Raw genomic sequence first — 72,089 nt, forward strand, 5'->3', positions numbered from 1 at the left:
ACCTGCGACCGTAGTGGTCGCTCGGCTCCAGATTGTGGCGCATAGAACCGCACGGCCACTCCGGCCGATTAGCGCGGGAGAATAATGTTTTTATATTGGCATGCGGGAGAATAATGTTTTTATATTGGCAGTAAAGAAAATTGACCAGTCGGTACGGAGTATTGTTTGTGCGTCTTTTCTCTTGGAGATAACAGAATGCTTACAGCAGTCTAAGCAAATCGGAGCCCAGCCTTTCAATTGTACAGTCATCTGTAGTATGATCTTCGAAGGAAGTCATAATTTGCCGGTTTTAGTTGTTTCAAAAGTGTTTCAGAGTGAAAACATATTTGTTGAGGTGTGTTTCTTTATGAAGTACGGATTTTTAAGTAGTTTTGTGTATGAGAAAAGACAATAATTCCTCGTGGCATATTGAGCAGGTCAGACACCGATAAACTTAATAGTATGGCGAACATTTTCATTTAAGAACAATCCACGCTTAGTAGCTGTTCAGATTTCGGGAAATACGTTACCATAAACTTCCTAACCTGAACGAAAGGGTTTGTGCATCACTGTGTTAAGATTAGCACGGGTTTGGTAGTGAACGTGTACATTATCAAGATTTAGAATATACCGAAGTTTTGCCAATATTCCATCTTTCATTCAAAATTGAGACCTCCTCCCAGTTCTTGGAATAGTTACGTTGCATGCAGTCTCGTGCGAGATGCAGTACGGTAGATTTCTGCTCAGCTTTCCTACCGGCGATCTGCTGCAACGAGTTGACAGGTAGGTGCAGGTAAATGGACGAAAGGAACCACGCCGCCGCAAGGTCCCTTAGGTTCATTACGTAACACTTCCGAATGCGTGTCAGTAGTTAAAACAATATGCTTCGATCGTAGAAGATGCCTACCATGCACTGTTTTATTACTATGAACTGAACCGTGTTCTTTGAAGCGTATTTCGAACGTCCTGCCTGTTTGACCTATGTAAACTTTTGGACAGTTTCTACACTGTATATACAGCTGCTGCCGTGCATATCGTGGCTTTTCTGTTAACACTTTGCGTCAGTCTAAAGCAAATAATATCATTAGTCGTAAACTCTATACCCAAATTTACTTTGTGAAACTGTCTAGCAATAATTTCTGAAACACGTCCTTTATAACTCATGAGCATGTATACGACATTCTTGTCTTCCTGTTCTCTTGTTAGTGTGCTATTATTAATTTTATCCTGTTACTGTCTTTGAATTTTCTGTAGTAACTTAGTTCATGTTGAGATTGGATAACCTAGCTTTCTGCACTTTGTTTGATAATATCTATTTCTTTATTCCTCTTATACTCACTTAACGGTAGTTTTAATAACCTATTCATCATGGATCGAAATATGCTGCCTTGATTCATTCAGGTTGCTAAAATTTAAAGTCAAAAATAATGTCTGCACAGGTCGGTTTTCCCTTCTTGCTAAAACGGTGGTTACTCGCCTCTTTTATAACAGTGAATTCGAGATAGTTGATGGCTCTTTATTTTCGTGCTCAATTGTGAACCTAAATTTTGGACGAATAGCTATCATTTTTTATTTTTATACTTTCAGTGTAAGACCTTATGTCTTTATATTTTCAATCTTTCACGCTTTGAATATCTAAAGACACTAATTCATTCTCCACTGTTATAATCTTCTACTTTGTACCCATTTTACAGTTTTATGCATGTATCCTGGTATTTTAACAGGGTGTTTTTTACGTATTGGAAGTTTTGCAATTTTAGTAAGCGACCCTCTCCTGTTAAACCCATAGCATCGCTGCCACTCAACCTCACCCGCCCCCTTTTTCCTTGCCCTCTTTGCCCACACGCACCCCCCCCCCCTCCTTCCGATTTTTTGCCTTTTACATGTTACATACCAATTGTCCTAAGCACTTAGTGGTTCAGTGAGAAGTTTTACATAATTATTCATTCTATAAACTGTAGCACGACCTCTCTTGTTAAACTCATAACCTTCCCACCACTCCGTCCCTGGTTCCTTTCCCATCCACCAATCACCCTCACTCCATTTTCTCTTTGTCCGTCCCCCCTACCTCCAGTATATACCCATTTAAACACTGATCGCATTTGCAAAATACAAAACTCTTTTATGTGATTCTGTGTACACAACTACTGCTGCAACTACCAATCCGCGTTCAAAGTCTATTAATTCCCGTCGTGCGGCCATAATCACTTTGCAAACTTTTTCACATGAACACATATTGTGTTGAGGGGCGATCACTCTGTTGTGGAAATAATTCAAAAGCCAAGCTCGCTTAAACACGGTTTACTAGATGACCGGTTTCAACACACTAAAGGTGCCATCATCGGATCTGAATGTAGCTTAACATTTATAAACCATTTCGATATAACGATAAATGAGGCAGACCAGCTGATACAAAATCATTATCACAAGATAAAACTATTTGACACATGACCTCAGCTCGAGACGATAGCAGTTGTTTTTTAATTTTTATTTCTGCGACAATGATTTTATATCAGCTGCTCTGACTCATGTATCGTTATATCCAAATGATTTATACATATTAAGCTACATTCAGATCCGATGATGGCACCTTTAGTGTGTTGAAACCGGTCATCTAGTAAACCGTGTTTAAGCGATTTTGGCTTTTGAATTATTTCTTTTTCACATGACTCACCTGTCTATAAATGACAGCTCTGCCATTTCACTGCGCTTTTATACCTTGTGTACGTGATAGTATCGCCATTTGTATTTGCGCATATCGCTATCCCAAGACTTGTTACCTCAGGTAGGTGCTTGGATTGCTCTGCAGTTGCACATAACGTCCTCCCTGCACCCTATGTGACTAAATTTGTTCTGTGCCTTGGTAGTTCGCTTCTCAATCTATTAAGAACTCTCCAAGTAGTGTAGTGTAGGTGGGATCCACAACTAATTTCTTTCGTTGGAGGTGGTGGTGGTAAGTTCCTATGGGACCAAACTGCTGAGGCTTACTCAGTACTTAATCTAACTTAAACTAACTTACGCTAAGGACAACACACACGCCCATACCCGAGGGAGGACTCGAAACTCCGACGGGGGGAGTCGCGCGAACCGTGACGAGGCGCCCAACACCGCCTTGTAATGAAGCCCTCTTGCTTAGGAGTACTTTCTCACTACAGGAAAACGCCTCTAATATCTGGCTTGACCACTGCTGCAAAAATGTTTTCCTGTACCCAAAGCGACGTGTTGCAGAAGTTTAATTGTTAATCTGGTGTTCTGCTTCTTCCATTCTATTTCTCTCGGCACTCAGCGTGCTACGCGTGGAGCTGCAATTTGGACCGAGGGGTACAGCTTTGGGGCTGGAGCTGCCCTAAGGCACCTCGTTCTTGTGTACGACTTTGTAAACAACGGCCAGGAGACATACGGTGCAAAGTGGTGTGGCGGCTGTCGTCCTAGGAAAGCTGGACAGGGGCAGAAACGATTATCAAACTAGTTAACACAGTAAACAGAAGTTATAATTAACTTTTACACTTCTGGAAAATGAAATAAGAACACCGTGAATTCATTGTCCCAGGAAGGGAAAACTTTATTGACACATTCCTGGGGTCAGATACATCACATGATCACACTGACAGAACCACAGGCACATAGACACAGGCAACAGAGCATGCACAATGTCGGCACTAGTACAGTGTATATCCACCTTTCGCAGCAATGCAGGCTGCTATTCTCCCATGGAGACGATCGTAGAGATGCTGGATGTAGTCCTGTGGAACGGCTTGCCATGCCATTTCCACCTGGCGCCTCAGTTGGACCAGCGTTCGTGCTGGACGTGCAGACCGCGTGAGACGACGCTTCATCCAGTCCCAAACATGCTCAATGGGGGACAGATCCGGAGATCTTGCTGGCCAGGGTAGTTGACTTACACCTTCTAGAGCCCGTTGGATGGCACGGGATACATGCGGACGTGCATTGTCCTGTTGGAACAGCAAGTTCCCTTGCCGGTCTAGGAATGGTAGAACGATGGGTTCGATGACGGTTTGGATGTACCGTCACTATTCAGTGTCCCCTCGACGATCACCAGAGGTGTACGGCCAATGTAGGGGATCGCTCCCCACACCATGATAGCGGGTGTTGGCCCTCTGTGCCTCGGTCGTATGCAGTCCTGATTGGGGCGCTCACCTGCACGGCACCAAACACGCATACGACCTTCATTGGCACCAAAGCAGAAGCGACTCTCATCGCTGAAGACGACACGTCTCCATTCGTCCCTCCATTCAAGCCTGTCGCGACACCACTGAAGGCGGGCTGCACGATGTTGGGGCGTGAGCGGAAGACGGCCTAACGGTGTGCGGGACAGTAGCCCAGCTTCATGGAGACGGTTGCGAATGGTCCTCGCCGATACCCCAGGAGCAACAGTGTCCCTAATTTGCTGGGAAGTGGCGGTGCGGTCCCCTACGGCACTGCGTAGGATCCTCCGGTCTTGGCGTGCATCCGTGTGTCGCTGCTGTCCGGTCCCAGGTCGACGGGCACGTGCACCTTCCGCCGACCACTGGCGACAACATCGATGTACTGTGGAGACCTCACGCCCCACGTGTTGAGCAATTCGGCGGTACGTCCACCCGGCCTCCCGCATGCCCACTATGTGCCCTCGCTCAAAGTCCGTCAACTGCACATACGGTTCACGTCCACGCTGTCGCGGCATGCTACCAGTGTTAAAGACTGCGATGGAGCTCCGTATGCCACGGCACACTGGCTGACACTGACGGCGGCGGTGCACAAATGCTGCGCAGCTAGCGCCATTCGACGGCCAACACCGCGGTTCCTGGTGTGTCCGCTGTGCCGTGCATGTGATCATTGCTTGTACAGCCCTCTCGCAGTGTCGGGAGCAAGTATGGTGGGTCTGACACACCGGTGTCAATATCTTCTTTTTTCCATTTCCAGGAGTGTATTTCTCCAAGCAAACGAAGACTCATTACAAATATTGCAGCAAGAAATAGAGTCTAGCTCTCAATGTCACAAGGAAGAGGCTCCACGCATGAGTGGGTTGAGTGGCTGCCGCCGGCTGTCCTACATCATGGCGGCAGAGGTCGCTCGTGGAACAGAGCCACTGGAGGCGATGTTCAGCAGACGCGCACCACTGGGTCGGCCAGAACTCTCGCGACCGCTATCGGCGTCCAATGGAAACTTGTAGTTCCGTTGCCAACTTCGCGACGCGTGTGGGGTGGTATTGTTTCTTGATACCGTACCCGTAACAAAGAGAAAAGGCTCGTTTAAGGACATGTCCACATGCCTGGTGTGGACCGACGGTTCTCAGACTGGTGGTCCGTACTCACCAGCAGGAAAAAAGAGCCCCAAAACAGTTGACTGGAGAAATTGGGGATTTCGGTCGCAGCTTTCTCAAGGTGTCTTTTTTTTCTGCCGCTGACTTTTCCTTTCAGATCCATACATCGTGTTCTAAAACACAGTGTGGAATCCGGAGTATTCCCAGGGAAACTATAATACTACTTTAATTTATGGGTTCAAATGCCTCTGAGCATTATGAGGCTTAACTTCTGAAGTCATCAGTCCCCTAGAACTTAGAACTACTTAAATCTAACTAACCTAAGGACATCACATACATCCATGCCCAAGGTTGGATTCGAACCTGCTACCGTAGTATTTTCATTTATTCTGACTACATATTGATTCAATATTTTAGTGTGTGAGACGGCTTGACGAGAGATAATTGATGGCCCAGTACAAGGGATTTCCATAACTTTTGCTAGTCGTAATTGCAAGTAATTCGAAAGTTAATAATTTTCAATAGTATGGCGCTTCCCGTTCCAATAGAAACGTTTGTGCTAAGTTCGAATAACTCTTAGCGTATCAAACCGCTAGAGAAGCACAAAAGAAACGGTTATAGCCGTTAGAAGGCATTTGGGAACCTAACGTAACTTAATCAGTGTGCCCAAAACTGTGCAGATGAGAACAGTTAAGCTGACTATGAAAAGCAAAGCCCTCTGTGCATCCAGATGCCCCATCCCATATACCTCGTCTTCTCCTCCCCCCCCCCCCCTCCTCCCTATATAGCAAGAGCTCAGCTTAAGGTTTTTGCCTTCAAGATGCGTTCTGTAACTGATACAGACAGTCTGCATGTCCCTACCGTTTAGGCGCCGGTTTGGGGCAGTTTACCTCAGCCCTACAGGTACCAGAAGGTCGGTAGAATGTTGCCGTATACTTGGAAAAACACTTAATGATCTTATTGCTCGCTAGATGCGAAAAAAATGCCATCGAGAATTACGATGGCAACTCGTAAAATCGATGGCATCGGACCACCGACGCATCTGTGCCGCCGATAGTCGATGTGTAACGTTCTGCTACCATATGCTATCTTTAGTACCTCTCTCGCTCGCACCCCCCCCCCCCCCCCCGCCCCCCAGCTACATGTTACATTTAATTATCTTGTACGTGACCTCTGATTACATTGGTGTGCGAATTTTCTTGACTGACCGAACATTGTCTACCGGTCCAGTAATTACTATTTCCTATCTAGGCACTTTTACCACCTATTTCAGTGCCTTGTACAGTGCTACCAGCTTCATTATTAATGTATTTCTGGGATTCGTCAAAATATACATCTTTCACATTGTTTTTGGGTTGGTTCCGCCTGTGATAAACACAATTATTACCTTATTTTACCCAGATATGTTTCGCTGAAGTTACAGCATTTTCAGTAGGCTTTTTTGTTTACTTTCTATTAAACTACTGCAAAAACTGCTTTTCTCTATATACAGGTACAGAATTTCAGTTTATAAGTAAAATTCACTTTAAAACAAAAAAACGATGCATCACGAAGGAATTATCCGAATGAGGCAGAAATAGTTAAATGTGATGTACATGTACAGACAAACATCTTTACAACCTCAGGTAAATTTCATGATTTAGTCACGAGAAAGAGCTGCACAAATTGTGCAAGTCAACAACGCTTTGGTCCATCTTTGACCTAATGAAAAAAGTTACTCCGCTTGGCATTCATTGATAGAGTTTCTGGATGTCCCCCTGAGGGACGTCGTGCTAAATTCTGTCCGTTTGGCGCATTAGATCGCCAGAATCCTGAGCTGCTATGAAAGGAAATGGCAACCCAGATCATTACGCCTGGTTGTCTGTCGATATAGCGGGCGACAGTCAGGTTCGTCTCCCACCGCCGTCTGGAGCCCCTCCAGACACGTCTTCGCTCGTCATTCAATTCGAAGAGGGCCTCGCTACTGAAAACAATTCTGCTCCCGTCAGTGAGATCCCAGGCCCCGATGACAAGAGAAGGCGCGCCTGCAGACGCCCTGGACAGCGGTGGGTTACCAACGTGACTGTCACCCGCCATAATGCCCAACAATTTGGAGTGATAGTGCCATTTCGTTTCATAGCAGGACCCCTTCGGATGTCATCGGCGACACCCTTACATCACAGCAGCACGTCGACGATATCCTCGCCCCGTTTTGTCGGCCTTCGTGGCAAGCCATCCAGGGCTTACAATTCAGCAAGACAATGCCCGCCTGCACAAGGCGAGAAATTCTACTACTCGTCTTCATGGTTGGCAGACCCTACCTTTGTCCACATGGTCGCCGGATCTCTCCCCGGTTGAGACCGTTTGGAGCATTATGAGCAGGGCCTCCAGCCAGTTCGGGACTTTCACGACCTAATGCGCCAATTGGACAGAATTTGGTTGGTATTATCCCTACCAATCAATGCCAAGCCGAATAACGGCTTCCATAAGGGTTAGAAATGGGGCAACGCTGTATTGTCCTGCTCAGTTTGTGAATGTCTTTCCCGTTCAGTGCTATTTTAGTAACAGTGCTAACAAAAACGAGCAACAAATACCTGGCGTCAGAATTGGTACAGCATTACTGAAACAATAATGTCCCTGTTGCCGCATGTCGTGGCGTAAGGAACGCATGTATCTGCAGTGTGTAAAGCTTGCCCCCACCCTGGTTTATACGCATTTTCTCCCTGTCGTTGTCGGACATCCGTTGCGTTGCAAAATGGCTCTGAGCACTATGGGACTTAACATCTGAGGTCATCAGTCCCCTAGAACTTAGAACTACTTAAACCTAACTAACGTAAGGACATCACACACATCTATGCCCGAGGCAGGATTCGAACCTGAGACCGTAGCAATAGCGCGGTTCCGGTCTGAAGCGCCTAGACCCGCACGGCCACTGCGGCCGGCGTTGCGTTGCAGAATGGCACCAACTCGAAATAGTTTTACGAAGTGATATGTCAGTAAAGTATAATAATTCATTTGCTTTAAACAATAAATTGTCAGCCGTTTCTATGAAATAATAAAAGAGGAATGAAATCATGGTAACAGTAGTAAAAGAGAAACATAACAGTTCATTCATAGTATACAAGAAAAATAGAAAGTAGCTGACATATTGCTCGTTTCTACTTAATACAACTTTATCTGCTAGTAGCTGTTGAAAACGGACAAATGAACACGAAAAACAGAGTTTATTCAGCCACAGTTTTCACCCTTTAGCACTGACTGTTCGGAATACCCACATGTATAATTCCACGATTACAACATAATTTTCCAGCAGAGTTTCAAAAATTAGAATCAACAGAAGAATACTGATGACTTTCTTGCAGTTTACAACCACTTAACACTTTCCCAGAATAGCAGCTAACGATGGACAGATTAAGGTTGACGAAGGAGATAGAGAAGATCCAAAGAAGAGCGGCTCGTTTCGTCACAGGGTTATTTGGTAAGCGTGATAGCGTTTCGGAGATGTTTAGCAAAATCAAGTGGCAGACTCTGCAAGAGAGGCGCTCTGCGTCGCGGTGTAGCTTGCTGTCAAGGTTTCGAGAGGGCGCGTATCTGGACGAGGTACCGAATATATTGCTTCCCCCTACTTATACCTCCCGTGGAGATCACGAATGTAAAATTAGAGAGATTCGAGCGCGCACGGAGGCTTTCCGACAGTCGTTCTTCCCGCGAACCGTACGCGACTGGAACAGGAAAGGGAGGTAATGACATTGGCACGTAAAGCGCCCTCCGCCACACACCGTTAGGTGGCTTACGGAGTATAAATGTCGATGTAGATGAAGTTTCTTATATTTCCCTATTTAATTTAGCATTTTGATTCTATGTATCCTGAAGCTGAGTGGCTCAACATTTTTCAGTCTACATTTCTACGTTTATTACAGGAACCAATGAGAATAGAAAAAAATCGCAAATCCTTTATTTCTGAAACCGTTTATTTTGAGCGGTTTTCACACTCAGGGTAAATTAGCGTGGAGAAAAACCGATTTCACAGGAAATCGGTTGTTTCAGCCAACTACTGTACAGTGGCTTGAGGAGTGTACATGATTTATCGTCTTCGTACGCGTAATCAATCTATTACGCAGAGCAAAGAAGTGGAGTTGATTCACAGTTGGACCAGGGCCACAGTGTCCGTTCATTGTGCAGCGGTAGCAGCGGTCGTATTTTGGGCGTAACGGGGACCGGTCTGGAGCCGGTGGGGCGGGTGTACGCCCCCCGCGCGGTCCGCCGCCGCCGCCGCCGCTGCCTCCAAGGTCGCAGCCGCCGCCGCCAGCGTATAAAGCCGGTGGCGCTGCTTCCCTCGTCACTCTGCAGACCGCTGCCGCCGCTGTCCGCTGTCCGTCGTCCGCAATGAAGCTCCTGGTAAGTCGCTGCGCTCTGTGACGCCTCTGCTTCGATACTCTGACGGAACACGCGTAAACGGCTGCTGCTGCGCCACTGCACGAGGGTTGCAACTTCAGTGCGGTGAAACCTCATTAATTCACAGTAATCGCAGCTAGACCCGGTCCGAATTATAGAAATTCACATTAAAAACGGCTAAAGTGGTCACCCGCTGACCATTTACCCAGTTTCACGTCGGCTGGCTTCTGGCTGCCTTAGGTAACAAGTATTCAGCTGTCAGTATTTCATATAATAATTGGCCTAATCAGAATGCTGTCATAATCTATTCGCTAAGAGTGGTAATCTTACGTTAAAGGTTAAACACAGTAGGCCTAGCATTACAATTAGAAAATGTCTATATGTATTGAGGCAGAGTAACTTAGCCTGAAAATCCAGTTTTTGAATATGAGCGTATTTAGCGAATTCCAACAACCTTTTCTCGCTGATACCCCCCCCCCCCCCCCCCAAAAAAAAGGGGGAAAAAGTTTATCGCTTACTGCATATTCGCTGTTCATGAGTAACGTCATATAATAGCACATTAACTCATTTATTAAATAATCCAACGTTTGAGCCGGCCGCTGTGACCGAGAGATTCTAGGCGCTTCAATCTGGAACCGCGGGAACGCTACGGTCGCAGGTTCGAATTATGCTTCGGGCATGGGTGTGTGTGATGTCCTTCAGTTAGTTAGGTTTAAGTAGTTCTAAGTCTAGAGGACTGATGACCTCAGATGTTAAGTCCCATAGTGCTCAGAGCCATTTTGAACCAACGTTTGAAGCTGTTTTACACATGGGTTCAAAAATGGCTCTAAGAACTATGGGACTTTACTTCTGAGGTCATCAGTCCCCTAGAACTTAGAACTACTTAAACCTAACCAACCTAAGGACATCACACACATACATGCCCGAAGCATAATTCGAACCTGCGACCGTAGCGGTCCCGCGGTTCCAGATTGAAGCGCCTACAACCGCACAGCCACAGCGGCTGGCTTATACATGGCAATTCGATTCTTAAAAAACTTGGAGGTGAAGCGGTTACTGGTATTTTGTAAAATAATTGTCTCCATTTTTAGTAAGGGACGTTACATGTAATGCATGTAGAGCTTAAATAAGAACTAGATGAGGTGCCTTCTCTATTGGCCTGTGTACTGCCACTTTCAAGTCCGTAGTAGGGCTGTGCCAAAGACAGATTTAAGTCTTCTTGCACGGGCTTTAATTCTTTATGGAATGGCTCACCTCTCGCAACGTCTGCAATTAAACCTTCCTCGCAGCTTTTTCTGTTAGAGGTATTGTGCCGATTACAGAAACTGAACAACCGTCCAGTTCTATCCTTGAAACCTCTTTGTCCTATTCCAAGTACAACACACTCCCTGTTGCAATGTTTGTTGATTAATAACGCGTCTCGCGCTCTTGGTGCACCATCAGACAAACCTAAAAAGACAGTGGAGGCCGCATTAGTCAGAATTAGAAGCCGTGGTGGCAGTCAACTTAGACAACACTAAAACCGTGAAAAACCCGGTCGCAGCAGAAACAAAATACTCGAAGTGAAGATAAAAATTCAATCACCAGTAGCAAACGGTATCTACACAGCCCTTCATCCAGTTTCCACAGGTGCTCACGACAGAACAACAACAACAGCTAATCAGCTTCTTCATTTCTGAGTCACTTGTTCCCAAGGGCCGGCGATAAGGAGCTATGCGAGTTAATGTTCCCTTTCGTGGCCCGTATCGTCACTAGACGATTTCCCCATTCGCCTCTAGTCCAGCAATATATTTCATTGCAGTGACACGTCCCCGTAATTCCAGCAGGCGCTATTTAATAAGGTTTCGGCTCAAAGCCGTACGTATTAACCAAGTTTCGCAGTTCATTCATCTAAGTTATATCCACCTTTGTGTTGGAGAAGGTAGTGCCACATTGAAATGAGAATGGGATGAGAGTCAAGTGAAGGTCTTCTCACATACACTTAAGTCTTAAAAGCCATGAGATATAATATCGTGTCGGACATCCTTGTGCGCGGAGTAGCATAACAACTCGACGTGTTATGGAGTCAGCAGGTGGTTGGAAGTCCTATGTAGAAATATTGAGCTATACTGCCTCTATAGCCGTCTACAATTGCGAAGTTGTTAGCAGTGCAGGATTCTGTGCACGAACTGACCTCTCAATTATGTCCCATAAATGTTCTATGAGATTCCTTTAGGGCGATGTGGGTGGCCAAACCATTCATTCGAAATGCCCAGAACATCCTTCAAATCAATCGCGGACGACTGTGGCCCATTGATACGGCACGTTTTCAGCCATATAAAAGTCCAACATTTTTTGGGAACATGACGTCCATGAATGGCTAGAAATGACCTCCAAGAACTCTAACATCCAGAGGACCCAGTCCATTCCATGTAAATACAGGCCACACCATTATTGAGCCACCACCAGCTCGCACACTGCCTTGTCGACAACTTGGGTCGATGGCTTCGTGAGGTCTGCGGTACACTCGAACCCTACCATCAGCTCTTACCAACTGAAATCGGGGTTCATCTGGCCACAACTGAAATAGGGGTTCATCTAGCCAGGTCACGGTCTTCCAGTCCTCTAGGGGCAACCGATACGCTCACGAGTCCAAGAGAACCGCTGCAGTCGATGTCCTGGTGTTAGCAAAGACACACGCGTCGGTCTTCTGCTGCCATATCCCATTGACGCCGGATTTTGTGGCACTGTGCTAACGGATACATTCGCCGTATGTCCCACATCGATTTCTGCTGTTGCTTCACGCAGTGTTTCTTGTCTGTTAGTACTGACAACTCTACGCAAACGCTGCTGCCTCTGATTGTTAAGTAACGGCCGTCGGCCTCTGGGCTGTAGGTGGTGAGTGGTAATCCCCTGAAATTTGGTGTTCTCGGCACGCTCTTTGCACTGTGTATCTCGGAACACTGAACTCCCTAACGACTTCCAAAATGGAAAGTTCCATGCCTCTAGCTCTAATTATCATTATGCGTTCAAAGTCTGTTAATTCCCGTCCTGTGGCCTTGATCACGCCTTAAACTTCTTCACATGAATCATCTGAGTGCAAATGACAGGCCCGCCAATGCACTGCCCTTTTACATGTTCTGTACATGATCGTATCGCCATCTATATATGTGCGTATCACCTCAGTGCATTTCACCTCGGTTCTGAGAATTAGTACGTTCCGAGCTGCGGAGTGTTACTACCTTAGGAGCTATTTCCAACCATACCGCAGGATATTTCGCTTTCGTCTGTCTGTAGTCAGCTCTCCTTAATAATCCCCAAGACGGAAACTAACTCTAAATTTTTTTCAGGCATCTAAAAGTATTAGCACTCTTGAGGATCGGCAGTAGTCGTCAGAAAAACTTAATTTGTGGCTCCTGAAGATCTCTGGATCCTTACGAATAAGGTATTCCAGCGAATTCCCGTATCCCGCCGTATTAACGGCATCGATCTCACGAAAGAATTTTAGAATGGCACCTGACGCAAAACTACTGTAATCAGTAGTTTCTAATATTGTACTTTTACTACAAGTTGTAGTCATGCAACATCAGTTGCATTCATTTGGAACGCTTATTTACTCCACGTGATGTCGACTTCAGCTAAGTAACTAATTTTGATATACAGCCTCACAAGTGATTGGTGTTTTAGCTGTATTTTGTGTTAACTTCAGTCTCTCGTTTTCAAAGTTTTATTCTGCATCTACGTCTACATACAGCGTGATTCCGTGGTGACGTTACAGACTTTATGGGATGGTGGAAAAGTGCAAAGTATAATTTGAGGTAAAGGCGATGTCGTGGTGTTAGCAAAGGCACTCGCGTCGGTCTTCAGCTGTCATATCCCATTAACGCCAGATTTTGCAGCACTGTGCTAATGGATACATTCGTCGTATGTCCCACATCGATTTCTGCGGTTATTTCATGCATTGCAGAGCTTCTGTAAAGTTTGGAAGGTAGGAGACGAGGTACTGGCAGAAATAGAGTTGTGAGGACGGGGCGTGAGTCGTGCTTGGGTAGCTCAGTTGGTAGAGTACTTGCCCGCGAAAGGCAAAGGTCCCGTGTTCGAGTCTCAGTCCGGCAAGCAGTTTTAATCTGCCAAGAAGTTTTAAAGGACTCCAGTCCGAAACACAGCGGGTCTAAATTTATGAGCGAACATGCACCGGTACTGTAGTGTAGACCAAAACAAGAAAAAAATATTTAGTAAACATGGACTCTAAAATGCATAAATTAAGAGCAGTGAGAATTTGTTTATCTTTGACACCGTGGAAAAAATCAGTTCTAATGCAAGCTCTTTGCTTTCTATATATTTGTAGGAGATGGTAAGGACCAACAAAAAAGAAAGTCTAGTAAAAGTAGGCTAAAAATGCGTACCTTAGGAGTTACGGGCACTTGTTCAGTAGAAGAGAAATGTTTCATAGTATCGAAGATGAAGAAGTGCTCATAGCTCTTAAGATATGCGCTTGTATCCCATATTTACAAGAGTTTTTCTTGTTTTGGTCTATAATACCATCTCTGAAAGTTGCCTACCCAGCAATCTTAAAAATGGTTCAAATGGCTCTGAGCACTGTGGGATTTAACATCTGAGGTCATCAGTCCTCTAGAACTTCGAACTGCTTAAACCTAACTAACCTAAGGACACCACACACATCCACGTCCGAGGCAGGATTCGAACCTGCGACCGTAGCGGTCGCGCCGTTCCAGACTGAAGCGCCTAGAACAGCTCGGCTACAACGGCCGGCCCCGACAATCTTAGCAACAACAGTATAGGTACATGTATTCCAGTGTCAGAGGTATCAGAACGATTTTCGCTTATAACTTTCGACTCGGACGTATATCCTTACCTAAAACTGATACATTTTCCATTCTCCGTCACCCCTTAAAGTTTGTATCATTTTTCCTTTACAGTCTTCGCAACGCACTGTATACTGCGTGGAACGCTACATCGTACCCATATCAACAATTTTCTTTCATATTCCATTGGCTTATTGAGCGAGGGAAAAAACGACTGCCTGTGTGCGTCTGTTCGCACTGTTTTCTCTCTTATCTTATTCTCGTAATCTCTATGCGAGATTTACGTTGGCGACAGCGTAATGGTCTGGCAGTCTACTTCAAATACAAGTTCTTTGACTTAACCCAAAAGGTTTTCGCGAGAACTACCTTGTCTTTCTTCCAAGCATCCCTCTTGTACGTTCCCCGAGCATTTGTGTTGCACTTCCGTATGGGGTATACGGACGCGTTACGATCCGAGTAGTGCGTCTCTGAATTTGTTCTGTCATGCCTACTTGATAAAGGCTGAAACGGTATATAATTGGTCGCTCTAAAATCCTCTATGTGATTTATAACCCTTCGAACAATCTGACTCACCGACATCGTCAGTTACAATCACAGTTGTAAGAGATTATCGGGATTGGGCCGTAGGATTGGAGCGAGGAATAGTGAAAGGTGTTGCTTGGTCGGATGAATCACATTTCTTATTCACGATGTCGATGATCCACTCCAGATATGCCGTCATCCAGGTCAACGGCTACTCCAAACTTGCTTTGAGCCACGGACGTAGGATGACGGGTGCATATTATACTATGGTAAATATTAGCCTCAGCTTCCCTGGGACCTCTGGTAGTAATAGAGGGCATCTTGACAGCTGAGCATTACGGGAACATTACTGCTGACCACCTGCATCCCTTCACGCTTTATGTCTTCCCCAAAGGCGATGGCACATTTCAGCAGGATCACTGCCCCTGTCAAAAGGTCGGAATCTTAGTAGTTTAGGAGTGTGGCAGCGAACTAACAACTTTGATGTCTTGGCCTCCAAATCCGCCTCATCTGAACGCGTTGGAACACATCTGGTGTGCTATCAGACGTTTAGTAACACGTTATCATTATATAGTAGGTATTATCTGTAATTTAAATGGCATTGTTCGGCTTTACCCCTAATGATCCAGCTAACAACTAAGTCCTGTTTGACCGACAAAATTAATTGCATTTGGTTAAGTTCATATCTGCAAAGTATTACAGTTTAAAAGCTTTTCCTCCAAAGAAAGAGGTTTGATGGAGAGCGGTAAGGGTGGGGGAGGGGTCGGGGGTATGAAGTATCAAAGGGTTCTGTTCGCCGTACGTTACTCTTGTAGATATATATCAATTTGTAGGAAGTATCACGTTCCAGGTCTTGCGCAGAAACTGGATGCTGCTATCTTTGCTGTGGTATTGATCTCGAGTGTTTCTGACACGGAAACGCGAAGCCTTGTTTACTTTGCTTACTTTTTTACTGTATCATCTCGTATGGTGTTTTATTTTGGGGCAACAGTGTGCACTCACAAGAGACATTCTTAGCTCAGAAAAGGGGAGTCACACTGACCTGCGATGTCGGTTTGCGAGCTTCGTGAAGGCCATTATTCAAGTGTCTCTGTATTCTGGCCCTGTAGAGATATCCCATCACGGGATTTGTTGTTAACGATACTAGCCCATTCAGAAGAAACTTCAGCATTAATTCAGTAAACAGTACACGGATAATTAATATCAACTGGGATACTATTTCCTTAACGATTGTACAGAAAGGTCTGCATTGCTCAGCAGGTTTCATTTTCGGTACGCCTGCAGCAGAACTGGAGAAAGTGACAAAACCCAAGTTGATAGATTTCCTAGTGGCACTACTCCTATTCTGTAGAAGAATTCCTCGCAGTACTCGAGAACATTTTTCTATAATATGTTAGTTATTCATATGTTCCTCCTATCTATTTATTTTCTGTTATTTCGTTTATAAATTTTCGAACCAGCGTTCTGTTGACTATAAAACGACTCGTTCCACGACCGTGTAGTTGTAGCTCGCTAGGTCCCATGGAACCTGATAAGTAAATAAATTAACAGCTCAATAGTTGTTGAGCAGAATACATCCATACATACTATACAATTTGTGTGTGTGTGTGTGTGTGTGTGTGTGTGTGTGTGTGTGTGTGTTCAGGAGAGATGCCCTTATACATAATTACACACATGAGAAAATGGCGCATAATGTATGACGTTTAAATTTATTTCTTCTGTGCTGCCAAATCCAATGGCAATAAATTTCGCAGATAGCACCCTCATTTTCCGATAAATGCACCTACTAAATTGTATCGGGGTATCACATATAGTTCTTGAGATACGAGATGCGTGAGAGACTGCCGCAGTGTGCATGATGTTTAAATTTGTCACTTCTTTGCTACTAATTCTGTTCGAAACACTTTTTGCAGACAGTACCTACATATGCCGCTAAATTATATCATTGTATGAGAGACAGATCTGGAGATATGACATCATAAGCACTGAGGCGCGTGAAAAAATGCCGTATCAAGCATGAAAGTTTAATACGTTTATTCTATACTACTAAGACTTTCCTACAGTTGAGTCAATTTAAGGAAACCGCTGACACCTGGCAAACACTTTTGATAGCTTTCAACTGCGAGGCGCAAACGGCTCTGGGCGAAAACTATAGCCATCAAAAGAGCTGTCTAGAGGCTTTGATCTAGAGAAGTTTTGCAAGATCGCGTTGTGCACACGTGAAGCAGCTGCGCCCAGCGTACAGAACCTATACGTTTGTCAGCTAGTACACATTAAATTATAGATTTTAATAATAATCTGTAAAAAGTACCCACACACTTACCACTGGACATTTATATGAGGTGTATCCAGCCTTTGCCTTTCTGACCGACTGGACTCTGCTGGGTACCCAGTGAGGTTCCTGGATGTCTATGGGTGTTTGGCAGTACATTCTTTCTCAAGAGTTGAGACCAGTGAAGGTAGTCATGTCGGAATCTGGGGTCTGCAGCAAAGTTCACTTTGTAAATCATCCCAAAGGTGTTCCATTAAATTCAGAATTCTGGGCAGACCAGTCAAGAACATCATATACAACTGTTCGCTCGACGAAAGATCCGTACCCAAAGACTGGAAAGTTGAACAGGTCACACGAATATTCAAGAAACGTAGGAGTAATCCACTAAATTACAGGCCCATATCGTTAACGTTGATATGCAGCAGATTTTGGAACATATATTTTGTTCAAACGTAACGAATTACTTGGAAGAAAACGGTCTATTGACACACAGTCAACATGGGTTTAGAAAACATCGTTCTTGTGAAATACAACTAGTTCTTTATTCACATGAACTGCTGAGTGTTATTGACAAGGGATTTCAGATCGATTCCGTATTTCTGGATATCCGGAAGGCTTTTGACACTGTACCACACAAGCCGCTTGTAGCGAAATTGCTTGCTTATGGAATATCGTTTCAGTTATGTGACTGGATCTGTGATTTCCTGTCAGAGAGTTCACAGTTCGTAGTAACTGACGGAAAGTCATCGAGTAAAACATAAGTGATTTCTGGCGTTCCCCAAGGTAGTGTTATAGGCCCATTGCTGTTTCATATCTATATAAACGATTTGAGAGACAATCTTAGCAGCCGTCTTCGGTGTTTGCAGATGACGCTTCCATTTATCGACTAATAAAGTCATCAGAAGGTCAAAACAAACTGCAAAACCATTTAGAAGAAATATCTAAATGGTGCGAAAAGTGGCAGTTGACGCTAAATAACGAAAAGTGTTAGGTCATCCACATGAGTTCTAAAAAGAACGCGTTAAACTTCGGTTACACGATAAATCAGTCTAATCTAAAAGCCGTAAATTCAACGAAATACCTAGGAATTACATTACGAACAATTTAAATTGGAAGGAACACATAAATAATGTTGTGGGGACGGATAACCACAGACTGCGTTTCATTGGTAGGACACTTAGAAAATGTAATAGACCTACTAAGGAGACTGCCTACACTACGCTTGTTCGTCCTCTTTTAGAATACTGTTGAGCGCTGTGGGATCCTTACCAAATAGGTCTGACTGAGTACATCGAAAAAGTTCAAAGAAGGGCAGCACGTTTTGTATTATAGCGTAATATGGGAGAGTGTCACAGAAATGATACAGGTTTAGGGCTGGACATCGTTAAAAGAATGGCGTTTTTCGTTTCGACGGAATGTTCTCAGAAATTCCAGTCCCCAGCTTTCTCCTCCGAATGCGAAAATATTTTGTTGACACCGACTTACATAGGGAGGAATGATCACAAAGATAAAATAGAGAAATCAGAGCTCTTAGCGAAAGATGCAGGTGTTCAATCTTTCCCCGCGCTATACGAGATTGGAATAACAGAGAATTGTGAAGGTTGTTCGATGAACCCTCTGCCAGGCACTTAAATGTGATTTGCAGAGTATCCATGGAGATGTAGATCCTGTGAGAGAGACAGTTCAATCCTCAGGTCGTCATTTAAAATACACTCACTTAAAATATGTCGTATTAAAAACTGTGTCCCGCATCTCTGACATGATGGGGGCTCCTCCTGACGTAAGAGAAAGCCATGTGTCAGTGGGCGATGTCCCGCTCTAAGCCGCGTAAGGGCTACTTCTTCAGACCGTAGTGGGCGGATGGGGGTAAAATACGTTCTCACTGAAGTTTGTATCAACACATGGCCTTCCTGGTCACGAACGAAGTGGCAGCCTGCAGAGGGACTGAACACCGAGCACGACTAAGAAAGCAAGCCTCCTTGCCAGCCGCATCAGAGTGTTCGTTTCCCTGAATCCATATGGGCTCTGGAACCCAGAGGATTTGTCTTGCCTTTTCCAGAGAAAGAGAGCTTCCTGCACTTGTTGCGTCATCCGATCTGCTGGATACATCTGTCCAGTAGGAAGAAGGGCACTTTGAGAATCTGAACAGATGAGGAATTTCTTGTCACAGCGCATTGTCATCTGCTCCACTGCCCCCAGGGCAGCAAACAATTCCGTGTAACAAACTTAAAACTATCCTGAGGACAATGTCGGGGAACATGACAGAACAAAGTCCTTCCACTGATTTCGTGCGATTTTTTTACATACAGTCACTTCATCAACTGTCGACATGGGCAGCTTTACAAGGGTTCAAATATTCCTGATGGGTTTGTTACTCAGGTGACATCTAGTGGTTGATACTCGAAGTTACTGAGCTCTCCTGACCGACCCATTCTGCTGTTACTGCTTCTGTAATGACAACACAGTACCCTCCGCCTCCTTTTATACTGGCTGGTCCGCCTGCCAGTAGTCAGTTCCGCATTACGTAGGAATGTCCGGATACTTTTGATGAGATACTGTGGATGTACCTTGACTTGCTGGATTGCTTAGGCAGCTGCTCACGTGCATGTGGCAGCAACTAAATAAAATAAATAAAAACACGGAGTGTCACGAGTGTGTGTTGTGGGTTGCAGGTGGTGCTGTGCAGTGTGGTGGCCGCTTGCGCCGGCCAGGTGCTGCTGTACCCGGCCCCGCTGCTGCGCTACAACCACTTGGCGCCGCTGGTCGCTCCCATCTCGACGCAGTTCCGCGCTCAGGACGAGCTGGGCCAGTTCACGTTCGCCACAGCCGGTGACAACCAGGTGAGGCACACGTAGCACACAGCTGCCGTTAGGACTTTTTAATAGAGATGGGGCCCCTCCTCGCCCACACCAATGTGGTGACCAAACCAAAAGTTCTATTGTCACTTCCGTAAACATGTTAGTTATCTAGTAAGTGGATCACAGGATGCGGGGCTGTGATGTTATCCGTGCGTCTGGGTAAAACTATACATTAACACGGTCCATCAGGTGATAGATAGTGGACGAAACGCGAGTGAGGGTAGCGATTTGAAGAGCAGAGGAAAAAAAGTGCCATGGCTCGTGCCGTGGGAAAAAAAACCTCTGCGACAGTGGGATGGGTAGTAAGAGCAGTAGTGGCTTACTAGCTCCGATAGTTGATGCAAGGTTGGATTTGTTAGTATAGGTATCATGCATCATTACCGTGACAAGCGATGGCGATATATCCCAGTTGCTGCAGCTGCTACATTCCTGGAACAATCAAGATCGTTATACAGTAGTGGGAGACCGGCCATAGATCATCTCACTGTGTGGGGGATGTGTGGAGCTTGTCTGCATGCAGTGTACAGTACGGCTTCCCTGAGTGGTGACAGTTATTCGGCAGTGTATTCCAACTGGATATCCAGTAATGCTGATATTTTTAAAAGTATCGTGAATGCGATACATCAATATTTAAAAGATTGTCCTAGCCCGTGCTCGATATATCGAAAAAGTTATCAATATATACACGGAAAAAATATCGACGTACTGGCCAAAAACGTTTCGGCTGCACGTTGTAAATATACTGGCAGATTTAGAGCTGTGTATTTAACTATTGACTTGTTACTAGATGTTCTGTACGTCGACAAGCCAGCAGCCTGCTTAAAACCATTAGAGAAAGAATTGAAAGAAAAACGAATCACGTTCAAGTCTGACGATAACCACTTTGTTAACAATGGTAACTTCAGTTAAGTGGCACAAAAAAAAGGTGTCCGATGGGTCCGTCGTTCGGTTTCGTCACATATCGGATTTGCCTGGAACACTTCATGTCGAGTTCCCTCTTTTTTTCATTTCTGCAAACGTCAGTGACCTAGCGGTTGTAGTTTCAAAATTAGGTGGTGAAGTTAAACGTTGAAGTTTCTGTTGCTCGCATTGAGTGCCAATTACACCAGCATTTCCCCTCACACGTCTCCGCCCACCACAAAGACCAATCTTGTCGTTTAGATTTTTGTTAATTATTTTCAGTTACTTCTTTTGAAGAACGCTATGTGAATAAAAAGAACATTAGTGGCGTTAAAAATTTTTTTTGTTATTCTATTGGCACCGCCACACCCCAGTGCAATCGGACTTCTTTTGTGCCACCTATGCTTGTTTCACAAAGTCAAAGAGAGTGACTGGACATGATGAAAGCTCAAGAAATAGTAAGACTCCTTCACACTGTGAAAGTAAAATAACGTTCTACTACAATTTTTCAAAGAACAGTTTCAAATATTTGGCGAAAATGGCTAAAAAAATATAATATGAAATATATGATTCGCCACCCGATATTCCCATTTCAGTATCGAAATGTCGATGGAGTATGAATCGCCGATATATATCGATACCTTTAATCGATATTTCATTAAAAGCCCTTATTCCAGTATCTGTCTCCTACAGTTTTTACCCTCTACAGCTTAGTTTTAGAGGAGAGTAACATGTTGGCCACCAATGAGTTGCTAAATAGAGCACTGCCCTAAATTTAACATTAATGAACGTATTACACAGTAATTTGCTTCCTACCCATGCAACTGCAATAGAAACTATACTTTATGTTTATCAGGCTACCGGTTTTTAAACAGCAGTTCGTCTGTAGGGTAGAAGGAGTCGTCCGGAATAAATGATATTCGATTAGACCTAAAACTAGCTTCACTGCGTATCAAACATTTTATGTTATTGGAAAAATTTTCGAAAATTTTTGTTGATGCACACTTAAGTCATTTCTGTTCCACTGGCAGCTTTTATAATGAGTAATAAACGTTATTTTTTCTTCTAGTGTAGCAGATGTGTATATTGCTATTCTTCGCACAATGTGATGGATTATTTATAATAGATTTCACAAACGAAACATATATTATAAAGGTACAGTTGAAATGCCTAAGTAATTGAAGAGCTACCTGCATGACGTCCACGGGTGAACACCATATATTCTCCCCCCCCCCCCCCCCCCCCCGCAAAAAAGTATGCCGTAAGACATTAATTATTTAGTGGAAATATGCAGGGGACTTATCCGTTTCTTTACAACACTTAGCAGTCTGTGTCGCACAGTGTGATGCTTCTTCCTGTACAAATTCGTCAGTATGAACACGTCAAAATTTGGAACACTGTAGCCTGTTAGCTGACTTCTGTTCGTATGTTCCATCAGTTCTTGCTACGATTGTATTTGTTGTACAGAACGAAATAAAGTGTGTTTTCTCCAAATTAAAGAGAATCCATTTTTAGAGATCCAAATACTAATACACTGATAAACATTATTAACAATTTACTCTGTTGCTTTCTATCTAAAGGGATTAATTGTAAAACTAGTATCATCTGCAGCTCGTGGTCTTGCGGTAGCGTTATCGCTTCCTGCGCACGGGGTCCCGGATTCGATTCCCGGCGTGGTCAGGGATTTTCTCTACCTCTTGATGACTAGGTGTTGTGTGTTTAACATCATCATTTCATCCCCATCGACGCGCAAGTCGCCGAAGTGGCGTCAAATCGAAAGACTTGCACCAGGCGAGCGGTCTACCCTACGGGAGGCCCTCGTCACACGCCATTAATTAATTAATCTGCAAAATGTACTAATTCTGCTTCATGACTGTTGAGCGGACGCTCATTCACGTACGTAAGGAACAGGAGTGAGCCCAGAATCGACCCCTGTGCAGCTCCTTTCGTGATTTCTGCCCAGACACCAAAAGTTTCTCTCCTTCCAATATTGTTTGAATCTATTCAGCACCTCTTTCTCCAGTCTGTTTATGAAATATGACAAACCAGTTGTTTGTAAAGCCATCAATCCCATAAACCTTTTTCTAGGAGAGTAACATGATGTACACAAACAGACATCTTGCACAGGTCAGAGACAAATACTAGTGGTCCATATTTTATATTAGGTCTACAACTTTGCTTCCGCCGTTTTGCAATAGACGGCAGCAGCGGCAAGTGGGGTTCAGGTGGTTTGTCATAAGTGTAATACAATAAGCTTAGGCATCTGTAAACATAATGTCATAAAAATATTATTCGAGTCATAAAAATATTTGTCGATTTGTCACTCTCGATTAAGTACGTCAACTTATGTACTCAGTTTTAATTTTCTGCTTTAACGTGAAGAAATCTGCGGCTGTGGCTCTTAAAATGCTGGGTTATACTAATGGTGAGGGAACTGTTAGTGGAAGAACGTGCAGAGAATGTTTTCAACGCGTTAAGAACGGTGATTTTGATGTCGAAGACCGGCATGGCGGTGGAAGACAGAACGTTTTCGCAGCTACTAAAGCAGACGAAGACAGTCACAGGACATCATTGTCGAAAGCAGTTGATGCGTTCGAGCCCACCACTGAAACACAAACGGCCACAATACAGCGATAGACAAGCAAAAGTAATTTCTTAGCATGTAAGTGCTCGGCCCCATGTCGCAACACGATTCAGAATATACATGGAAACGTTGAAATGAGAAGTCATACCCCTCCCACCGTATTCTCCATACGTTGCTCTCTGACTACCACCTTTTTCGATCAGTGGCATGCAGTCTGGCAGGCCAGCACTTCCGATCATATGAACAAGTGCGAAATTGGATCGCTTCATGGACCCCCACAAAAGATGCCCAGTTCTTCCGCCACGGGATTCGTATGCTCAGCGAAACATGGGAGAATGTAGTGGCCAGCGATAGGCAATACTATGAATCATAATTTTTTTTGTAAGTTCTCACAATAAAGCCCCGAACTTCGAGAAAAAACGCCGGAAAAAACAAAGTTGTAGACCTAGTAATTTAAAGCTTCTAATATTTTTTGAGTGTATCTATAAAGACTGTTCTCAGTCAAGCAGTCCTTTTGGCCTCAAAACTGTGATGTGGCAAGTGGACTGATAAAATTACGAACAACTTCAGTTGGAAGGACCACATAGATAATATTGTCGGGAAGGCGAGCCAAAGGTTGCGTTTCATTGGCAGGACACTTAGAAGATGCAACAAGTCCACTAAAGAGACAGCTTACACTACACTCGTTCGTCCTCTGTTAGAATATTGCTGCGCGGTGTGGGATCCTTACCAAGTGGGATTGACGGAGGACATCGAAAGGGTGCAAAAAAGGGCAGCTCGTTTTGTATTATCACGTTATAGGGGAGAGAGTGTGGCAGATATGATACACGAGTTGGGATGGAAGTCATTACAGCATAGACGTTTTTCGTCGCGGCGAGACCTTTTTACGAAATTTCAGTCACCAACTTTCTCTTCCGAATGCGAAAATATTTTGTTGAGCCCAACCTACATAGGTAGGAATGATCATCAAAATAAAATAAGAGAAATCAGAGCTCGAACAGAAAGGTTTAGGTGTTCGTTTTTCCCGCTCGCTGTTCGGGAGTGGAATAGTAGAGAGATAGTATGATTGTGGTTCGATGAACCCTCTGCCAAGCACTTAAATGTGAATTGCAGAGTAGTCATGTAGATGTAGATGTAGATAGTTGTGTTTCCATTCTCAAAGTGTTCATGAAGATGTATTGTAGAACTCCACAAAGTCAGTAAACACGCTGTTTTTGGAGCTTGTGGTACTGCCAACCGCCTCGGTGAGACCAGTCAGAGGCGGCCAGAGACTGACGGACACCGTCGTTTGTTCGCTTCCAGGGCCGCGTGGAGAGCAAGTCGCTGGACGGCGCGGTGCGCGGCGCCTACAGCTATGTCGACCCCACCGGCAAACTGGTGAACGTGCAGTATGTCGCTGACGACAACGGCTTCCGTGTGGTGGGCGCCAACAACCTGCCCGAGGCGCGGTCCAGCGCCCCGGCGCCCGTCAGCGACACCCCGGAGGTAGGCACCTCACCTCTACTCTCACTACCTCTCTACACTCGCAGTACAAACACCACTCATCTGCGCACCGCTGACTCCTGCTATCGTACCTGGTTCTGAGCTTACAATATGAAAAGACTCCATATCTCAACTCTACTCGCACTCGAAGTAAAACATAAAACAATGTATTTTGTTTTAAAATACGAAGCAATTAAAAAAACAATGGGAATTCATAAATTTCGTGAGTCGCATTAATCAGAATTTGCGATGTTTTCGTTGCGTAGTTCTTACTGTATCACAGCCGTCAAATTATTAATTGAAATTCCTCACATTCAGACATGAGAATGAGCAACCTGTTTTACTTGGTAAAAAAAATTACTATAGCCAAGTTGGCCCAACTTTTCGACAACCGCTTTCGACAGACATTGCTGTCATTTTCTGGACTTCAAAAAGTTGTTACAAGAGGTATTCATTGTGCTTTGGAACCTCATGCCAAGTTGTCATATTAGTGGATAAAACGTAGCACATTATGCAAAGATTATTTCTACAGGTTATTTCTGCTAGTAATCTGAAAGAAATGATGTATAATACAATATAGTATGTTAACTGTTGCAGATTTCTGCTTGTACATTGCTCGCCTTTAGACAAAAAACAGTAGTCATGGATAGTTATTACTGTTTTTTTACTATATCAGCATCTTATTTTACACCTGTTACTGCCTCTATAACAGTTGACTATCTGAATTACAACCCGTGTGACATTGCCGTTTGCTATCTTTTCTTTCATGTTTGTGGTGTATTACGAGAAGCTCAGATGCTTTTGTACCTTAGTTTATTAACAAAGTTAAATCTCAAGGGATGTCAGCTCCTTCACTTGTTGTGAGTGCGGAAAGCACTGTTAATTTGTGACGTATGCGGAAACGTTTTCCTGAAAAGCGTTTGCACAAAGCATTACGTTTTATCCACTAATATGACAACTTAGTATGAGGTTCCAACTCACAATGAACAATTTTTGAAGACCTGAAGATGACAGGCAGCCTGTAAAATCAGTTGTCTAAAATAAATATTTAGATGACCTTTGCTGCAGAAAGTTTTTTACCGTTAACTTATTAAATGAACGTGCTACTTTTCCTCTTAGGCTGAAATTCATTTCTTCTTCCTCTTCGTTTCACAACTAGTTTCGCCATATCCATGGGGTATTTGAAGGTCTTTGCATCAAACGTCCAGGGCTGACACAGAGTGTTGAGAAAGTTACTGTGCCGTTACAATATGTGTTACAAGAGACGTCCACGGGCGGTTACCCAAGTCTGAACTCGTTTAATTTTATTGGTTGTGATATCCTTCTCACGGTCGCAGATACTTCAATTTACCCGCCCGGTTGGCGTGCGGTCTAACGCACAGGTTTCCTGACGGAAAGGCGTGCCGGTCCCCGACACGAATCCGCCCGGCGAATTAGTGTCTAGGTCCGGTGTGCCGGCCAATCTCTGGGTGGTTTTTAAGGCGGTTTTCCATTTGCCTCTGCGAATGCGGGCTGGTTCCCCTTATTCCGCCTCAATTTCACTATGTCACCGATTGCTGCGCAAACACTGTCTCCACGCACGCGTACACCATAATAATTACTCTGCCACGCAAACATTGGGGTTACACTCGTCTGGTGTGACGTTCCCGCGGGTTCCACTGGGAGCCAAACAGCACAGTAACCCTGGGTACGGTGTGGGGCGGCGGTGGGGTGAGTGGACTGCTGTAGCCTGTTAAGGCGTTGTGGACCACTGAGGGCTACGGCGGGGACGAAGCCTCTCCATCGCTTCTAGGTGGCCAGTTCCATACAATACAATACTTCAGTTTTGAAGGCGTGCTTGGGCGAGTGCTGATTTTGACCTGCGGGTTTAAAGTCTGGCGAGATAGAGCGCCATAGGTTTTTTTTTAAGATAACATGTTCCCTAAGGAAACCTCACCATAAAACGTATAGCAATGTTAGCTGTATGCGCAGTAGTACCATCTTCATACAACCATGAAAACTGAAGTTATTCAGCTACAATCACAAAAATTTTACATTCTTAACATCAGGTATCCAACACAAGAACTCACTTATAACTAACAACACATTTGCAGCTGTTTTATACCTAGGAGTCTGATCCCAAGCCTACCTCGTCATTCCAGGAGAGGCTGACGACCCTTATTTAGACTTATTTAACAGTGTAGAAGTCCAGATAACTGTTCCGCCTCCGCCCAGTGAAAGTTTCTGCGTAAATCGGTGGAGCAACACGTCACGTGACCTGTCTCGAGCTTCGCAAAGGTTGCGACGATTTTGGCCGCGTCTGCTTACTGGGACTTCGCGTGGCGCAACGGAACCTCCGAAGACGGATGTAAGCAACATTTGAGTTTGAAGTCAAATCCGGGGCTTAAAAGTACAATATAATAAACACAAACTGTGCGGAGCAATCATTCATCCGACCGCAATACATGTTTCGCATCGGTGATCTAAAAGTGCCCTTCTGAACCAGGAGACACACCGCCACCATGTGCCTCGCTACCTCCGCGAAGGGAGGCGTGTAACTTAGTAGTGATAGTCGTTTTAATACCGTTATTGGTAGTCTTACTGTATGTAGAGCGCCGCTGTTCTGGCCTACTGCCTTGTATCACCGGTCATTACAGTTCCATTTGGCAGTACCACAAATGGTCTCCAAGGTTACCAGACAATAGCTGAGGCGCATTTACACACAATTATCGTCCCTCGGGCTGTTGTTCCTGTTTGGCAGTAGGTCAGTTTTGTGAGATGGTCACAGAGCGACGTCACTACGGCGTGGAGCTGGAGAATGACGTATGTGTTAAGGTATTCACAAAAAGGAAGGGAGATTTTGGTTTAAAGCCCCCACCGAGGACTGAGAACGAGCTAGGATTGCGCAGGGATGGGAAAGAAACCATATCATGTCCTCTTCAAAAGAAAAATTCCGGTATTTTCCTTAAGCGCCTTAGGGGAACCACATAGAAACAAAATCGGACTGGCTGGGCCGGGGTTTGAACCCGTATTCTTCTGGACGCGAGTTCTACACTTCCTTGTGTCATTGTAATTACGCTTTATTCGCCGATACCTACTGTCTGGTGTTCTTTCAACATGACTTAACGCTGTTATTCGCACACTCTCTCTGTGACAATGAAATTCGATCAGATATATTTCCGTCTCTAGGGTTCTAAGTCTTCCCAACATCATCACATGACTCCCAACCTTCCTCTTCATTTTTCGACACTCCTTTTCATACCACGGCCAAGCTGACCCCAGTTCCCCGGACCCCTGCTCTATTTCTCTTTCCTAAGACCGTCAGTCCCCTCTCCCATCCCCGGACACACACACACACACACACACACACACACACACACACACACAAAGACACACACACACATCAGCCTTCAGCCCATATTACAACCCCTTTGTTTATAGTCGTACCCTACCATGCCACTAACATCTAACGTTCCGTCAATTGTATCTCTTCCCAGCGATAGGAGGTGTAAGGCGAAGGTGCGGTGCAGGTCCATCCAGTTTCAACTAATGCATAGATGCTATATTCCCTTTCTGCGCCACAAATTTTTAAAAAAAGTATTCATTTATTTATTTAAACCAAATAAATGAATATTTTATTATTATTTTATTTCTATTATTTATTTACACTAAATAAATTAATATTTATTTTTAAAAAGGCAGCACAGAAAAGGAAAATAAGAATTGTACATTTAAACTAAATAAATAAAAGATATTTTTGTATGCTGTCAAAGAAAATTGTTTTTTAATAATTTAAAAAGAAGAAAGCTGTTAAATGTTTCAGGTTTCAGTTATATTGTATGACTTAGTATTTTTTAAAACAGACCGCAGAGTGGCGTCTTTCTACCACTGACAGCCCGCACTATCCCACAAGGGGCGTGGAGTGAAACAACAGTAAAGAAAAACGTGTTTATATACCACTTGCCATTAAAATTGCTACACCAAGAAGAAATGCAGATGATAAACGGGTACTCATTGGACAAAAATATTATACTAGAAATGGCATGTGATTACATTTTCACGCAATTTGGGTGCAAAGATACTGAGATATTAGTACTCAGAACAACCAACTCTGGCTTAATAACGGCCTTGCTACTCCTGGGCATTGAGTCACACAGAGCTCGGATGGCGTGTACAGGTACAGCTGCCCATGCAGCTTCAACACGATACCACACTTCATCAAGAGTAGTGACTGCCGTACTGTGACGAGCCAGTTGCTCGGCCACCATTGACCAGACGTTTTCAATTGGTGAGAGATCTGGAAAATGTGCTGGCCAGGGCAGCAGTCGAACATTTTCTGTATCCAGAATGGCCCGTACAGGACCTGCAACATGCAGCCGTGCATTATCCCACTGAAATGCAGGGTTTGACAGAGATCGAATGAAGGGTAGAGCCACGGGTCGTAACACATCTGAAATGTAACATCCAGTGTTCAAAGTGCTGTCAATGCGAACAAGAGGTGACCGAGACGTGTAACCAATGGCGCCCCATACTATCATTCCGGGTGATACGCCAATATGGCGATGACGAATACACGCTTCCAATGTGCTTTCACCGCAGTGTCGCCAAACACGGATGCGACCATCATGATGCTGTAAACAGAACCTGGATACACCCGAAAAAATGACGTTTTGCCATTCGTGCACCCAAGTTCGTCGTTGAGTACACCATCGCAGGCGCTGCTGTTTGTGATGCAGCGTCAAGGGTAACCGCAGCCACAGTCTCCGAGCTGATTGTCCATGCTACTGCAAACGTCGTCGAACTGTTCGTGCTGATGGTTGCTGCCTTGCACAACGTCCCCATCTGTTTAGTCAGGGATCGAGACGTCGCTGCACCATCCGTTACAGCCATGCGGATAAGATGCCTGTCATCTCGACTGCTAGTGATACGAGGCCGTTGGGATCCAGCACGGCGTTCCGTAGTACCCTCCTGAACGCACCGATTCCATATTCTGCTAACAGTCATTGGATCTCGACCAACGCGAGTAGCAATGTTGTGATACGATAAATCGCAATTGCGATAGGCTACAATCCGACCTTTATCAAAGTCGGAAACGTGATGGTACGCATTTCTCCTCCTTACACGAGGCATCACAACGTTTCACCATACAACGCCGGTCAACTGTTGTTTGTGTATGAGTAATCGGTTGGAAACTTTCCTCATGTCAGCACGTTGTAGGTGTCGCCACAGGCGACAACCTTGTGTGAATGCTCTGAAAAGCTAATCATTTGCATATCACAGCATCTTCTTCCTGTCCGTTAAATTTCCCGTCTCTAACACATCATCTACGTGGTGTAGCAATTTTAATGGCAAGTAGTGTAGTAAAAGAGATGTTGTCTCTGCAACTAATAACTACGAATGTTGCTGACAATGTGACGGCCATGAACATGTCAGTATCGAACACGAAAAGGGAACGCCGAGTTGATCCGGCAGTCGAATTAGTGCGTCGACTCCAAGCTCTCTCTCGCACTGACACCCAACAAGCTAGGTCCTGTTTCCAGCCTAACTCCTTTGTAGACTGGGTCCGAAATGACAAGGTTGCATTTGCGGCTCCTGTTAAGGCTGTCTGGCTTGCAAATCATCCTGGGCGCGACGGCTGTGTTACTTGTTATTTTTGTACAACCTTCCTCCTACAAATGTTACCACCGCGTCCACAGTACTGGTCTTACTTGTACTGTAACTGCAGTTCCTTTGACGGACGCCATTGCATCTTACTGCATCGGAAAAGATGGCAAAGTTCTGCAAACTGCATTCAACCTGTTGCTTCACTCCAGTTGACTCTAAATGACGAAAAGTGTCAAGGCATCCACATGAACACTAAAGGAAATCAGCTAAATTTCGTTTACACAAAAATGCGCACAAATCTAAATGTTGTCAACTCTACATATCGAATGATTTCGTTCAGGAAAAATTTAAGCTAGAACGATCACATAGAAAATTTTGTGAGGAAGGGGAGCCAAAGACTGTGTTTCACTAGCAGAGAATGCCCACACAACGTTTGTCCGTCCTCTGCTAGAGTATTGCTGCGCGTTATGGGATCCTTAGCAGATACAATTGACGGAGGACATCGAAACACTCCAAAGAAAGGCTACTCTTCTTGTATTGTTACGAAATACGGGAGAGAATGTAGTGGGTAAGATACGCGAGTTGAGGTGGCGATCATTAAAAAAAGGTGTTTTTCGTTGAGACAAAACTATCTACGAAATATCACTCTCCAAATTATCCCACTGAAATGCAGGGTTTGACAGGGATCGAATGAAGGGTAGAGCCACGGGTCGTAACACAGCTGAAGTGTAGCGTCAACTGTTCAAAGTGCCGTCAGTGCGAACAAAAGGTGACCGAGTCGTGTAACCAATGGCACCCCATACCACGACGCCGGGTTAAACGCCAGTATGGCGACGACGAATACAGCCTTCCAATGTGCGTTCATCGCGATTTCGCCAAACACGGATGCGACCATCATGTTGCTGTAAACAGAACCTGGATTTATCCGAAAAAATGTCGTTTTGCCATTCGTGCACCCAGGTTCGTCGTTAAGTGCACCATCGCAGGCGCTCCTGTCTGTGATGCAGCGTCAAGGGTAACCGCAGCCATCGTTTCCGAGCTGATAGTCCTTGCTGCTGCAAACGTCGTCAAACTGTTCGTGCAGATGGTTGTTCTCTTGCAAACGTCCCCATCCGTTGACTCAGGGATTGAGACGTGGCTGCACAATCCGTTACTGCCATGTGGATAAGATGCCTGTCACCTCGACTGCTAGTGATACGAGGCCGTTAGGGATCCAGCACAGCGTTCCATATTACCCTCCAGAACACACCGATTCCATATTCTGCCAACAGTCATTGGATCTCGACCCACGCGAGCAGCAATGTTGCGATACCATAAACTGCCATCGCGATAGGCTACAATCCGACCTTTATCAAAGTCGGAAACGTGATGGTACGCATTTCTCCTCCTTACACGAGGCATCACAACAACGTTCCACCAGGCAACGCCGGTCAACTACTGTTTGTGTATGAGAAATCGGTTGGAAACTTTCCTCATGTCAGCACGTTGTAGGTGTCGCCAACTGTGGCATCCTTGTGTGAATGCTCTGAAAAGCTAATCATTTGCATATCACAGCATCTTCTTCCTGTAGTTTAAATTTCGCGTCTGTAGTACGTCATCTTCGTGGTGTAGCAATTTTAATGGCCAGTAGTGTATTATCTATACATAAACAATTATTTTCCGTTTGCTTGCGTCCACAATCCTGCAGTATTTTCGAAAAGTCATTATTTTTTGCCTGGACTGTTACTGAGTGGTTATGATGTAAAATGCTGGTATTCAGCGTCTTAGTGTCATGTAACCCATAGAATGTGTGCGGGATACCAGTCCGGACACCAACTCTGACTCAGATACCGTATCAAAGACGTCAAGTAGGAAATACAACAGCTGTGGGCAAGCTGGCCTCAGGAGAAGACACAGTGGTTTTACGATACCCTTCCCTACCTAATCAGTTCATGCACCCATCATACTGACAAGTGAGCTGATAATTCCAAGTTCTTTGAACATCTGACTGTGTTTTCTAATCACTGAAGTAACTTCAGAATACCCTCTCAACCCGTGAAGAATCATTTCGTTTCCTCCTGCTCTTCTTAATGCTTCACATTTTTATCATATATTTTGTGTAGCATTAAAATTTTTGAACATGAGGACCGTACATTTTCCGCTTGAATAGTTTTTAAATTTATTTATTCACCACTACCGAGATTTTGACCTTTCACAAGTGATAGCTCATTGTGAATTGCGCCAATGCACTGTTCCTTTCAAGAGGATATTATCCTCGTATCATCCATGTTTAAATATTCCACGCGTATAATAAGACAGCAGTTTTCGTCAATTGTACAGAACAACGTAGCTCTTATTATTGCTACCGAATCAATGTCATCTTCACACATAATTAACACAGTGCGTACGCCAGGTAGGATATTTAAGTGTGTGCTACGTCCTTTTCTGTAAATGACTTACTATTCGCATGGAATATATAAAAGTGGATGGCAGAACGACAGTGTTCTCTTAAAAGGCACGACGCATTGAAATACTCCATCGTACTGTACTGTTCTGTACTCAGACTGAAACAATAACCGAAATCACATTCGTAAAGAAATCCATTTCATAACGAACCAGAGAGAAAATGTTGCCATCCCTAAAATCACACAAACACCCAAATTATCTCCCTTTTTTCTTTACAGAAATTACATTATCCCTACTTGGTGATAGTGACTTATTGAGGATTTTATGCATTTGGCTTGGTGTGTCACGCAAGCTGTTTTAAACGTCTTCACATATGGTTAGCGGATGGAAACCGGTTGTAGTATAGAAGTCTTTGTTGTCAACTAAATTCCTAGGATTTACAATTATGAACGGCATAAATTCGAAAGAACATATACACATGTTGTGGGGAAGGCGAACGAAAGATTCCGTTTTATTCGCGGAACACTTAGAAGGTGCAACGGATCCACTACACAGACTGCCTACACTACGCTTGTCCAACCTGCTTTGGAGTACTGCTGCACGGTGAGAGATGCTTACCACAAAGGATTAACGGAGAAGACCGAGAAAGTTCAAAGACTAGTAACAAGTTCTGTATTATCGACAAATAGAGGAGAGAGTGTCACTGGCATGATACAGGATTTGGGATGGATGCTGTTAAAACAAAGGCGTTTTGCGCTGCGTCGGGATCTTTTCACGAAATTTCTATCACCAAAATTCTTCTCGGAATGCGAAAATATTTTGTTGACGTCACCCTACATAGGGACAAACGGTCATCATAATAAAATAGGGGACATCATAGCTCGCACTGAGGGATATAGGTGTTCGTTTTCTCCGCGCGCTGTGGAGGGTGGAATAATATAGAATTATTGCGAAGGAGTTTCGATGAACCCTCCACCAGGCACTTAAGTGTGATCTGCAGAGTATCCATGTAGATATAGGTGTAGAGTAGTTGTTTTCTTTCATATCCCCCCCCCCCCCCTCGCAGATAGACCGAGGGAAAAATGACAGCATACGTGCCTTCGTATGAGCCCTAATTTCTCGTATCTTATTTTAGTCCTCACGGCAAATTTATGCTGGCGGTAGTAAGATGTTCTGCAGTCGGCTTCAAATGCCTGTTCTCTAAATTCTCAATAGTGTTCCTCGAAAAGAAAATCTCTCCAGTAATTCCCATTTGTGTTCCCGAAGTGTCTCCGTAGTACTTGCGTGTTGTTAGAACCTACCGGTAACAAAACGTAGCAGCCCGCCTCTGAAATGCTTCTATATATTCCTTTAATCCGACCTGGTGCTGATCCCAAACATCCGATCAGTACTTAAGAATAGGTGGCACTAGCATTCCATATGCAGTCTCCTTTGCAGATGAAACGCACTTTCCTACAATTCCCCCAATAAACGAAATCGACGGCTCACTCCCTGCCACAATCGTCACATTCTCATTCCATGTCATATCGCTCAGATATTTATAAGAAAGAGGCTGTATCAAGCAGGGCACTACTAATGCTTACTTTTTTCTTTTTTGTTTATATTTAGAGCTAGTGCCAAAAAAAAATGGTTCAAATGGCTCTGAGCACTATGGGAATTAACATCTATGGCCATCAGTTCCCTAGAACTACTTACACCTAACGTACCTAAGGACATCACACAACACCCAGCTATCACGAGGCAGAGAAAATCCCTGACCCCACCGGGAATTGAACCCGGGAACCCGGGCGTGGGAAGCGAGAACGCTACCGCATGACCACGAGATGCGGGCAGGTAGTGTCATTCTTGGCTCTGAGCACTATGGGACTCAACATCTGTGGTAATCAGTCCCCTAGAACTTAGAATACTTAAACCTAACTAACCTAAGGACATCACACACATCCATGCTCGAGGCAGGATTCGAACCTGCGACCGTAGCAGGCCCGCGGTTCCGGACTGAGCGCCTAGAACAGCTAGACCACCGCGGCCGGCAGTGTCATTCTTCACGGCAAGCAGAAATTTTGTCTAAGTCATCTTGCATCATCCTACAGTCACCCAACTTCGGCATCTTATCGTACACCACAGCACCATCAGCAAACAACCGCAATTGCTGCCCACCCTGTCTGCCAAATCATAATATCGGTCCTTGTCACACTTGCCTGGGGCACTCCTGAGGATACCCTTGTCTCTGATGAACACTTGCCGTCGAACCAGTGTACTGGCTTGTCGAGCTACTCACATACCTGTGAACTTATTCCATTTGCTCGTATCTTTCTTAGCAGTTTGTATTGGGGCACCGTATCAAATGCTTTTCGGAAATCTAGGGATATGGAATCTGCCTGTCGCCCTTCATACATAGTTTGCATCATACCACGTGAGAATGGAGCAAGCTGAGTTACGCAAGAGCCGTTCTTTCTAAAACCGTACTGATTCATGGACGTAAGCTTTTTGGATTCAAGGAAGTTTACGATATCCGAACTCAGAATATGTTCAAGAATTCCGCAGAAAACCGACGTTAAGGATAATGGTCTGCAATTTTGCGAGTACATTGTTTTAAGTATCTTATATATAGGTGCCAACTGTGCTTTTTTCCAGTCGCCTGGCACTTTAAACCGGCGAGAGATTCACAATAAATGGAATCTAAGAAAGGAGCCAATGTCGTAGAGCACTCTTTGTAAAACCGCACTGGGATTCAAATGGTTCAAATGGCTCTGAGCACTATGGGACTCAACTTCTGAGGTCATTAGTCCCCTAGAACTTAGAACTAATTAAACCTAACTAACCTAAGGACATCACACACATTCATGCCCGAGGCAGGATTCGAACCTGCGACCGTAGCGGTCACGCGGTTCCAGACTGCAGCGCCTAGAACCGCACGGCCATTTTGTCCGGCACACTGGGATTCCATCCGGACCTGGCGACTTACTTGTTTTCAAGTCCGCCCGGTTAGCCGATCGGTGTAACGCACGGCTTTCCGGAGCGGAAAGGAGGGCCTGGTCCCCGCCACGAATCCGCCTTGCGGACTTATGTCTATATCCTGTGAGCCGGCCAGTCTGTGGATGGTTTTTAGGCGGTTTTCCATCTGCCTCGGCGAATGCGGGCTGGTTCCCCATATGCCGCCTCAGCTACACTATGTCGGCGATTGCTGCGCAAACACGTTCTCCACGTACGCGTACACCACCATTACCACGCAAACATAGGGGTTACACGGTTACACTCGTCTGGTGTGAGACATTCTCGGGGAAGGAGGGGGGGGGGGGGGGTACACCCAGGACCGAACCGCACAGTAACCCTGGGTTCGGTGTGGGGCGGCGGAGGGGTGACGTGGACTGCGGTAGTCGTCGTGGGGTTGTGGACCACTGAAGCTGCGACGGGGACGGAGCCTCCGTCGTTTCTAGCTCCCCAGTTAACATACAGTACAATACAAAATTACTTGTTTCCAACTCTTCTGGTGCAGACCTGCTTCCTCGCCTCAGACATTTCAGCTAGTCATATTCAGCGTGACTGACGGCCTGGCCTTGGTGTGTGTCTGCAGGTGGTGGCGGCGCGCGCGCTCTTCCAGAAGCAGTACGAGGAGGCGGCGCGCGCCGCGGAGGCGGCGCCCGAGCAGACGCTGAGCCGGCGCCGGCGCCAGGCGGTGCTGCCCGTGCCCGTGCTGCTGCCCGCCGCCAGGACCACCGTCAAGGTCGCCAGATACGAGCCCGTCGACGCCGCCGTGCCCGCCTCCACCCGCAAGGTACCGCTCATCACCTTCAGATCAATTACCACTGTCTCGAAGTACGCCTTCCACTATTCCACAACTGCTCCAAATTTTTAGTGGTGTCCCTCAAGGCTTGATTTTGGGTCCTTTCAATCTCTATATTATGGCAAACCATCAGCTATAGCGCACTTTGCAAATGTTTTTGCCATTAGTCTTGAGGCTGGTTTGGTGTGGTCCACCACGACATCCTCTCCTGTGTCACCCACTCCTTCTCGAACCTTACGCCTTCGATTATTTGGCGGATATATTCCAGTCTCTGTCTTCCCCTACAGTTTTTGGCCTCCACAGCTCCCTCTAATACGACAGGCGTTTCCTGATACCTTAATATATAGGGTGTAATGAGAATAATTGCAGATATTTCTGTTGGTGACTGCAGGCACAGCACAACAGTCACTTGCAAACTAACAATTATTACGAGTATTATTTTTTAGGTTGGTTAGTACCTCCAAGTACGTGGGGCAGGAGCAAGCCATTAATGCATATTTTACCTTGAGCAGCAGGTGAACTGTCGAAGTGTGAAGGCGGATGCAAAACAGTCGGCCTATACCGACAGGCGTGGTGCAATTATGAACAATCAGAAAACTTCAGGTCGTAAATTATGTTTGCAGAAAGACTGTTAGCCGTGCGGGACTGGCAGAGGGGTTTAAGGCACTGCAGTCATGGACTGTGCGGCTGGTCCCGGGGGAGGTTCGAGTCCTCCCTCGGGCATGTGTGTGTGTGTTTGTCCTTAGGATAATTTTGGTTAAGTAGTGTGTAAGCTCAGGGACTGATGACCTTAGCAGTTAAGTCCCATAAGGTGTCACACACATTTGAACATTTTTTGGAAAGACTGTTAGACGCAGAGAAAAAACAACACACTGATCTGTGTATGTATTAAGGAGACATATAAAAATATCTGCAATTCTGTATGTCTTCTTGTCCTGTCGCTTCTCCTAGAGTATTCCACGCATTTTTTTCCTTCGCCAGTTCTGCGAATCTCCTCATTTCTTATCACTCCGCAAAATTTTCAGCATTGTTCTGTAACGCGTTATCTCTAACGCTTGAAATGTCCCATTTTCCTGCCTTACAACAGTCTCTCACTCACTTGCTTACAATGTTGTGATACACACAAACATTTTCAGCAATTTCTTCGAATTAAAACCCATGTTTGATACTAGTAGACTTCTTTTCGTCAGGAATATCCTTTTTTTCCTGTGCTGGTCTGTTTCATATACCCTTACTTCGTTCGACATGGCTCCATGGTAGCACAGTTTTACTTTGATGAACATCTTTTATAGGTCGATAAGGCCTTTAAAGAGTTCTTCATTTTTCTTAAGCCCATGCAGATCGTACAAGTATTATGATCAGTTCCAATTGCAGTTACTCCTGAGAATTTTCTAAAACTGAGAAAATCTCGCTATTTCTGCTAAATTAATGGCTCAAATGTCTCTGAGCACTATGGAACTTAACATCTTAGGTCATCAAGCCCCTAGAACTTAGAACTACTTAAACCGAACTAACCTAAGGGCATCACACACATCCATGCCCGAGGCAGGATCCGAACCTGCGTCCGTAGGGGTCGCGCGGTTCCATACGGAGGCGCCTAGAACCGCTCTGCCACACCGGCTGGCGCTAAATTAATGATAGTGTTGTTTAGCCTTCTGCCTGCTTAACAAGGCCCATTTAACTGCATATCAGATGCTGCATTGATACATCACTGACGTGAGACCCACACTGTTGCAACGATTCATTTACTGCGAATATTCAATTATGCCTTGAAGAAAGATGATTTCTCAGATTCAAACATCGCTATTACAATTTTCAACACTACCGAACACATAGTGGCAGAATTTTCCAGAAAATGATTAGTCAGAAAGTACCACGCCAAAACAATCGATATTTACGTCAGCTCTGGTTGTAAGCAACCACACAGACAGACCACGAACAGCGCATACTGGTTATTTTCACGTGGGATTTTCTGAATGATGTCTTTCGGGGAAATTCAGCCATTATGTATTTGGAAGCCCTGATGATGAAGTGTATCGTTGAAACCGGTTACCAATAAATTAATAATGAAATTACATATGACGGTTATGTTGAAAATTGTAATATTCCTATTGGTTGTGGTCCTCTTCTCCTACTTAACAAGGATGGACATGCCGAAATTCCATCATGGCTGATTATAAAACTTGGAAAGGTCACCACACACTTGCGACTAATGGGTAATTAATAAAGAACTAAATGATATTTGTTATATGCAGAATTCCATCATGGCTGGTTATAAAACTACCCCCACACCATGGTCCAGCATCGCAACTGGCAGACGAAGGTCCACTTGGAGCAAAGGCTGCATAGTCGATCTGGCGAATGATTAGGGTGCTGAGAAACAGCTACACACTCTTACAGCTAAGGCATTTCGTAGCATTATATCCACTGTAAATTGGCAGTCCTTCTACAATTGATTGGTAGTGCTCCACTGATTAGAGGTAGAATAATTTGAGGTTTAATGGAGGATCATTGCTCGAAAGGGGAGGGGTTTTAAGTCAGTACTTTCTACGGTAGGACACCTGTCACATCGATAAAGCGTGGATGAACAGACAAGCCAGACGCGGGAAAAGACCATTTCCATGACAATTTCTTTTGAAGCTGAAGTTTTGAATTTGTGTTCCGGGCGTGTGTGGAAATTATAGTAAATAGTGCATTTCATGACGAAAATGTCGTCGATCAAAATATTGAAAGAGATTGCGAACCCAGAAATATATCAGTTAGTTCTGGGAGAAAGAATGATATAATTTTCTCATACTAAAAATAACCTCTTATTTCAAAAAACATGAAAGTCACAGAAAACTAAAAACTTTACTTTGTATTCAATAGTCCTACAAGGCACTGTCTTTTCAATTTTGCAAACCGAAATTAATAAAACTGAAATGACCTATACAATGGTGGGGCGGTGGGCTGTTCTGTTGCAAGAATCGCTAACAATTATCAGTACACGTCAATAAAAATTATTATCTTAAAAACATATCCAAAATGCAAATCCATTCCCGTAAATGCTGCGTCTGTAAGTCCTTCCATCGGGTTAATAATTCCTACCAATTTTCTTCGTCAAAATCCTCCTCCAGTATGGACTACGCTAAAAGTTCTGCCAGCTTACCTCGTGTCCAGTACTCGCCTACTCTCCACTCTACAACTGAAACAAAGACACATGAGTTCAGAGACACTATTTTCACTGCCGTAGGTCGACTAGTCCAGATGTTACACGCGACTGCTTCGCTCTCGTGACATGAAATTTCCACTTATTCTGAAACTATCCGAAAATAACTGTCCAGTCCGCCTGTCAACTTATTCCTATAAGAAACAGTTCACTCACTGTTTATTTATTTATTCATTCTTCACAATTGTAGCCCATTATCCAGAACGCTGACGTAGGCCAGACAACTCACGTTTTTATGACAATTACAAATTGCACACACATTATATATATATATATATATATATATATATATATATATATATATATATATATATGGTGGTCCATTGATATGATAGTGCCGGGCCAAATATCTCACGAAATAAGCACGTACTTATACGTTTGTGACTATTACAGCGCCATCTATCACAAAGCGAGAAAAGTGGTCCAACTAAAACATTCATATTTCTTTACGTACGTCACGAATATGTAATAAAAAATGGGGGTTGCTATTTTTAAAAAAAACGCAGTTGATATCCGTGTGACCTATGTCAGCGCCATCTAGTGGGCCAACCATAGCGCCATCTGGTTTCCCCCCCTCCCCCCCCCCCTTCAAGCTAGACGAGTTTCGTTCTTTGTAGTTTTTTCGTTTGATCAATGGACCACTTCGAAACACGGACGCTAATAGAACGGCAGCACTACCAAAAAGCTAATATCGCAAGAAAGGATCAAGAAGGGGAAAACTACTGTCTATCACGACGAAACTACTGTAAACCCCTTTACCAACTACCCAACTGCTAGTTATAGTGTTCGTATTAATGAGTAAAATCGGTACACTTCTATTTATATACATTTATTAGGGAGGATCTAAACTCTACATGGTTATTTCCGCTACTGGGTCCACTCACTAGCCTTTCCGTTGTAACAGTCTGTAACACGCTTCACTTTACGTCTTAGAATCTACATTCCCGCAATCCTCGCTCCAACGCGTTGGATTATACTACAGTAGAGAGTTTCACTGTGCTCTGCAGCTACTGGCGCCCCTTTCCAGGTTGAGCTGAAGGAGAAGGAGGAGGAGGTGCTGGCTGCCGCCCCCGTGCCCCTGCCGCTGGCCTACGCCGTACCCGCCCCAAAGGCCAAGGTGCACCAGCTGGAGGAGGTGGACGCCGCCGTGCCCGCCGCCACCCGCAAGCTGGAGGTCAAGGAGAAGGAGGCCGAGCTGGTGCCCCTGTTGCCGCTGCCCGCCGCGCGCTTCGTCGTGCTCTGAGCGCGCCTCGCACTCGGCCCCACCTGCTAACCACATCACAGCCACACACCACTCCCTCCCTCAGAGGCCTCCGCGACCACCGACCCAGCCACGACGTCATCGGCGACAGCTCGGAACCCGACTCACCCAACTCTGCGTCTCAGTGGACCAGATCTGGACGGCCGGTTGTACTGTTCGTGGATGAGCTCCAGTACACGTCTGCGACCATCGCTCCATCCACAACATGACTGGTGACGCTCGAAACCCGACAGACCCAGCTCTGCATACCGGTGTACCAGATCTGGACGACTGGTTGCAGCGCACACAGACGAACTCAATTGGCCCCGAGCTATAACACACCTTCTGCCGATCTCGTCGGAAGATACAACCGGAAAACGTACCAGAACACGACACACGTCGAATGGAAGTCCTCAGTGGTGTATGTGTTATGAACTGGCATCTGACTTGGGAAAACTAAATATCACTACTTCATTACTTTGACAAGACTGTCTACTAACCCTGGGAAACAAATTGCTATTTCGTTTGTTGCATTCGATGTTTAAGCTTTCCCATAAATACTTATGGGAATTCGTCGGTTGTCGAGGAAGTTTCTGAATTTACAATAAAGCATCTCATTTTTAATTAAATGTTCATTCTTTTTTTTAAATCCCTGTATCACCTAGATCATACCACCTTCATTATAATAACACAGTACCTTCTAAATGAATACTGTTACACAATACAAACTGTTGTACATACACTTACTGGGAACACTATAGCTTCCTAGTCACACTCGGATTTTTTGTTTAAACATTTTTTCTTGGGCTGTCTCCAATCTTATTCAACATATACATTGAGAGAGCTGTGAAGGAAACTACGGGAAATTTTTGAAAGAGTCAGGGAGAAGTAACAAAGGCTTTTAAGTTTGTCATTATCATTTCAAATCCGTCAGAGATGGCAAACGACGTGGAACAAGTCAAAGGATAAACATCAACAAAAGAAAAAAAACAACGATTATTGGGTGTATGCGAAATAAATCAGGCAGTGCTGAGGCTATTGCATTAGGGAACGAGACACTTAAAATAGTAGATGACTTTCGTTAACTGGGTGCAGATGTAGCGGCTCGCTTTTCCAATAAGCCTGAAATAAAGTTTATAACCCTAGCCGAAATTTGAAGATTACAGCTTTTATAATTATACCGTCATTCTGATCAGCTGTAGCTATCAGGGACCTGAAGTACAGTACAATGGCCTTTAAATAGTAATTAACCAGCATAAAGATCATAACTGGAGATCAATAATATGCGTCTGACTAATAACGCTCTGCTACTCGTGGAAACGCTAAACCACAACTTATTTGACCTGCTAAAAAATAGAATAGATGATATCATGCCTCCACAACTAAATTACTGATTAAAAACGCCACACTGCACTCAACACAGAGTAAAGCAATCTCGCTTTCATTTTGTTTCACTTCGTAAAAAAATACTAAGAGCAAATAAGAAGATATATTACCACACTTCATATCGTAATATTGGCTGCTGTCATTAAATATAAATTATTCAATATTAGCTGCAGTAATCCTAGAGTGGTACAACCGCATACGCGTCAAACCAAAATAGATACGAATCTAAATGTAACGAAAACACAATCCAAATGACATCTTCTTTCTTTGCTGCAATGGTAGTGTGTGATGCCACCTCTTTAAGTGATTATTCTGCCCCTTAATCACTTTCACATCATCCATCTATCGCATTCCCCAGAACTCAAAGCTGGCTGGTGGCTCGGGAGCTCTTTGATGACAGTATTGTGACATCAGTGTCACATATCGCTACGGTATATTAACTCATTTTTGGCGCTGTTTCGTGGTTATTTTGTTGTGAATGCCGAAACTGTGCGCTTTGACAGCTTTGCGCCTTCCATGTTGGGGTCATGTCTCTCTGAAAATATATTTATGGACTCTGTTGTTGGCAGAAGGCAGTCTGTGAATCTCATTAGGGGAAGAGTGCCTCTTCGCAGCATACGGGCAGTTTTTGCGGAAGATGGATAGCAACCCGCTCTGCGATTTTTCAAAGCCGGGCTGACGCTTGCACAATCCTATAGTCAGTTACAGCAGCGGACACCCTACAGTCCCCAAAGAATAAATGAACACGACACTTTAATCTTTCTGCATTAACATTCAAAGAGCAAGACTCCAGGGCAACATCTGATAGGCGTTGGAGAGTCAAATGCTTCCGCTCTGAAACTCTGATTCAGCCAATAGGACTCTTTCGCTCTAGACTTTGTTCTTGGTGCATAAGGCTGACCAACCAAGGAAAGACTGCATTGGCCTAGTACTAACTTTGCCTTTAAAAATGGGGGTCTCGTATACAAAAGAAGGGAAGTTACATGCGCTTCCCCTGTTTTTTAATGAATTATCAACTGTTCTCAGCCGACACATAGGAACGCAGTGAGTCATCCCCTCCAGGTAATGTTTCTGGAAATGGAGAGTTGGCAACGAGTAGGGAAGAGAGGCAATAGCAGCTGACTATCGTCTGGAGAAGTAATTTTGAGGTGTTGTCAGCATACTTCGGTATTCTTGTGTTGCTGATTTGATTTACTGTATTCTGTAAGTCTTGATTCTTTAGCTGTGAATACGCGCGGTGCACAGATTAGTAACTTGTTGCTTTATTCTTCGTGCAGCCTTCCTGTTAAATGTTAGTGCCTCCCACAGTTTAGCGCCATTCGTGGTCAGTTTAGCTGGATATTTAGATAACTTTGTTCTCTCTCAGTTTGTTGTTAATTTCATGAAACATACAGAACAAATAAACTCCTGTAATACGCAAACTTGAATTAAATTTTAAGATCTTTTCATTTGTCCTAGAACTTTTTCTGATTAGGAGAACCATTAAAAATAAATATAACCTGTTGTATACCAAAATGCTCAACTCCACTGTGCTGGCGTTGCCCTTGTGCACAGTGGCCAAATTAAAGGACAATGTACTTACTATTTTGTGAAAGCGACGAACATGGCACTCGCGTTTCAGTTGTCATTCTGTGAACCAACGAACATTGCGTTCGCTCGTCTTGTACTACTACGACTTGGTTTTATTACTGAGGGACAGCTGAGTTTAACTACCCTAGAGTATAAGCTGGCCCTGTGCTGGCATTAATTCACAATATAACCAACAGAAAAGCAACTTTCATACGAAACAGATCTTTTTCGACAAATATAAATCAAACATTTTTTTTCCAAATTGCCACCCTTTCTCACTCAGGAACAATTCGAAATTAATAACCTTCCATGCTTATATTTGAAATTATAATTTTTACAGGGAACAAAAGAATATATATAACTCGACCTTTACACAGAGAATATAAACGGGGAATAGAAAGTAAATCATTTCTGTAAAAGAGAATTGATTTAGCGCTGATTGTTGTTGTTGTGGTCTTCAGTCCTAAGACTGGTTTGATGCAGCTCTCCATGCTACTCTAACCTGTGCAGGCCTCTTCATCTCCGAATAACTGCTGCAACCAACATCCTTCAGAATCTGCTTACTCTATTCTTCTCTTAGTCTCCATCTACTATTATTACCCTCCACGCTTCCCACCAATACTAAACTGGTGATCCCTTGATGTCTCAGAATCTGTCCTGTCAATCGATCCCTTCTTTTGATCAAATTGTGCCACAAATTTCTTGTCTTACCAGTTCTGTGCAGTACGTCCTTGTTAGATACGTGATCTACCCATCTAATCTTCAACGTTCTTCTGTAGCACCACACTGCTAAAGCTTCTGCTCTCTTTTTGTCTAAACTGTTTATCGTCCCCTTTTAACTTCACAAATGATTACATTCCATAAAAATACGACCTTACATTTAAATATATAATTAATATCAACAAGTTTCTCTTTTTCAAAAATGCTTTCCTTACCATTGCCAGTCTACATTTTATATCCTCTCTACTTTAGCCATCATCAGTCATTTGGCTGCCCGAATACCAAAACTCATTACTATGTAAAGGGTCTCGTTTCTTAATCTGATTCCCTCGGCGTAACTTTATTAAATTTGACTATATTCCATTATCCTTGTTTTGCCTTTGTTGGTGTTCATCTTATCTGCTCTTTTCAACACACTGTCCATTCCGTTCAACTGCTATTACAAGTTGTTTGCTGTCTCTGATAGAACTACAACGTTTTCGACAAACCTCAAAGTTTTTATTTCTTCTCCATGGATTTTAGTTCCTACTCCAAATTTTTCTTTTGTTCCCTTTACTGCTTGCTTAATACATAAATCGAGTAACATCGGGGATAGGCTAAAAAGCTATCTTGCTCCCTTCTCAATTACTGAGTCCCTTTCATGAGCCTCGACTCTTATAACAGCCATGTGGTATCTTTTCAAATTGTAAATAGACTTTAGCTCCCTGTATTTTATTCCTGCCACCTTCAGAATCTGAAAGAGGCTATTCCAGTCAACATTGTCAAAAGCTTTCTGTAAGTCTACAAACGCTAGAAACATAGGTTTGCATTTCCTTAACTAATTTTCTAACGCAAGTCGTAGAGTCAGCATTGCTGCGTGTGTTCTAACATTTCTATGAAACCCAAAGTTATCTTCTACAGGATCGGCTTCTACCAGTTTTTCCATTCGTCTGTAAAGAATTCGCGCTCGTATTTTGCAACTCTGACTTATTAAACTACTAGTTCGGTAATTTTCAGACCTGAGAATACCTGCCTTCTTTAGGATTGGAATTATTACACCCTTCTTGAAGTCTGAAGTTATTTCGCCTGTCTAATACATCCTCCTCACGAGATGGAAGGGTTTTGTCGTTTCTGCCTCTCCCAAGGTTATCAGTAGTTCTAATGGAATGTTGTCCACTCCCAGGGCGTTGTTTCAACTTAGGTCTTTCAGGCTCTATCAAATTCTTCACGCAGTATCATATCTCCGATTTCGTCTTCATCTACTTCCTCTTCCATTTCCATAATATTGCCCTCAATTACATCGCCCTTGTGTAGGCCTTCTATATACTCCTAACTTTCTTCTCCCTGAACATAAATTCTTTCTTCAAATTTTTCTTTGGTTTATTTTATTGCTTGTTCAATGAACATGAATGAATAACATCGGGAATAGGCCACAACCCAGTCTCTTTCGCTTCTCAGCCTCTGCTTCCTTTTCGTGCTCCTCGGCTCATAACTGCCGTCTGGTTTCTATATAAGTTGTAAATGCCCATGCCCGGGATCCCGGGTTCGAGTCCCGGCAGGGTCAGGGATTTTCTCTGCCTCGTGATGGCCGGGTGTTGTGTGATGTCCTTAGGTTAGTTAGGTTTCAGTAGTTGTAAGTTCTTAGGGACTGATGACCTAAGATGTTAAGTCCCATAGTGCTCAGAGCCATTTGAACCTTTTTTTTTTTTTTTTTTTTTTTTTTTTTTTTTTTTTTTTTTTTTTTTTTGTGAATAGCCTTCCGCTCCCTGTATTTTACTCCTGCTACTTTCAGAACTTCAAAGAGAGTATTTCAGCCAACATTGAAAAGTTTTCTCTAAGCCTACAAACGCTACAAACGTAGATTTCCCTTGCCTTCGGCTATCTTCTTAGAGAAGTCGTAGACTTACTAAACTGATAGGTCTGTAATTTCCACAACTGTCAGCAACTGCTTTCTTTGTAATTGGAATTATTATATTGTTCTTGAACTCTGATCGTGTTTCATCTATTTCATACATCTTGCACACCAGATGGAAGGGTTTTGTCACTGCTGGCTCTCCCAAGGCTATCAGTAGTTCTGACAGAATATCGTCTACTCCCGGGGCCTTGTTCCGACTTAGATCTTTGAGAGATCTATCAAATTCTTCTCGCAGTATCATATCTTCCATCTCATTCTCATCTACGTCCATCTACCTTTCTACAATCTTTCCTTCTAGCTTATCTCCTTCTTTGGACTCTCTATATACCCCTTCCTCCTTTCAACTTTCCCTTCTTTTGGTAATACTTGTTTCCCATCTGAGCTCTTGATTTTCATACAACTGCTTCTCTTTTCCCGAAAGGCCTCCTTAATTTTCTTGCAGGCGGTGTCTATATTTCACTTAGCGAAATATGCTTCTAAACCTTTACATTTGTCCTCCAGCCATTCCTGCTTAGTCATTTTGCACTTCCTGTCAATCTCATTTTCAAACACTTGTATTCCTTTTCACCTGCCTCATTTGGTGCACTTTTATATTTTCTCTTTTCATCAATTAAATTCAAAAATGGTTCAAGTGACTCTGGGCGCTATGGGACTAAACTTCTGAGGTCATCAGTCCCTAATAACTTAGAACTACTTAAACCTAACTAACCTAAGGACATCACACACATCCATGCCCGAGGCAGGATTCGAACCTGCGAAATTAAATTCAATATCTTTTGTGTTATCCATGACTTTCTATTAGGCCTTCTCTTTTTACCTATTTGATCATCTACTGCCTTCTTAAAACTACCCTTTCTTCCTCTACTGTATTGCTTTCCCCTGTTATAGTCAACCGTTGTGTAATACTCCCTCTGGAACTCTCTACAACCTGTCGTTCTTTCGGTTTATCCAGGTCCCATCTGCTAAATTCCTTTTTTTTCCAATTTCTTCAGTTTTAACGTACAGTTCATAACCAACAAATTGTGGTCAGAGTCCACATTTGTTCCTGGAAGTGTCTTAAACCTTCTTTTATGATTCTTAAAGCAAGCGTTAGCGATAATTAAATCGTACTCTGAGCAAAATTGTACCAGGTTGAAACGTCCCCTTAGAAAAATTATACATGACTGTGCTTAAACTGACACACAATATGTTTAGTGCAACGCAATCTGATTTTGAAAAATCCCTACAAAAGAATGGCCCTGACTAACAATAACCTATACCTTTCATGAATCACTTACCTCACAAAAATCTTCGTTACTCGAACTACTGCAATACATTGAGCGCCACTACTGCCAGCTAAATGAAAAGATTCTAACTACTGATAGGCATAGTTGGAAAATGAAAGATTTTGATAGGGAACAAACAATGTATTTACCATAATAGTGTTCAAAAGTCATAATATATATAGCAGTTCATGACAATCAGTCTTACAAATTTACTGTCTCTGATGGGCACACGTCCAGATCATCCGCTCTCAAAACTCTGCCATTTCACTCCCCACATCCACCACTGCAGGCGGCTCAGCTCCAACTGCGCAACGCTACGCGCTGTTAACAGCCAACTGCCCAACACTACAATAGCGAATATTACAACAATGCTAACCAGCCACAGACTGCAGACAACACAGCCAGTGATTTTCATACAGAGCGCTATGTGGCGTTACCAATAAAAAAAACCTATACAGCTTTCTTACATACCCCCATGCTCCCCACAAAAAATGTTACAAATTGTTTTGGGCACTGGCCAATACATATTTGTTAAATTTTTTCATAATTGCAATAACACAGCTATAAAATGCACACACTTATTGATACACTGTTGGTCAAAAGCAAAGATTTTCTCACAGTCCATAAAGACAGTCTTGATCATTCATCACAGTAAAATTGCAGTGTTTCTCTCAAAGTCTGAGAAGTAAAAGAAAATGCACACAGAAGTAGTGGATTTCCATGCAGTCTTGAAGAAGTAGTGTTGTTCTTCCAACAGAAAGACAGTGCTAACTCTTGACATGCAGACAGGTAATGGGTCACAACAGAGCAAACCCACAGCAGAGTCAGTCGAAGTTTTGAAGAATATTGGTAGGTAGGTCATCACAGAGCACACCCACTGTAGTCCTGGTAGAGATTATGGTATTGGTGGATCATCAAAGGTGCAAACCAACTTCAGTCTTTGTAGAAATAATGGTATTGGTCGATCATCAAAGGTGCAGACCCACTTCAGTCCTTGTAGAGACGGCCAGCAGACATCTGTTGCGCTGTGCAGTCACCATCGAAGAGTCTTGCAGACAATATAGCAAGTCCATAACCACCACTTGTGCACTCACAAAGTTTTTGGAATTTTCCTTAGAACCAGCAATGCTGTTAACCAGTCCATTGCTGAATTATCAACACACGTGCGAGCACTAACAGTCCTTTTCTTCACATATTGTGCATATACTATGACCAACAGAAATGTGTGCAGTGAAATGAATGCTTACAAGTTACGTAATTTGAAGAACTGGTGTCTATACAACTATAAATTTACAACATAAGAATACAATTACAAAGGTACAAAATACACCATTAAAGAACATAACAATACAGATAACATTTGTGGTAATGCAGGCTTTACAAAAGAATCGGAATAACATATACTGCAGTGTTACAGGAATTATGACATAAGTACATACATAAAAGATCAGAATAACTTATGAAACATTAACTTCACACATGAGCATTACAAGAAAACAGAATAAATAATGTCTAAACACCTTTACAAAGTAAATAACATATTATCAGAAAAATTCTACAACGTAAATCTTATTAGTTAAACACATAAAGACAGAAAAAACACAAATTCGCATATCGTAATAACACAAAAGTACAGGACAGGGTTTGTTTTCAGTGTGACACTTGGTACTGCAGTATTTTGCAAACAAAACTTTCTTTACTTCTTGGAGATCTCCCGTCATTCATCATTATTTCCAAAAAGTCCTATCTATACCTCCTTTCTGTATTCTATTCATATTTCATTCAAAATAATTATTTCTCAGCGTACAATACTCATTTTGGCCCAAATCGTTTCCATATAACTTCTCAATGCATTTCTTCTAATTCATAGCAACTCATTCTCTTATATAGCCTATCCCCTCTTAAGCTAACTTAAATCTACTGAGGCAATGCAGCAGTTCAAAACAATTAACACAAACAGCAATGACAAAAAAAATGCAGATTTGCAAAGCAAACAGCAGTATATCAAAATTTACAAAGCAAATGCAATTTTACAACTCATATAAGGCAATGCGCAGCAAACAAGAAAAATAAATCAGCAATAAAACAGGCTTAACACAAGGTAAAATTCAGTAGAACTATGTCTGGCAAACAGCAGCAAACAAAATGCAATAACTTATACCTAAACATGACAAAGCTCAAGCAGAAAAAATATTACAGTAAAGATATGAAATGTCTAATACCTATGTCAGATCTTAGCACTCTTAGCACTAGAGTGATGCATCACCTTAACTTACACTACTAAAAAGTTACCCAGTCATTGACAAAAATTATGTATGCAGTTCCTGTGAAGGGAAATGTCTTTTTGTGCTCCCTCGTTTTTTTTAAGTAGATCGTAAAATTATTATTTACTGGATCTGTAGGCAAAAAATATCTATATCAGTACAACTATTAAATTTTATTTGAAGTAGTGCTGTGGTGCAGCTAGAAACTAGATATTAAACGAAATGAGCAAATATATACAAAGCAATGTGTGAAACGTCATTCACTAGGCAAATGGAGTCTCCAGAGTCAGTAAAAAATCTCTCAACTAGAAAAACAATAGATGTAAAAATGTTTCTCAACATTTCATTAGGCAATTTAGTAAATATCATAATTTAGAGCTCCACAGTGTAATCATATGTTTTCAAGTTTGGGCGTGTCGTATTTGCGATGCTTTCTACAAAGAAATGTCAATAGGGAGGATAATGGCCTCCTTTTTTTTCACCTGTGCCTCTGAAAGGCACACACTAATGGCTTTTTTCCAGGTGACTGTCGCGCAGCTGGGTGTTTACAGTGCATTACGTCAATGTGACCTACCTTCCTTACCGAAATATTTATCACATCAGTTTCCGCTACAGTCACTGTTTGATACAAATAAAATTTCACAGGTCGAAATATTTGCGTTACAAATCTGTAGATACAAAATCCTATAAATATGACAGTGTCCAAAAAATTTTCGACGGCTATGTGATACATTCACGCATTTACTCACATTTCATAACTCTTAAAGTACGATTCTTGGTTTCCAACATCCTTTTTCACAAGGCAGAGTCACTAACCACTATTCACTATTCCATACCTTATTGCACAGACACATATTCGTCGACAATTCTTCAATATTTCATCATAATAAATACGTAGCATAATCAAATTCCTCATATAGCATCAGCTTATTGATCATAAACGTACCTCAACAGCATTGTCATCATAATAACATCACAAAAACTCAGCCAAATCTCAAAAACGACTTAGCTTTCTGCAATAATTTCAAAACCTACAAAAATTCTCTGCTCATTTAAATATTTTCATCTACCTCAAACGTACTTTAAAAATCGTGATCCCATACCAAATACATCATTCAAAGCTCTCATAGTATCACAATGGTTCCGAAAAAAATATGAACAGTTCACAAAGTACAGACAGATTACAATTTCTTAAGTGTGAAGTTATCCAACTGTGTAACTGCGTAAACATGTGTCACTGACGTAGTAAAGAAATGTTTGTTTCTGTGTGAAATAATCAGATAGCTGTGTAATTCTGTGTTAGAGAAATATGGTACCGATGTGTAAAGTTGTATAAGAAAATACCATATTAGCTAAAGCTCCTTGTGCTTGCCAAACACATGGTACACAAAGTAGGCGTGTACCCACTGAGGATTAATGTACTTATACCCTCAGGTGTTACAGATTACAGCAATGGAATGAAATGTATCACGGAAAACATTTGTATCATTGTAATTCAAAAATTTTTGAAAATAAATGTTTTAAGTACAGAATTAATCACTCAAATACGTGTTCTGTAGCGGTAAACTGTGCGTCTTGTTGTAAGACAAACTTTGTCATTACTTAAGGGTACAAATGTAACAAGTGTCGTAATTATCGTCGTCCGTAAGCAACGTTAAGTAGAAGTCAACGTACTTACCTCGTAATAAACAAAAGTGAAATGCTTTGCGTATAGATATCTTAGTTCTTACGCTTATTGCCGTGATGAAGTAAGTAATGTACTGTAACTTATTGTTGTGTTACGGAAAACGCTCTCTAATTGTAGCTATACCACAAAAGTTACTACTAAAACATATTTTACTTTTCAGAAGAATTCAGAAGAACTGTGCAGATATAAAACAGATACAGCATAAAAGCAACAATGTAAATTGTATCACACATTAGTAGCGTCGTGATACAATCGTGTAGCTGTCAAAAAACCAAATACTAAGTCATCTTTAATCACACAGAAAGTACTTCAAATAAATAATGTCTTTCCAAGTAAACCAAAATGTTGCATTAAAATCTCATTAGCATTGCCGGTATATGTTCTAAGTATGTAAGCCATATATTCGTTACATAATCGTGCAGCTAACAAGCAAGAATGTACACACACAGTAACACTGTGTCCTATGTTCACTATAACAATGCATTTGTAATTACTTGTCTAAGTTCCCTAGGTTCTTGATTGGATAGTTAATTTTAAAACATTGTTGCATGTCAACAGTTTCTCAGTGTGACAAACTGTACTAGTAACGTGAAGTGAAAACTTTTATGGCAAAGACGAAGTTAAAAAGCAGATTATCTTTCAATAAACGGTTTTACATGTGAAATGTGGTGCAATTATTTACTCTTCCTAGTACGCAGAGTTTCAACTTCAGCGCAATTATCATGTGGTATACGTCGGATTCTGTAAGGTCCATTGTAAATCAAAAAGAATTTGTGACTCAAGTATTTCTTCTTATGTGACAATGAATGAGCTTTAATGAGAACTTTCTGACCAGTATATAATTTCTTTGCATTTTCTTTACCGTGTAGTTTTCTCCTTTTCTCTGCTGCAGATTTTATATTTTTAATAGCCAAATCAATTATGTCTTTGTGTCGAAGTTTACGTGTATTCGGGAAAGGTACAAGCTCTCTGATTCTGTTCGGTGGTTCTTCATTCTTCAGTGCAAGAATAGGTGGTAAAGCAGTGGAGTCGTGAGGCATTTCATTCAGCACGTTTTGAAATAAGTGTAAACGCCTGCCCCTATACTGATGCTTTCTGTGACAATAAAGTCTGCAAAGCTTATTGATTTCTTTCATAATCCGTTCAGACGGGTTACAATGTGGTGAGTACAATGAAATAAAAACAGGTTTGATTTTATGATTCCGAAGCATGCGTGACCAAACAGCAGATCTCAATTGCGGTCCGTTATCTGAAATGACTTTACTAACGTGTCCAACTTCACGTAAGAAATTTTTAACAAAGGCGTTTGATACAGACCGTCCAGTGGCTTTACGTAACGAAGTGAAAGAAACAAATTTTGAAGTAAGTTCAACAGCGACTAGAACGTACGAAAATCCATTAGATGTTCTGACAAGGGGTCCCAAGAGATCAACAGCAGCAAATACTTTTAATTCAGAAGGAATGATAGGAAACAACGGAGCACGATGTGAGATAGTAGATGGTTTCGTCTTTTGACAAAGTTTAGAAATAGACAAGACTCTTCGAATTCTCTTTTCCATATTCTTAAAATAACAAGTCGTTCGAAGAATATGATAACATTTTAGTATACCAAAATGTGCGTGGCTGAAATGAATGTACCAGATGAGATTATTAACAAAATCGTCTGGAATGCTAAGTACCCATAGCTTGTCATCAACAGTGCGGCGTTTGAAGAGTATGTTGTTTCTAACCAGATAATAATGCCGAATCTGTGTGTGTGTCTTTTCATGCCATTTACTTTTGATGTCTTTACAAATCGGATCTTTGTCTTGTTCATGTGCAATGTCCATTAAAGATGTGGTAATGAAGTTTTCAAAGGCGTCTTTCTGAATGTAAAGAATACTGAAATTTTTCTCGAGATTGCCTTCTGTGTTACTTTTCTCAAGCCCTGCCGGTGCGCATGACAGTGAGTCCGCAACAATGTTCTCCTTGTCGGGAATGTAGACTATTGTGAAGTGGAATTCCTGCAGAAAAAATGCCCAACGTTTTAACCTGTCATGATTTAATTTTGAAGACACAAGAAATTGTACTGCACGATGATCACTGTATACTTTTACGTGCGTACCAGAAAGAAAGAAACTGAATTTGTCAAATGCCCAAACGATAGCTATAGCTTCTAATTCAGAAACGGAATAATTTTTTCCAGATTTTGTTAGCACTCAACTAGCAAAAGCAATGGTTTTCTGAACAGTAGTGTCATTTTCTGTGGCTTCTTGAAAGAAATGGGCACCGAGACCGACTTTAGAAGAATCTGTGCTAAGGCAGAAATCTTGTGACAGTATTTTTTCCAGTGAGAGAACAAAGTTTTGGTGTAACTAGAACTTGCATATTCAGAAAACGACGGTAAAAATTTAGGAGACCTTGAAAACTGCGAACTTGTTTTTTTATGGATGGAACTGGAATGGCTCTGATTGCTTCTAACTTTACAGGATCCGGCTGAATGCCTTCAGAAGAAATAATATGTCCCAAAAACCTCACCTTTGACCTACCGAATTCAGACTTTTCCAAGTTAACTGTATTTCCAGATTCTGCAAAAATACGTAACAAACTGTTGAGGATGCGATTATGTTGTTCCCATGAGGTTTCTGCTATTAGAATATAATCCACATATAAGGTGATGTGACGTTTGAAGAACGCAGATAATATGGAATTTAGCCCGAGAATGAATGCTGCCGAAGAAATGTTCAAATCAAAAGGAAGTTGCCGAAACTGATAATAAACGCCGAAACAAAGGAAAGCTGTGTATTTTCTACATTCGGGATGAAATTCTATCTGATAAAAGCTGGATCTGAGATCAATGGAAGACAACACTTTTATACCATTGAAATTGTGAAGAAGTTCTTCCATCGTTTGCGGCCTGTCTGTTTCAGGAATTATAATAGTATTGATTTGTCTCGAATCTAAGACAAGCCTGATCGATCCATTTTTCTTCTCAACAACATGTAATGGATTGTTGTATGAGTTTACTGCAGGCTCAATAATGCCCTCGTCAAGCATAGACTGTATTTTTGTTCTAACACCGTCCCTATAATGTGCCGGAATTATGTATGGTCTAACACAAAATTTAGTTTGCTCACGAACACGAAATAGGTATTGAAATCCCTTGATTGTTCCCGTTTTGTGAGTAAAACTGTGGAATGTGTAAAATCTCAAAAACGTCGTGCCTATCAGTGTCATTATAGCTTTCAAGTGTTTGAATTTTATTCTGAATTAACTCATTAGTATAAAATATGTCGTCGATATCATCCCCGTCAGCACTTGAAGTGTGATTGTTAGTGTGTAGTTCCGTAGAAAATTCCGAACTGTTGTGTAACGGAAGGTAAAGACGATTAATTTCCTCGTCATGCTTTGAGAGCCAATCTTCAAATTTCAAAGCTACTGACTTACCTTCTTTCTCTAAACTTATTTCAGCATGGTGAAAGTTCAAGATTGCTTTGTATTCATTCAAAAAGTCTACTCCCAACATAACTTCCATTGACAATAATGGATCAATAAGAAAGTTCATAGAGAAGCTGTGGAACTGACAAAAGAATTCTAAGTTGGTTTGTTGGAGTACATCTACACTTTTTCCAATGATTGCACCTTGTAATTTACTCTTACGTAACGTAAGTGTGGGGCAATCGTTCGATTTGTTGCATTTGATAGAGGCTGTTTCACTAATTACTGGAATGGGACTGCCAGAGTCAAGTACTGCCGTAAATTTTACGTCATTTACTGTAATGTGAATCACAGGATATGCAATTTTGTTATGTTTTACGTCATGTTCCTGGAGTAAGATGTCCCTAATGTCTTCCATTTTACGTAATTACTAGCTGCGGCAGCTACGTCGTCAGCTTCATAAGTACGTTTTGTGGCATCCAGCGGTATGAGTCATTGCTATTGTCTCTTTGTTGGAGCGCGTCGTTATTGGGATTTGGAGACCTAACTTCTACAAATTCACCTTGTCGAGAGGGCCCTGCGCTGTTTGGATCCCGCCAGTTCTGATGCAATTCAGGTCTGTCGTTACGATTATATCGTCTGTCGTCATGTCGGTAGAGTCTATAGTTTCTTTCTTGTCGGTCACGTGGTGGAGAATTTGAATCGTAACTGCACGCCGGACCGTTGCGTCTAAAGTTATTCTGTCTCCCTTGATAGTAATTATTTTGGTTCCCATATTGTCTGTTCTTCTGATTGTCTCTGTGATAGTGACTACCGCGGAGGGGTGATCGTTCCCTGTAATTATTACTACTCCGCCAACGGTTGTCAAACGGGTGGTGTCTGTTTTGGTCACGATTTACGTTGTAAGAATGTCCTTGTATCCATTTATTATTTCTGTCATCGCGGAATTGTGACGGATGTGACCTGTAATTGTTGAGCTCCTGTTTTCGCGTTCCGCCATTGTCAGTGTCAATTTACAATTCTTGTAACAGTCCCTCAAAAACTTCAGTGTGGTCTTTGCAACGTCCTGCCAAAATAATATGTCGTAAATGTTCAGGCAATTTGATAAAGCAAATGCAGATGAGTTCTGAGGGGCTGTAAGGGTTTGACAGGTACTGATTCTTGTGCAACATGCCTTCAAAATATTTCACAAGACTGGAAAATTGAGATTGTTCGAAATGTCTCATCATTATGTTGCTATTTTTTACTCGGTCTTGTGTAGCTTGAGACCAATATGCTGAGAGGAAGGCATGATAAAATTCTCCTTCACTGTGACAATCGTGAATGACCGATCGCATTTTTACAGCTCGTTCATTCTCTAAGTAGCCACACATAAATTCTAATCTGTGCTCCAATGACCAGTTGGGAGGAAAACAATGAGAGAATTGACGGAGCCACGCTTGTGGATGAATGTCGTTGGCAGAATTCTTAAATGTTTTGAATTTACGTGTAGTAATGAACAGCTTATAGTCAAAATCATCATGTCGGCGAGTCGCATATCGGTCATTGTTACTTCGTTTCGCGGGTTACATCTCAAAATTCGATGTACCTTGCCAATTCCTTTCATAATTTCCGAAATGTCCTGTGTTATTATTTAGTGGCTTTTCCGTATTTCTAAGTCCCTCTTCCTGTGTTGGAGCGCGAGTGTCCTCTGAAATATGTAATTTTTGTATTACTTGAGTCAACTGATCTTGTACTTCCCGGATTTCTCTTTTGCGTTGAGCATTCTGATTTTGATTGAATCTTTTAATTTGTTCATACTCTTCTGTGTCAGTGATGGCTACAGGTCTTGTGTCATTCAGATCATCATCTACCTTTGTAGATAAGTTAGTGAACTGATCCGGAAGTTGGCCTACTTTATCCGATAGTGAACTTATTTCCTCAATGTGTTTTTCAGAACCAAGTTTCAGAGTGTCCATTTGTGTTGAAATCGTATCTACTGTGTCCTTTAAGTTTTCCTGAGTTTTTGCAGGTTGCGTAGATGCAACTAAGTCAATTTTAGCTTGCAAGGTGTCGTGATTTTGATGAACAATAGTTTGCAGTTCCTTTATGGCTGCTTCGTGATTCTGTAATGCACTTTCATGACGCGAAAAAATAGGTTGGAAATGCTCACAAATTTTTGTTTTATTTCATTACAGACTTTTTGACATTTCGATTCGATTTTATGTAACTCAGTAGTTAAATCTTCACGTGTTTGTTCAAGCGTGGTGTCTAACTTTTGAAGATTTTGTTTCATTGCGTGTAACTTATGAAGATTTTGTCACATTTGTTTCTGATTTTGTTCAAGGGTTGTGTCTAACTTTTGCAGCCTTTGTCCCATTTGTTGCATTAACTGTAATAACAATGCACTGGCGTCTGAAACATGTTCGTCAGTGCTTTTCGGCAGTGCATTTGAAGCGGCAATATTCGCATTTTGAAAAACAGAAAACGTGTCTTGACTTATTTGAGAAAACGGCGAGGACGCAAAACCTAAACCTATAGTATTTGCAAGATTGTGTCCTGTAATTTCGGATTCCTGAGGCGAGCTGTTGCCGACCGATCGATTGAAAATGCTTCCCTGTTCACTAATTGTTTTACTGTCTATACCATTATTTGCAGCCAGCTCCATTTCCCTATGCACAATTACCAAATTACTACTTTGAACATTAGTTAATTCACTACACGGTGGCGCTAACACACTGCTTTCGTCTTCACTGTCATTTCTCAGTTTACTTTGCAGCCTAGTGTTACTTTTTTCACACCCCATTATTTTCACAATATTTCACACGATAACACAGAAAAGCACAATTTGAAGAGCAAAATAGGAAAACACATCAACATGGGACTGAAAATAATATCTAGTTAATTGCAAAGGCAGCTGCGAAATACTTGGTGTAAATCTACATGCATGCCACAACTGTTTTACTGTACAACAAAGAAAAACTACAACTACATAGGAAATTCTCTCTATAATTACGCGCTAGCAATAAACAATAGCTACACTAATTACACAAACTACAAGAAAAAAAATCAGAACATTCCAGTGAGGTATCCTCGGCTAAGGGTCGACATTTGAAACGTCCCTTTAGAAAAATTATACATGACTGTGCTTCCAGTCTTACAAATTTACTGTCTCTGATGGACACACGTCCAGATCATCCGCTCTCAAAACTCTGCCATTTCACTCCCCACATCCACCACTGCAGGCGGCTAAGCTCCAACTGCGCAACGCTACGCGCTGTTGACAGCCAACTGCCCAACACTACAATAGCGAATATTACAACAATGCTAACCAGCCACAGACTGCACACAGCACAGCCAGTGATTTTCATACAGAGCGCTATGTGGCGTTACCAATAAAAAAAAACTTATACAGCCTTCTTACAAGGTGTCTTCCTCTTTCATTCATTTTCTCGAATGCATATTCACCTGCTATTTTTCCTTTTCTTACTTATCCTATTATCGAGTTCCAGTCAGCCATCACTATAAAATTTCCGGCCCCTTTAACTATTTCAATAATTTGTTTTATCTCAGCATACATTTCTTCAAATGTTCAAATGTGTGTGAAATCGTAAGGGAACAAACTGCTGAGGTCATCGGTCCCTAGATTTACACACCACTTAAACCAACTTATGCTAAGAATAACACACACACCCATGCCCGAGGGAGGACTCGAAACTCCGGCAGGAAGGGCCGCGCAGTCCGTGACATGGCGTCTCAAACCGCACGGCCATTGCGCGCGGCTTACATTTCTTCAATATCTTCTTCATGTGGGGAGCTAGTTGGCATGTAAACTTGTGCTACTGTGGTAGGCGTGGGCTTCGTGTCTACCTTGGCTACGATAATGCGCTCACAATGTTGTTCATAGTGGCTTACCTGCAATACTATTTTCTTACATACTATTAAATCCACCCCTGCATTACGCCTACTTAATTTTGTATCTATAGCCCTGTATTCAATTGACCAGAAGCCCTGTTTCTCCTGCCACCGAACTTCACCAGTTCCCATTATATCTACCTTCAACCTGTCTATTTCCCTTTTTAAATTTTCTAACGTTCCTGCCCAATTAAGGGATGTAACATTCTGTTCCCCGATCCGTAGAATGTCAGTTTTGTTTCTCCTGATGATGACATATGCTGCAGAATAGATGAGCCATGGGATGCCACCATCATTTAACCATACAAAAGAGCTCTAAGGAAAAACTACGGCTGTAGTTTCCTCTTGCTTTCCGGCGTTCGCAGCATCAGCACAGTAATACCGTTTTGGTTGATTTAAAGGGCCAATTCAGTCAATAATCCAGACTGCTGCCCCCAAAACGACTGAAAAGACTGCTGCCCCTCTTCAGGAACCACACGTTTGTTTGGCCACTCAACAGGTACCCCTCCGTCGTGGTTGCACCTACAGTACGACTATCTGTATCGTTGAGGCATGTAACTACCCCATCGACGGCATAGGTCCATGAGCCATGGATCTTGATTATAAATTTAAATGGTAGTAAGCTTGTATGAAGACCTGCAGAGAAGAGAGTAGAAGCTTTAGAAATGTGATGCCAAAAATAATGATGAAGACTGGATGGGTAGATCGTATAATTAATAAGGGGATACTGAATCTAAGTGGAGAAGGAGACCAAAGCTTCGCTACAGGAAGCAACAGATTCAAATGGATGTAGGTTGCGCTAGTTATGCAGTGATGAAGCGTCTTGTGCAGGACAGACATGTGGAGAGAGGCATCAAACCAGTCCTTGAACTAAACACCATAACAAAAAGAGTGTTTAATTACGATGCATTGTGGTACATGTGTCAGTTAAGACTGTAGCCTCAAAATACGTATTTTTGTATGTCCATCTTCGTGACTGATGGCCGTTCACTTGCGTAATAAAATTTAACACCTGCAGCTGTTCTTTTGTTGTTATTTTATTATATAGCAGCCAATTGCGGTCACTCAGTACAGCATCTTCAGACCTTGACTGCCGCTGAGGAGGTTGAACTCTATTAGTATACACAATCCTATCAGTGGCCGACATCTATGACTGGCTTCCGCAGAATATACACTACCGGCCATTAAAATTGCTACACCAAGAAGAAATACAAATGATAAACGGGTATCCATTGGACAAATATATTATACTAGAACTGACATGTGATTACATTTTCACGAAATTTGGGTGCATATATCCAGAGAAATCAGTACCCAGAACAACCACCTCTGACCGTAATAACGGCCTTGATACGCCTGGGCATTGAGTCAGACAGAGCTTGGATGGCGTGTACAGGTACAGCTGCCCATGCAGCTTCAACACGATACCACAGTTCATCAAGAGTAGTGACTGGCGTATTGAGACGAGCCAGTTGCTCGGCCAACATTGACCAGACGTTTTCAGTTGGTGAGAGATCTGGAGAATGTGCTGGCCAGGGCAGCAGTCGAACATTTTCTGTATCCAGAAGGCCTGTACAGGACCTACAACATGCGGTCGTGCATTATCCTGCTGAAATGTAGGGTCTGACAGGGATCGAATGAAGGGTAGAGCCACGGGTAGTAACACATCTGAAATGTAATGTCCAGTGTTCAAAGTGCTGTCAATGCGAACAAGAGATGACCGATACGTGTAACCAACGGCGCCCCATATCCTCATGCCGGGTGATACGCCAGTATGGCGATGACGAATACACGCTTCCAATGAACGTTCACCGCGATGTCGCCAAACACGGAAGCGACCATCATGATGCTGTAAACAGAATCTGGATTCATCCGAAAAATTGACGTTTTCCCATTCGTGCACCCAGGTTCGTCATTGAGTACACCATCGCAGGCGCTGCTGTCTGTGATGCAGCGTCAGTTGCCTTGTACAATGTCCCCATCTGTTGACTCATGGACCGAGACGTGGCTACACCATCCGTTACAGCCATGTGGATAAGATGCCTGTCATCTCGACTGCTAGTGATACGAGGCCGTTGGGATCCAGCACGGCGTTCCGTAGTACCCTCCTGAACGCACCGATTCCATATTCTGCTAACAGTCATTGGATCTCGACCAACGCGAGTAGCAATGTTGTGATACGATAAATCGCAATTGCGATAGGCTACAATCGGACCTTTATCAAAGTCGGAAACGTGATGGTACGCATTTCTCCTCCTTACACGAGGCATCATAACAACGTTTCACCAGGCAACGCAGGTCAACCGTTGTTTGTGTATGAGTAATCGGTTGGAAACTTTCCTCATGTCAGCACGTTGTAGGTGTCGCCACCGGCGCCAACCTTGTGTGAATGCTCTGAAAAGCTAATCATTTGCATATCACAGCATCTTCTTCCTTTCGGTTAAATTTCCCGTCTCTAACACATCATCTACGTGGTGTAGCAATTTTAATGGCAAGTAGTGTAGTAAAAGAGATGTTGTCTCTGCAACTAATAACTACGAACGTTGCTGACAATGTGACGGCCATGAACATGTCAGTATCGAACACGAAAAGGGAACGCCGAGTTGATCCGGCAGTCGAATTAGTGCGTCGACTCCAAGCTCTCTCTCGCACTGACACCCAGCAAGCTAGGTCCTGTTTCCAGCCTAACTCCTTTGTAGACTGGGTCCGAAATGACAAGGTTGCATTTGTGGCTCCTGTTAAGGCTGTCTGGCTTGCAAATCATCCTGGGCGCGACGGCTGTGTTACTTGTTATTTTTGTACAAACTTCCTCCTACAAATGTTACCACCGCGTCCACAGTACTGGTCTAACTTGTACTGAAACTGTAGTTCCTTTGATGGACGCCATTGCATCTTACTGCATCGGAAAAGATGGCAAAGTTCTGCAAACTGCATTCAACCTGTTGCTTCACTCCAGTTGAGTCTAAATGACGAAAAGTGTCAAGGCATCCACATGAATACTAAAGGAAATCAGCTAAATTTCGTTTACACAAAAATGCGCACAAATCTAAATGCTGTCAACTCTACATATCGAATGATTTCGCTCAGGAAAAATTTAAGCTAGAACGATCACATAGAAAATTTTGTGAGGAAGGGGAGCCAAAGACTGTGTTTCACTAGCAGAGAATGCCCACACAACGTTTGTCCGTCCTCTGCTAGAGTATTGCTGCGCGTTATGGGATCCTTAGCAGATACAATTGACGGAGGACATCGAAACACTCCAAAGAAAGGCTACTCTTCTTGTATTGTTACGAAATACGGGAGAGAGTGTAGTGGGTAAGATACGCGAGTTGAGGTGGCGATCATTAAAAAAAGGTGTTTTTCGTTGAGACAAAACTTTCTACGAAATATCACTCTCCAAATTTCTTCCCCGCATATGACAGTAGTTTGTTGAAAGGCATGTTCTTAGGAAGAAATGGTCATAGAAATAAAATAACAGAAATCAAATTAGAGCTCACCCAGAAAGATTTAAGCGCTGGCGTTTCCCGCACGGTGTTCTGGAGTTGAACGGTAGAAAAATAGCATGAAAGTGATTCGATGAACCCTCTGTCACGCACTTACGTCTGAATCGCAGTGTAGTGATGTAGATGTAGATTTGACACACAGCAGTGAAAGGCGAGACGTCGGACCTTGATCAGGTACAGTTGTCTGAAATGGATTAGTGCTACACTGGGCTCTGATTTTAGGGCTAAGGCAGACCGTAAAAGCCTTCCCACTACTTTATACTTTAGCCTTTGGGTCCATAAGAGAACATGACTCCGACTTCGTGTGCCCTGAAATATTGCCCCTTTATGTCAAATGAAACCCATAAGTTGTTGTTGTTGTTGTTGTTGTTGTTGTGGTCTTCAGTCCAGAGACTGGTTTGATGCAGCTCTCCATGCTACTCTATCCCGTGCAAGCTTCTTCATCTCCCAGTACCTACTGCAGCCTATATCCTTCCTAATCTGCTAAGTGTATTCTTCTCTTGGTCTCCCTCTACGATTTTTACCTTCCACGCTGCCCTCCAGTACTAACATCATGATCCCTTGATGCCTCAGAACATGTCCTACCAACCGATCCCTTCTTCTAGTCAACTTGTGCCACAAACTTCTCTCCAATCCTACTCAATACTTCCTCATTAGTTATGTGATCCACCCATCTAATCTTCAACATTCTTCTGTAGCACCACATTTCGAAAGCTCATATTTTCTTTTTGTTCAAACTGTTTATCGTCCATGTTTCACTTCCATGCATGGCTACACTCCATACAAATACTTTCAGAAACGACTTCCTGACACTTAAATCTATACTCGATATTAACAAATTTCTGTTCTTCAGAAATGCTTGCCTTGACATTGCCAGTCTACATTTTATATCCTCTCTACTTCGACCATCATCAGTTATTTTGCTTCCCAAATAGCAATACCCCTTTACTACTTTAAGTGTCTCATTTGCTACTCTAATTCCCTCAGCATCACCCGACTTAATTCGACTACTTTCCATTATCCTCGTTTTGCTTTTGTTGATGTTCGTCTGTATTTTACCCCTGCAACGTTCAGAATTTGAAAGACAGTATTCCAGTCAACACTGTCAAAAACTTTCTCTAAGTCTACAAATGCTAGGAACGTAGGTTTGCCTTTCCTTAATCTAGCTTCTAAGATAAGTCGTAGGGTCAGTATTGCCTCACGTGTTCCGATATTTCTACGGAATCCAAAGTGATATTCCCCGAGGTCGGCTTCTACTACTTTTTCCATTCGCGTTAGTATTTTGCAGCCGTGACTTATTAAACTGATAGTTTGGTAATTTTTATATCTGTCAACACCTGCTTTCTTTGGGATTGGAGTTATTACATTCTTCTTGAAGTCTGAGGGTATTTCGCCTGTCTCATACATCTTGATCACCAGATGGTAGAATATGTGTGACTTCTCAAATTTTCCTGGCATATATCTTCTTCCAATAATTTTAGAGTTTGCAGCCGGATCCCATCAACATTCTGCCACGATATTTCGGCCCAGAGACGTCCGGTCATCCTCACGTGAGTAGAAGTAGTAGTGAAGAATCCTGATGCAATCATTGTATTTACAGTGAATTCAACGCATGCGAATCGTACTAGCGGTTTACAGTGCATACGTTAGGAGGTGACACGCGCGAGGCAGCCAAGTTGTGTGTGCTGCCCTCACTGATGAAGTAAGAACAAACTAATCGCTAAGTATCGAATGTGCATCTCGATTCCGTGGAAACCGCATAATTTTAATAAATGGTTTCCAATTTTTATCCAGATGAAGGCAGTTGTTGTTGTGGTCTTCAGTCCAGAAATTGGTTTGATGCAGCTCTCCATGCTACTCTATCCTGTGCAAGCTTCTTCATCTTCCAGTACCTACTGCAACCTACATCCTTCTGAATCTGCTTAGTGTATTCATCTCTTGGTCTCCCTCTACGATTTTTACCCTGCACGCTGCCCTACAGTATAAAATTGGTGATCCCTTGATGCCTCAAAACATGTTCTAGCAACCGATCCATTTTTCTAGTCAAGTTGTGCCACAAAGTCCTATTCTCCCCAATTCTATTCAGTACTTCCTCATTAGTTATGTCGTCTAAATCTTCAGCATTCTTCTGTAGCACCACATTTCAAAAAAATGGTTCAAATGGCTCTGAGCACTATGGGACTCAACTGCTGTGGTCATCAGTCCCCTAGAACTTAGAAGTACTTAAACCTAACCAACCTAAGGACATCACACACATCCATGCCCGAGGCAGGATTCGAACCTGCGACCGTAGCAGTCGCACGGTTCCGGACTGCGCGCCTAGAACCGCGAGACCACCGCGGATGGCACCACATTTCCAAAGCTTCTATTCTCTTCTTGTCTAAACTATTTACCGTCCATGTTTCACTTCCATACATGGCTACACTCCACACAGATACTTTCAGAAACGACTTCCTGGCATTTAAATCAATACTCGATGTTAACAAAGCTCTTCTTCAGAAACGCTTACCTTGCTATTGCCAGTCTACGTTTTATATCTTCTCTGCTTCGACCATCATCAGTTATTTTGCTCCTCAAATAGCAAAATTACTGGAATAACCAATTTGTGTTTTTAAGATTCGTAGTCGCAAAAAATTTCGGACAGTGCAACGGAATAATTAAAGTGGGTGTTAACAAGTGTTAAACGTGGAAAAAATTGAAAACAAAATCCTTACACAGACGTTATGCAGTTACTTAATAACCATGTGTATGAATCGCACCTTCTAGATGTAATGCCTGCGAAGAATTCCTACAATACCTAATACAACGAAAAGGTCAGATGGAAGCGGAATTTTATCTCGAAGCTTCCGTCTCTTCAAGCACGTGTCTCTAACTCCAATGGCAACATGAACTTACCTGCAGAGCCGAAAATTTCATTTAAAATAAAGATCTCGTCGCTGCTGAAGGTAATTTATTCCCTTTCGGCATTAAATGCCGCTAAAGCGAATGTAGTACTTTCGAGGACGAAGTTCTTGAGTGAACACATCTGCCGATATGGAACAAGTGAAAGGTTAACTTGAACAAAGACAAAAATGAGTGAAACGTAAGTTCGTAAGCATCGCAGATTGTACACTCTTAATATACTGTTCTCTAACTGAACACAAAGTCTCATGTTTCATACACAAATCCCACTCAACGCACCACTTTTCTATATTACCATCCACGTACAACAGACAAAAACAAAATCAAATACTTAGATTAACGTATTAAATATTATTTGATGAGTGGAAGAGCAATGAGGTAACTAACTTGCATGCTAAGATGACTGAATAAAACATGAATATTTATTCTCACGAATTCCAAGGAAGATGCGAACTCGAATAAAGATACGGCTGCACACTGTCTCGTGCAAAGAAATGTAATGTTCCCTAATTTGAAGAATTACACACAACGAACAACTGTGTAAATGTAGCACAGGTATGCGAGCCAGCAGCTACCCCACAACAAACCAGAACTAATTCGCTTCAATGTGCTACTTTCATTTCCACAAGACAAAACGTCTGTACTGCAGCAGCAAGCGCAGGAAGAGAACGTCCAGTCGCAAGTGACGCTTAATCCGCCGACCACGCGGTCCAACGAACTGTTTCTGCTCCGAATTTTTATGTTGTTTCATTCACATCAAATCTCAGACGACTTGCTGCAACCTAACATTAGCGATATACTACTGCAGCAGACAGCTACATCGCTACACTTTCTTTCAGAGAGACACGTGCTCATCGACGACAGCGTGAATACGCGGCATAAAATGTGTCTAAAGCACACGACTTTTAGCTGTACAGCGACATAATCCGGTTTTGAAAAAAGGGTTGCTAATTATTTTATTCTCGCCGTTAATATTCATTACATAAAGAAAAACAGTCGCTACAAACTTCTGCACTTACATCAGTAGGTAACCTACAAATCCACGCGCAAAATAATCCACACATGTAATTGAAACGCCTGCGCTAGCAGGACAGAACTGTTAGTTTGTGGAAAGCGGCCAAAAAAGGTTGCTGCCAGTTTCACTCAACATACAAACATTATTCTTCAACACACAGTATTACAACAAGGGCCGGAGTGGCTGAGCGGTTCTAGGCGCTACAGTCTGCAACCGCGCGACCGCTACGGTCGCAGGTTCGAATCCTGCCGTGGGAATGGATGTGTGTGATTTCCTTAGGTTAGTTAGGTTTAAGTAGTTCTAAGTTCTAGGGGACTGATGACCTTAGAAGTTAAGTCCCATAGTGGTCAGAGCCATTTGAACCATTTGAACAACAAGGATGCGAAACAGTCAGAACTTTATTCGACGTCCTTTGATTAACCTCAGATCGGCTGAAGGCCACACTCAATACCCAAGACACAAGGCCCTGGCAAAAAATTGAAATATAAGGTTCTTCTGGAAGTTTCACCCAAGAATATTTTCTAAATGTTCAATCAAAACAGGCTGAAGGCCTTAGCAATTTATTTGTAGTGGAACTTGGCTGGAGGCCACATATTAGGCAATAAGAAGAGTTACATTCAAAAGGCAGAAGGCCTTATCTTAAAACAAAAGCATAACAACCTTGTGCCTTAAGGGCAAGAAAAGGACATTAATTTAAGAGACATTAAATCTCGGCTGACGGCCACACATCAATCGAAAAACAAATCCAAACCTGGAAATTACTACATAACGCACATGGAACAGCGCTCAGAATTTTTCCATGGGTCGGTCTGGGATTGTAACACTAACGCCCGTTTAGGTGAGACAGGCAGCCTGTCCAACGACTTCTTCATCTGGAGGCAACCCAACCGACACACAGTCGACCGAGTAATAAACCAAGTCAGTTCCGCTCCACGCAACCATCAAATGACCGCGAGATTTCAATACACACAGAATACTGGCGCCCACACCGACAAACAACACCTCAGCTGTTGAACTACACGCCGCGCTGGACAGCAACAACACGATGAGGAAAACACACTGCCTAAAATTACGTCAGCGACCAGAGCAGGTAACCGGAAAGTCAACGGCCACAAGGAAGAAGATACCGCTGGTGAACTTCCACAACAGGGAATAAATTAAATTAAATTTGACAGGAAGACGGCTGAAATCTTAACCAACTAAAATACACACACGTTGTTGCTCGCAGGAATGTCCCAAAAGCGACAACGAGGGCCAAACGAAGAAATTAAAACAGTTGAGGCTCGATAGTAAGCTAAGTGAGGACTCAGCTTTCATGTCCATGATCGGTGGGCGACGAACTTCGTAGCACTCGCAAGCAGTACTTCACACTCCAATGGCGCGCGCCCGCCGCCAGGGGCTCCAGCCCGACTCCGCACGACGGGGGCTTGCTTGCTGCTCCACGCCAATCGACCGACTGGAACGCTGGTCAGGTCCGCGACTGCACTGCTGGTTTGTCTCCCACACACTGACTTCCTTCGGACGGACGACGTTCCTGAGACACTGGCTCAGACCCAACCATGCACTGGGAACACAACCGACATCTCTGCACAGTAAGGTTGTTGTTGTTGTGGTCTTCAGTCCTGAGACTGGGTTGATGCAGCTCTCCATGCTACTCTATCCTGTGCAAGCGTCTTCATCTCCCAGTACCTACTGCAGCCTACATCCTTCTGAATCTGTTTAGTGTATTCATCTTGGTCTCCCTCTACGATTTTTACCCTCCACGCTGCCCCCCGATACTAAATTGGTGATCCCTTGATGCCTCAGAACGTGTCCTACCAACCGATCCCTTCTTCTAGTTAGGTTGTGCCACAAACTTCTCTTCTCCCCAATCCTATTCAATACCTCCTCATTAGTTATGTGATCTACCCATCTAATCTTCAGCATTCTTCTGTAGCACCACATTTCGAAAGCTTCTATTCTCTTCTTGTCCAAACTATTTATCGTCCATGTTTCACTTCCATACATTGCTACACTCCATACAAATACTTTCAGAAATGACTTCCTGACACTTAAATCTATACTCGATGTTAACAAATTTCTCTTTTTCAGAAACGCTTTCCTTGCCATTGCCAGTCTACATTTTATATCCTCTCTACTTTCACCATCATCAGTTATTTTGCTCCCCAAATAGCAAAACTCCTTTACTACTTTAAGTGTCTTATTTCCTAATCTACTTCCATCAGCATCACCCGAATTAATTCGACTACATTCCATTATCCTCGTTTTGCTTTTGTTGATGTTTATCTTATATCCTCCTTTCAAGGCACTGTCCATTCCGTTCAACTGCTCTTCCAAGTCCTTTGCTGTCTCTGACAGAATTACAATGTCATCGGCGAACCTCAAAGTTTTTATTTCTTCTCCATGAATTTTAATACCTACTCCGAATTTTTCTTTTGTTTCCTTTATTGCTTGCTCAATATACAGATTGAATAACATATGGGAGAGGCTACAACCCTATCTCACTCCCTTCTTAACCACTGCTTCCCTTTCATGCCCCTCGACTCTTATAACTGCCATCTGGTTTCTGTACAAATTGTAAATAGCCTTTCGCTCCCTGCCACCTTCAGAATTTGAACGAGAGTATTCCAGTCAATATTGTCAAAAGCTTTCTCTAAGTCTACATATGCAAGAAACGTAGTTTTGCCTTTCCTTAATCTAGCATCCAAGATAAGTCGTAGGGTGAGTATTGCTTCACGTGATCCAATATTTCTACGGAATCCAAACTGATCTTCCCCGAGGTCGGCTTCTACCAGTTTTTCCATTCGTCTGCAAAGAATTCGCGTTAGTATTTTGCATCCGTGATTTATTAAACTGATTGTTCGGTAATTTTCACATCTGTGAGCACCTGCTTTCTTTGGGATTGGAATTATTATATTCTTCTTGAAGTTTGAGGGTATTTCGCCTGTCTCATACATCTTGCCCACCAGATGGTAGAGTTTTGTCAGAACTGGCTCTTCCAAGGCCGTCAGTAGTTCCAATGGAATGTAGTCTACTCCCGGGGCCTTGTTTCGACTCATGTCTTTCAGTGCTCTGTTAAGCTCTCCACGCAGAATCGTATCTCCCATTTCATCTTCATCTACATCCTCTTCCATTTCCATAATATTGTCCTCAAGTACATTGCCCTTGTATAGACCCTCTCTATACTCCTTCCACACAGTAAGGTACCGACCCAAATACACGTCGCCGTTGAGGTGGATGACCGAACGACCAACCAACGGTCGTCCCCGCTGGTACTGGCTGTGCGGACCTCACTGGGGCTCCACTCCCGACTGCACTGGTGCTGCGTCGCGACTGCCCTGCTGGTCCTTCTGACCGCACTCCTGCCACGCTCCAGCTCCAACCGCTCCAGGTCCGATCTCCAACTGACTCCACAACTGGACCGTCCGCAACTGCTGCTCCGACGCCGCTGCACTTCTGGTGCGTCTCCCACTCACTGCCAGAACCACAACGACCCGGAAATACTATCAGTCACTCCAGAGATGGTACAACAGCGCACTTATCGATAAGCGCTGCTGCTGCCACTCACGGATGATTAAGGCAGGAAGCTAGTGACGCCAGTAAATGGACTAAGGAAACGAGGTGGCAGTACCGTAAGGGAAGATGACAAACAATGAATGGTATGCACACGAGCCATGCACAGCTCAGTAATAAATATTCTTTTCGTACACCGATTGACCAATAGATGAAAAAACTGTCCTAATATTTAACCGGTCTGCATTGCTCGCAGGCTCAAAGCACGAACTATATCGTTACTGGCTGTCGGCAAGACTTGAATTGTAACCACCTAACCGCCAACACACAAATTCACTGGCCGCCGGCAAGAGCAGTTAGTACTCTACTCACAGCGAGCTGATGGCCGTCAGTTTCAACACATTTTGTGAGATGCAGTAGAAATTGTACGTTCGTTGTGTCAGTGATGGTATTTGAAGTAACTGTAACTAATGGTACACAGTAATGTGATTTCATTCCTCTTATCTCCTTAAGCTGTCGTCTCCGGCACCAGGTTCCCTAGCTCAAAATGTTCAGTAGAGCATCCTCTACGTCCTACTAAATTTTTGCACGCTCTTATGGAAACACCCTGTATTTCATATGAGTATAACGGTTCTTAAAAGCAATGGACTACTTTAAATATATGTTAGCCTTCCGCTCATAGCGTCTAGTAGTGAAATAGGGCTGTTTCCACTCTTTTGTATGAACATAAATCTGGCATGCAACAATTTGTCAATCAATAGAGTAAGCATTCGAGTCCTCATTCCCTTTTCTACGTCTCATCGTGATAAGGTGTGACATGTTTGACAAACAGCACTCAGCAACTCAGCATACGCCGACCTACGTCTGTCGGCACCCGAACATTAACTGCATGCAGAGGACTACTTATTATAAATATTTCCTAGTGGGAGCTCACTAGTCGAGTGCTTATTCATCCCAGTGCATGTGAGTCGTGCAAGATGGCGTCCAAACAACGTGGCGCACTGAAATGGCTGGATGCAAAGAATAAAAAGCTTAACGGCAAAATGAAACCGAGACAAATGAATTAACAAGAAGGACATTTCCACTCAATACAAGGAAATAACTTAACATACATGAACGGTTCTTTCATCCTACAATTGCAAGATTTAAATTTACGGGCAGATGAAACATCGTCTTCGTGCCTCATAATTCTAACTGACTGAAAAACTAATCTCTGTATTTCAGGAGGTGGGTGGGGAGTACCGTCTTTGAACTTATAATATCACGAAGTAAAACAAAGTAGGTGTGATGCAACAAACAACTACCAAACAGCTATGTACGAGGGTCACTCCAAGAATAATGCACACTATTTTTGTAAAAATACAGTTTTCATTCTGCATGTGTGAAAGCTTTACAGTCTGTAGATACATCCTTCCCGCTTGTTTTCAAGCTTAGTTCAACCTGTTCTCATGAGTGGCGCCGTCACAGCATGTCTTCAAGACACTTGTTCGTGAGAAGCAACGTACTGTCATAGAATTCCTGTGCTGTGAAAACCAGACAGTGGGAAACATCCACAAGATATTGAAAAAGGCGTATGGAGATGCTGCTGTCGAACGCAGTACAGTTAGTCGGTGGGCAAGCAGTTTACGTGATGAAAGCGGGCACGGCAATATTGAGGATTGTCCTCACAGCGGCAGGCCTCGTACTGCACACGCTCCAGACAATGTGCAGAGACTTAACGGATTGATGACTGCTGACAGACGCATCACAGTGAACGAATTGTCACGTTACGTTGCGATGGGGGAAGGAAGTGTTTGCAGAATACTGAAAGTATTAGCGTTAAAAA

At 42.9% G+C, this 72,089-nt stretch overlaps 1 protein-coding gene across 1 annotated transcript; it reads left to right on the top strand.

The window, feature by feature from the left end:
* The first annotated feature begins 9,534 nt into the window (after window positions 1-9,534).
* LOC126335202 (uncharacterized) lies at window positions 9,535-41,865 on the top strand. Its single transcript, XM_049998212.1, has 5 exons — window positions 9,535-9,616; window positions 19,885-20,052; window positions 24,857-25,039; window positions 36,579-36,779; window positions 41,024-41,865. Exons 1-5 carry the CDS (start codon window positions 9,605-9,607, stop codon window positions 41,237-41,239), a joined length of 780 nt encoding a protein of 259 aa, XP_049854169.1. The 5' UTR covers window positions 9,535-9,604; the 3' UTR covers window positions 41,240-41,865.
* The last annotated feature ends 30,224 nt before the right edge of the window (window positions 41,866-72,089 follow it).

This window comes from Schistocerca gregaria, chromosome 2, assembly GCF_023897955.1.
Source record: "Schistocerca gregaria isolate iqSchGreg1 chromosome 2, iqSchGreg1.2, whole genome shotgun sequence".
Lineage (NCBI taxonomy): Eukaryota > Metazoa > Arthropoda > Insecta > Orthoptera > Acrididae > Schistocerca > Schistocerca gregaria.

Coding starts and splice junctions, on each gene's coding strand:
- LOC126335202 (XM_049998212.1), top strand. Junction 20,053..24,856: donor CCACAGCCGGTGACAACCAG/GTGAGGCACACG, acceptor GTTCGCTTCCAG/GGCCGCGTGGAGAGCAAGTC. Junction 25,040..36,578: donor CCGTCAGCGACACCCCGGAG/GTAGGCACCTCA, acceptor GTGTGTCTGCAG/GTGGTGGCGGCGCGCGCGCT.